This window comes from Papaver somniferum, chromosome 1 (genome assembly GCF_003573695.1).
Source record: "Papaver somniferum cultivar HN1 chromosome 1, ASM357369v1, whole genome shotgun sequence".
In the NCBI taxonomy this organism is placed as follows: Eukaryota; Viridiplantae; Streptophyta; class Magnoliopsida; order Ranunculales; family Papaveraceae; genus Papaver; species Papaver somniferum.
Window position 1 is genome coordinate 230,240,263 of NC_039358.1, and position 72,089 is coordinate 230,312,351.

Genomic DNA, 72,089 nt, shown 5'->3' on the forward strand with positions numbered 1-72,089 from the left:
GTTAATAAGTCTTTTGGATCTCCGTGTTCTTCTTCTATATCCATCATTTCTTCTACCGCTTCATCTTCTTCTAAAGGAAATTCTGCCAAGAAATCTGCAACAACTTGTGATTTTGGTGAAGAAAAATTTCATATTTAATATCAAAGTGGCCTACTTGTGCATTCCATCTCTCCACTCTTCCTGATCTTTTTGAATTCTTCATCACTGATTCAATTGGTACTTTTGTTAATACCTTTATTTTGTGCGCTTGAAAATATATGCGGAGCTTAAATGATGCATAAACTAATGCTAAGATTAGCTTCTCAATCTTTGAGTAATTCTTCTCGGCGCAGTATTAAAAGTTTTGCTAATGTAATAGATGGGTTTCTCCACTCCTGCGTCTATTCGCAATAACACGGCACTTAATGCATGCGACGTCGTCGCAAGATAGATTAACAAATCTTCTCCTGATTCTGCTTTTTGTAAAATAGATGTATTCATAAGATGTTCTTTGATCCCTTGAAAATATTTTTCGCATTCATCAGTCCATTTGAATTTCGCACCCTTCTTGAGTATATCTAAAAAATGCTTGCATTTATCTGATGATCGCGAAATGAATCTCCCTAGCGAAGCTAAAAGTCCATTAAACTTTTGTACATCTTTTATTGTTGCTGGTGTTGGCATGTCACGAATTGCTTGCACTTTTTATGGATCAACCTGTGTTCCTTCCTTTGATACAATGTATCCTAAAAAATTTCCTGATACAACTCCAATGGTACACTTCTCAGAATTCAGATTAATGTCATACTGCTGCATTTGTTCAAAAATCTCCCTCAGGTCTTGTACATGGTCTTTGGATTCTTTACTCTTTACTAACATGTCGTCCACATATACTTCTAATGTTTTGTGTATCCATTTCGCGAACACCTTCTCTACCATTCTTTGGTATGTTGCTCCCGCATTTCGCAAACCAAATGGCATTTTCGTGTAACAGTATAAACCTCTAGGGGCGAAAAAAGCAGTATGCTCTTGATCTTCTTCAGCGAGAGGGATTTGGTTATATCCTTTGTACCCATCTAAATACGATACCCTATCATTTCCAGCTGCTGATTCCACCATTTGAGGAATATCTGGTAACGAAAAGCTATCTTTAGGGCAGGCTTTGTTTAAATAAGTGAAATCTATGCAAATCCTTATTCCTTTGTTTCTCTTTGGAACAATGACCATGTTCGCTATCCACTCTGGGTATTTAGCTTCTCTTATAATTCCTGCATCAAGCGTTTTCTGTAGTTCTTCTTATATTTGGAAATGGTAGGCTGTTGCGATTTTTCTTAGTCTTTGTTTAAATGGTATCACATTCTTGTTAATCTCCATCTTGTGACATGCAATTGATGGATCTATTCCCGGTATCTCATCCATGCTCCCTGCGAAAATGTCTTTATATTATCGCAAAAGGTTAACAGTTATTTCTTCTACTTCTACATCCATCTTGGTTCCAATTCTCAATATTAGAGGTTCTTCTATAGTCCCAACGTTTACTTCTTTTGTTGGTTCTGCGGCAGTGTAACTGGACTTGGGTTCTCCCATTGGTGTTGGTTCTTTTATTGTTTTTTAAGGTCCTTCTCCTTCTTCCGAAATTTCGCTAGGTATTCCCTGCCTTTTTTTTCCCTTATCGTGTACACTCTAAATTCTTCTTCTTTTTTTGCCTCCTTTGCCAACTTTCTGCGAAATTGTTTCTTTTTTGCTCGTCCTTCATAATGCTTTACTTCAATTTGATGACATAATTTCGCATTGTCAACATCTCATCTGATTCACCTATTCCATTTGGTGTGGGGAATTTAATACATTGATGCAACGTTGATACTACAGCTTTTATCGCATGTATCCATGGTCTTCCTATCAACATATTATATGGCAATTCCATATCCACCACGCATAGTGTCACGTGTGTTTCGATATCTCCTAGTGGAATTCGTACCACTATTTGTCCTTTAGGTTTTGTTGTGGATTTTCCAAATCCATGAATAAGATATGTTGAACTGGACATTTCTTCATCTTTAAATCCCATTCCCCTGAACGCATGACAAAATATTATATCCACTGAACTTCCTATATCGACTAAAGTTTTGTTCAATGTCCATTCTTCCGTGGATTTTGTTGTTGTCCCCTTCTCTTTTCGCGTAATAGGCACTGTAATAACCAATGGAGATGTGTGGTTCAAATTTTCTTTTGGTATTTCTGTTGCCATGAATGTGATTTTTTGCTTTTCCCAATCTTTCAAGGGTGATGTCTTTTCTACCGCCATAACCTTCCTTCCTTCAAAATCTCGTTTATGTTTCCTTCCATTGATGCTTTCATGAAATCCATTAACCATTGTTTTTGTTATCATATTACACTCCAATCTTTTGTTATCTTCATTGGCTCTAATCATTTTTCTTTTAACTGGTTCACTGATTTGTTTAATCACTTTCTTGATTTGAACAATCTTAACAACAATCTTCAATTTTCAATCTTCAGCCTCCCTGTTTCTAGCGCCATTATGTAGTTGCAGGAAATCCTACACTACACCCCTCACAAGATTTCATTAATATTCAATTCATTTTAGATTAACAATCTTAACTTTTATTGATGAATCTTTGAACAATCTTACAAGAAAAGATAAAGGAATCAAGAATAACCACTACTCTAGATTTTCTCTCTCCTATTTACTTGCTTCTCAATCAGAAAAGATCTCTCCCTTTCCTTTACAACTGAGCGGCTATTTATAGGGAATAACATAGTGGATGACAGCTAATATGTCCTTTATTTTCGGATATGGTTTGCGACATTATCGCGACCTTACAAATGTTAATCTCGCAAACTCTCTAATTTTCGCAGGACCGTCACATTTTTCTCATGATTTAGTTGACGTCATTTATTATGTCATTTCTGAAATTGTTCTGCGACGTTGTTGTGTTGTGTTGCTGATAATTTCGCTAAGGCATTATTGATACGAGATTCTGATCCTACACCAGTAACTCTCTATTTTATTCCTTTAAAATTAATCTTAACAAGTCTTAGAGTTCGAATCCTATTTACTAAAAATACAACGACAATCAAAAATCTGAATTAGGTGGTACAATTGTATGAACCACTGTAAGATCAGTTAAAAAATTCTTTAGCCATACTGCTTCAGAAGCCGCAACATATTTGGCTTCAGTTGTAGAGTCAGCAATACACTTTTGTTTGACACTTCTCCAATTAATGGCTGCTCCACCTAATCTGAACAGGTATCCTGAAGTTGACATTCTCTTATCCTCATCTGATTGGAAATCAGAATCAACATAACCAAGAGGTACCAAATATTCGGATCCGTAAACCAACATATAATCTCTAGTTCTCCTGAAATACTTTAGAATATGTTTTACAGCAATCCAATGTTCTCTTCCTGGATTGGATTGGAACCGACTGACCATCCCAACTGCATAACAAATGTCTTGCCTAGTACATAGCATGGCATACATAAGACTACCTATAGCCAAAGCATAAGGTACGTTACTCATTTCTTGCATTTCCTCTAATGTCTTGGGACAAAGAGTTTTTGTAAGCTTAATGCCATGTCTATAGGGTAAGAAACCCTTCTTTGAGTTTTGAATAGCAAATCTCTCTAACAATTTGTCAATGTAAGTGTCTCTGGATAAGCCTATCATTCTAGTATTTCGATTTCTGAGAATTTTAATGCCTAGTTAGTAACTGGCCTCTCCCAAGTCTTTCATACTAAAGTGATTGGAAAACCATAGTTTTACTGATGATAATGTTCCTACATCATTTCCAATGAGTAATATATCACTACATACAAAACCAAAAACATCACCATGTTTCCTTGAGTTTTCTTGTAAATACACGTTTCATCAAGATTTTGCTCAAACCCTATAGATTTAATAGCCTCATCAAATCTAATATTCCAGCTTGGAGATGCTTGCTTAAGTCCATAAATGAACTTATGCAACTTGCATACTTTATGCTCTTGGCCTTTAATTACATATCACTAGTCCAAAAGGGACTATAAATGACGAACAAAGTTTGTTATAAAACATGATTTATCACGATTTTCATCTGTTATTCGAATCCTTATTTATTTGGTGTGACTCTTTATAAATGACAAATAAAGAACGTTACTAAGTATGAAGAATAAAAAATGTGACTTTAACTCACAAACAGAATATGTTATTTAGAATCACGGTATTCATATGTTAAATACAATGACTGGTGATGTCCGCCATAAGAGATGCGCTAAGTACCACCGTTATTGGTTGTTAAATACAATAACGGTTAATTCAGATTTTGGTATTCAGACCTTGTGGATCTGAAATCATTCAGATTTGGATTTGATCTAAAACTGATTTTGGTTCAACTAAATCTAGAGACATATAACAAAATTCTGATATCAACTGAATTTGAAACAGCTTGGAATTAAATATATATTAATTACCTTAAATAACATTCTAGAAATCAAACCTCCGAATGCAAATTGCAAGATAAATTCTAGCTAAAACTGAATTCAATCTACCATCACTTTACCAACACGGATTTGGTCACTCTTCTACAGGAGTTACATAAGCTTTTGGCCACTTAATCATCTCACCTATTGAAACATCTCCATGTACATCACCTCTATCGCACAACATGGCACTTGCATCTATAATTTCTTGAATCACGCAATCTCCAGTGCTAGTTCTTTGTCTTTTCGCATCCAACTTTGCTTTAAGGCTTCGCTTTTCTGCCTCGTTCTTATCTTCCAGCAACTTCATCGCTTATGAACATAAATTCTGCCAAGTCTTTCGCCATTATCATCACTTATGCGTTGTAGTGCGTGTCTTCATGATAGAATGTCTCTCCCATGTTTTCTCAATATAATCCTGGAAGAGAAAAAACAAGGAAAGATATAACACAACACACACGATACACAAGATCTAAGTTAATAGAAGAAATTTGCAGCGACAACATTTCAAAGATTAGAATTTCAAATTTCAGTATCTATAAGAAGCACCAGGAAATCAATGTCTTACAGCATGAGAAAACAAGGAGACTAAAATGGTGATTATAATTGTGCCTCGAGGTTAAGAATAGCAAAGGCATCAACAGTATGATAAGTAGATCGGAAAATAGTATGGTTCCGAAAAAAAAGGTAAATGAAAGTTATATAATATATATGCATCAGGACAGGCCGTAATCCCTTAGGAATGGACACCCTTGAGACCCCCGTAAGTTGTACGATGCTCTTTAAACGAACTAGGTATCCTGAAATGGTGGTGGTGGCAGTCCATTTTGATAGTAGAGATATAGTATATAATAAATGCATCAAATACGAACGTTGCAGCTGTGGACAAAGAAACTTCAGCATAACTGGTATGCTGCTAAAAAGAGCAAAACGTACATCACTAGAGTGCAAATAATACTTTCAATCTAAAGAGCATTCCAACTAAAATCTACAGCTCTCTAAAAAAATGAAGTAGCAAGAAATGCTACAGAATTCTAATGCTAACCTCTTCCTTCACAAGATCAGAAGTCAAAGCTGCAGTTCCCACACCAGATGTATATTGGGCAAGCATACGATCTCCCTAACGACAACCTAGGAAGAAGAACGAGCTGCCAATTGTTGCATTACCCTGTAGAATCAACAAATAAATTGGTTAGTCAGATACTATTGCTGTAGAGGAGAAATGGAGAATAGCAGAAAGTCGTCGATATGAGAAAAAAGAAAAATAGTTAAAGATGCAGCCAACCGGAGTCAAAACTGAAGCTCAAAATTTTGAAAGTTCCAGCCTTTGCAGAATCCTGAACAAGGAAAATACAAACACGCTCATCAACCACAACTCTACATATACATGCATGCCACATTAATATGCGAGCACAAATATTTATTTAAATATTGAAAGTTGAAGGTGTTGCCAGGGGAACATGCATAATCCTTAACAGGGAATTCGTGCCCATACTTCAGTTCATAGTGACTTTTGATTTAAGGTAATCTATGAACAACTCCACAGAAACATACCGTCCAACGGAAACTAATGTGATCAATAGTAGTTCTCCTGTTTTGATCGAAAACATGGCCACCTCAGGCAATAACCATGTTGTGTTGTTTGCATCAAGCTCCACACAAAAACTTGATCAAGGCAATTATTGACTGAAACGAAACAATTATAGGATCTCCAGTTAGTAGGCTCGAGACAATCTCTTAATTTACTCACGAAAGTGCACTCAGCATGTTAAAGATACATTGTGGGGATATTAATCATGCGATTATTGAGGCCAAGCTAAAACAAGAATACTACAGCTCTTCCACTTCCATTCTAATAAATGCTAATCATCTTAGTATGCAAATAGCCACTTTCTGAAATACAAAACACTAAGTAGATCATAATCCTTCATAAGAAATGGAAGAAAACCTTATATCAGCAGGAACAACAAAATGGTTCAAGGCAAATGGCACAAGACGTCAACTACAAGCAGGAAAAAAAATGTAAAACAATTACATATTGATCTGACATGTACAAATACATGTAGGTCTGGCAAAGTAAAACTTCTTGCAGCCACTAACAAAACAATCAATGAACTCCAGCAAACCAGGTAACAACTTATTTGACTGTGATAGTGTATGGCATTTGCACTAATTACAAGAACTCCACCAATTTCAGAGGGCACTGCAAGAAGTTTGTACGCATCATGCGGAAGATTTTTCCAAAAATGGGAAACGACAAACAAGATTGAGGAAGTAATTATTTGTTATATGCTTCCGCCATATAATGGAGGGAGACTTAATCATGAAACTTCAGTCTTAAGTGTAATAATCCAACAACTGAATAAGTAATGACATATTTTGCCAACTTCATCTTTCTCTTAATTAAGTTGCAAAACGTGTACTCCTACACTCCCTTAATATAATTTGTGGCTAGCAAGTTTTCACATTATAATATAGCCATTAAGGTAAGCCAACTAAACTACGGAGAGAAACAACGTTTACCCAAGTGTTGGTAGTCTGATAAGTTAATATAGTGCCCACACATGTTTGTTATAATTGAATTCTTCAATCCAAGAATGACACCGGAGAATATACCTGGACAAGTTCGCCAGCACCAGTAGCACACTGCGCCGAATCAGGGCCTCTATGTCTGCCAATTACACCCATCAGTTGAAGTAATGTGCGCAGTTTCTGTAGTTTCAACAATTTGGGATGAAGATAGTTAGGCGTACTGTTAGATATTGCAATTGTTTCCATCTGCAATACAACAATAGACAAGACGAATAAGAAACCTCTGATAGATAACATGAGGATCAACGCAAAAAAATTACAAAACAACAACAATGTACATCTGAATGAACATATGACAGAGATATCACCACTTACTGGCAAACTAAGAAACCTATCACCAGTTCTGAAAACCAGCAAACTCAATTGATGTGATCTCAATAATGTTGTAGTAACAAGGTTCGTTGAGACTTGTGAAGGAAGATATTTTTAGACTTAATTTTTATAAATAAAAATATAGCAAACTCAAATAAAGTGATATCAAGATATTGGGAATAACCAAGACACTAGAATCCACTATTATACATGAATGAATGATGTCAAATATTTCATAACTCTAATTAGCCTTTTAATCCTTTATTTCTTAATTCACAAATAATCAAACATATTCTCAAAAATGAATTGTATCCCCTAAGCAGAGATTATCTAAACAAAGCATAACCTATCTAATTGAATCACAGCTAATGAAGAAAATTATGTAAACAATTAAAAAAACTCTGAAAAGCAGTGATTGAGTGAATTATAATTAAATATTAGAGAAAATGAAATAGTTACCCATTATTCATGTGTGAATAGCTTCATCACGCGAGAATTTAGCCTCTCATCATGTTGTTGGAAACACGCTTAAAAATCATTATTATTGCTCAAAGGGTGTTTACAAATGATGAAAATGGAGAAATAATTCAAAATCGGATTTGTAACAATTATATTTGTTACAAACCAAAAAAAAAAAAAAACGATATAGAGGATGTGTCACTGTTACTGTTGCTCTAAGACCCACGACTCTGTGTCGCAAACGCTATAGCAAATAAGTCTGCCTCTGATGTACGACCCTCGGCTGTGAGTCGTTGTTACCGTTGGAAAACGACGGTCTTGAATGGTCCGTTCTTCGTCTTCTTCAATGGCAGCAGCAGCAGGTCTCTCTGCAACTTGGTGTTTCGACTCTGTGGTGCTCTATTTGTCTCCCAAACTCTCTGTCCCCCTTCTCTATAAACCCAAAACCTTTTTCTACTCGACAGGTTCTGAAATCTGCAAGAAATCTTCATTAGTCGTCCTCCTTCACACGCTGCCATAATGAGAATATTTTCTTTCCTTTTACACTGGATTGTTTCTCTGTCACGATGATTTTTTCGATATCTACACAATCAACACAATATTTCACATCCTAGCTGGAGTAAAACTCTGTTAGGACACACGCTATCCTCAAATATGCACAGGAAATCCCAAGAATATCTCCCACCCACTCGTGAATATCTCCCTCCTCTGATTTGCATGTTGACACGATTTTTTCCTTTTTTATCGAATTGAAAACACTTTACCAATCCTGTTTTGATATAACAGGCTGGTATATAACCAAACCAAGCAACAAATCCGGCCAGATTATCATGCAGAATCCGACCAAAAATCCCGTAAATATCCACTCCTCTGTCTTGCTCCCAACGGATTATCTAGCCACTTTTAACTGATTCCAAAGCCCATACCAAGCCTGTTAGGACAAGTCACGTCATATCAACAAATTTCAGCCATTGACTCTCAAGAAATCACGTCCAAATGGTGAACCCTAATTCTAACAGTTCACTGCTCCGTTTTCCCGCCAATTTTTATTTTTCAAATGAAGAAGGTGAGGTGCCCTTATCCAACGTCCTGGGTGCCGAGTAACAAATTGATGCGATGGAAAAATGGGCTACACATAGTCGTGGGTGACACATAGCAAAAGTGGGGGTCCGTATAGCAAATGTCCTCCGGGATGCTTCGAGCAACTTTTCGAGCCGAATTTTCCAACAATATTTATTTCCAAAAAATACCTACAAACACACAAAATACTTTAATAAGGACAAAAACGAGTATTAACAATACGAAACATTAAGGACAAAGTAGACACAAAAATGCGTCTATCATCAATCCAAGAAACCTATCACCAGTTCAAAAAAACAAAGAAACAAAATTAAGTTCTTATCAACAATCTGTCAATAACAAACAAGAAATTAAAATCTTCAAAATAAAATGATGAAAAAAGAAGAAACCTCTTTAAATGGAATAACTAAGCCAAAAAAATTCCAAAGCACACAACAACGTAAGAATAACAAAAGCAAAACGAACGAATTTTATATCCTGATTTCTTCATACAACTGATTTAAGATCTGAAGAAGAAGATAAACTTTTTCTCAACACCCAACTATAAACCGATTAGCTCTAATCTATTGACAACGGGGGGGATTTTGGAGCTCGATTTTAAGTTAAATTCTCAACCTAATTTGAGACTTTGGTGAAATTTAGTGTTAAATCAACTCATACTTGTGGGAGGTTATGGAAAAACAATAGCCCGGTTACAGATATATGGTTAATATGGTGCAGTGATCGGTGGGTCGGTGCTTAGCCATGTTCAGATTTACATAAACATGGCACTATAGGTGGCTAGTTACTTTGCGCACCCAATGGAAAATTAGTGATGCGCGTATAAAATATTTGACGGATTTATTCTGTTATTTAGTGGTTCATCGTTAAATCACACACCTAGTAAATTACCACGTTTGAGAATAACGGTTTTTTATGTTAAATGATGGGTCCCACTATTTTTCACGTTATATGACGGGATTTGTTTGTATTATCTTATTCACGTGATTAATCTGTCATTTAAAAGCGTGATTAACAGCCATTTCTGAACTAGTGTATCCTTCTGGTTGGATCATGTAAATGTCCTCTTCAAGATTGCCATTCAGAAGGGCAGTCTTGACGTCCATTTGCCAAATATCATAGTCAAAATGAGCTGCAATGGACAAGAGTATTCTAATGGACTTAAGCATTTCTACTGGCGAAAAAGTATCCTCGTAATCGATTCTCTCTTTCTGAGTGTACCCTTTCGCCACCAGCCTAGCTTTAAAGGTTTCAACCTTACCATCTGGTTCTCTTTTCTTCTTGTAAATCCATTTACACCCAATGGGTTTAATATTAGGTGGTAGATCTACAATACTCCAGACTCCATTATAATGCATGGATTCTATTTCAGTATCCATACCGGACAGCCATTTTCTCGATTCAGGGTCATTTACTGCCTCGCTATAATTAGTAGGATCTGAATCCTGCTCATCTAGGATAACTTGAAAATTTTCTCCAAAGAACTGAGCATACTTAGGATTTCGTCTCCTTGGTCTAGTACTTCAATGAGGCTGATGTGGTTGAGCAACAACCGTATGTTCAACTTGTTGTTCCGGTTGTCCTACAACTGGCGGTTGAACTTATGGTTCAACTTCAGGTTGAGGATGTACTACTTCTTCATCCATATGAAGACCCGGATCAACTAATGGTTCATCAAAGATCGGAGGATCCTGCTGAACTATTGGTTGTTGCACAACTACTAGTGTATTTGTATGTATATTACTACTAGCTTGTTCATAAAATTCAGGAATGTCAAAAGTTGTTAGTCGCAAATTGGAGCAGTTTTGTTAGATACTTCATTAGTTACTGGAAGTGAACTAGAATTATTACTAACTCCCACTGAACAACTTTCACACAACTCTTCAAGCACAACTTTACTTCCAGGCTTATAGTCCATCATATAATCGTCTTGAAGAAACATTGCATTAGTACTTACTACCAACTTTTGCTCTTTCGGAATATAAATAGACCAGCTCTAATACCTATTGGATAACCTAAAAACAAGCAAACTTCTGACCTTGATTCTAGTTTACTAGAATTTTCTTTTAGCACATGTGCAGGACAACCCCAAATTCTTAAATGTCGTAGACTTGGCTTACGCCCAGACCACAGCTCTCAGGGTGTCTTAGGAACTTCCTAACTAGGTACCAAATTCAGAATATATGATGTTGTTTCTAAGGTTAATCCCCAAAAAGATACAGGTAATGTAGTATAACTCATCATGGACCTTACCATCTCTCGTAAAGTTCTATTCCTTCTCTCTGCCACACCATTTTGTTGTGGTGTTCCAGGTGCAGCTAATTGGGATACAATCCCATGTTCTACTAAGTATGCACCAAACATAGTTGAAAGATACTCTCCACCTCGATCTGATCGAATGGCTTTCAATTTCTTTCTTGTTTGGTTTTCGACCTCTGCCTTATATTCTTTGAACTTTTCAAAAGAATCAGACTTATGATGCATAAGGTAGATGTAGCCATATCTAGAATAATTATCAGTGAAAGTGATGAAATACTCATAGCCACCTCTATCTCTAACATTCATCGGTCCACATACATCAGTGTGCGCTAATTCTAATATTTCATTGTCTCTAACACCTTTCCCTGTAAAGGGTGTCTTGCTCATTTTACCTTCCAAACAGGACTCACAAACTGACCATGGTTCAATTTCTAACGAATCCAGAGATCCATTTTGAACCAAACGTTTGATCCTGTTAAGATTGATATGACCAAGCCTTAGATGCCATAAGTATGTAGCATTAGTAGAAGGACTTTTTCTTTTAAGAGTGTTAACAGATGGTATACATTCATTATTTAAAACACAAGGAACAATAGGAGAAATAAGATATAAACCATGCGCCAACACACCAGTAAAAATAACTCAATTGTCTTGTATTATTAAAACCTTAAAAGAATCAAATTTAATTGTCGAACCATCTCTAATGAGACAAGACACTGAAAAAATTTCCACCTAATGTCTGGCACATATAAACAATCTTTCAAAACTAAAACCTTATTCTCATTGTTACTACTACTAAGACGAAATCTTCCTACGGCTACGGCTGTAATACCCCGATATTTGGCAGTGGTTGGCCGAATGGAATATAAGTAATGGTTTGTCCTTTCCTAACACCGAGGCCTTTTCAGCACAATTGGCTCCAGAATTGGCAGAAAACTCTGCAGTTAAGTGTGCTCGAGCGGGAGTAATCCAGGGATGGGTGATCATCCGGGAAGTTTCTGCTGGATTACCTCAGCGATGCCCGTTGAAAAACCCCACACTGCCGGATGGCCGTAGTGGCTAAGTGGGGACGGTATCGGTGGAGGGACGGGTCATTACAAATGGTATCAGAGCCGATGACGGGTCACCTGCCGAGGGTGGGAAAGTATGCTGGCAGGATTGGTCCAGGTGCTTCTCATGAGGGGCAGGGAAAGCCAGAGATCTTGGCTTGCAAATATATTCTGGAGCCGAGGACGGCTCCAATTTAAGGTGGTGGTATTGTAATACCCCGATATTTGGCAGTGGTTGGCCGAATGGAATATAAGTAATGGTTTTTCCTTTCCTAACACCGAGGCCTTTTCAGCACAATTGACTCCAGAGTTGGCAGAAAACTCTGCAGTTAAGCGTGCTCGGGCGGGAGTAATCCAAGGATGGGTGACCATCCAGGAAATTTCTGCTGAATTACCGCAGCGATGCCCGTTGAAAAACCCCACACTGTCGGATGACCGTAGTGGCTAAGTGGGGACAGTATCGGTGGAGGGACGGGTCATTACAACGACAACAACTCTTGCATTCGAACCTAGGCTCAGATAAATTTCTCCTTTACTTAGTTGTCTGGTTTTCTGAAACCCATGCAATGAATTGCATACATGATTAGTGGCTCCAGAATCTATACACCAACTGTTTGATGTATAAGTGGCAACATTTGCCTCAACAACTAAGGATTCAAAATTACATTCTGATTTCTTCTTATCTAAGTACTCCGTGCAGTTGCGCTTCCAATGACCAGGCTTGTTGCAGTGGAAACACTTTCTTTTTGCAACACTTTCTCCCTTGTTCTTTTTAACACCCAAAGCATGGTTCGCTGGAGGGGTTGTTATCTGACCTTTCTTCTTAGGATTCTTTCGCTTAGGTTTGCGCTTAGAATCCTCCGTTAAGTTAACACTTACAGTTGCCTTTTTATTGTGCAAAATTCCTTCCGCAGTTTGCAATTGGTTAAGTAACTCCAGAAGAGTTAAAACCATCTTATTCATGGTGACATTCAACTTGAAATGTGCAAACGAACTGGGAAGGGAATTGAGAACAATGTCAACTTTCATATCAGCATCGATAGTTGACCCAAGGGTTTAACTTTCATATCAGCATCGATAGTTGACCCAAGGGTTTCAAGTTCGTTAAACAGAGACATCATCAGAATGACGTGCTCACGAACTTGAGTTACGTCTTGCATCTTAGTGTTCATTAGCTTTCTAGTCGCTTCCGCTTTAGTGGGACGACTGTGTTCAGAAAACATCTCTTTTAAACCATTAATGATCTCAGCAGCTTTCTCAAAGCCCTCATACTGGTGCTGCAATACATTGGAAATTGAAGCCATGATATAGCACTTGGCCATATCATTAGCCTTTTTCCACCTAGCATGCTCACCTACTGTGGCTTCAAGTTCAGGGAGTACAGGTTCTGACCCACTAAGAAAAACTTGTAATCTTGTACAGTGAGTACAATATCCAAGTTTCTTTTCCAATCAACATAGTTGGGACCGGTTAACTGGTTTTGTTTCAAGATAATCTGTAAGGGACTAAGGCTCGACATCGACATAAAAGCATGCATTACAAATAAATCGTAGTGAGATAAAATAGTTCTTGAAAATCGAAAACAAAATTAAAAAAATTCATTTATCGTAACTCCCTAGTATTACGATAAACATCGGATTCTCAAAACTTTACATACGTAATATTCCTTAGGGAATAAGTTGCATACATAGTTTTTCAGGTGAAATAACTTTCCAATGATTTAACAATCCTAGACATCTCATGTCATATTAAATCAACAATCCGATAAATTCGGCCTCTAAAATAAATATTTGTTTCCTTAGGAAAATCAAATTACTTATTTTGAGTTAAGCGTAACCCATAGACAATTTTCAGAAACTACATAAACTGAATTGTCTCCTTAGGGAGAACAAAACCGTTCATATAATCTGATTTTGTCCATGAAGGCCGCGGGATACGAAAATCTCTCTCCCACTTAAATTCTTAGACAAGGACAGTTTATGTTCACATATTCATATATAAACAAAACAATATTGCGATTATATGACTATCAATCTAATTAATCTAAGATGGTACTGTAGCTCATATATACGCCTAGGTACCAATAATAATCATGTAAACTTAACTTGAACAAATCACACATATTCAACAGTTTACATCATTACCGGAATCACCAAAATCACCATGTCATGTTACTGATATATGTTTGTGTAGGCTATCTAAGAAGGTAACTATATGTACTGTTTGTAGTGTGCCAAGACCCTTTAAAACTTGTTTTAATAAGCAGTACCAAAACTGTTTTGAACATAAATAAAACAAATTTTGGGTGTTCATTCACAAACAGTACAATTCCCAACTAAACCAGTCAAGGTTTCAAGTCCATTAATTCACAGGACAATGATTTTGAAAACTCTTTTCGCAAATCAAAATCCCTAATTTATACATCTCATGCATAATTAGACTAGACCCCGTATATCACCATGGTAGTTTCTTAATTCGGGCACAAACAAATTGGAAAACCATTCACATACAAAAATTTGCATCCATACAAAATTCAGCCAATACCCTTCTTAAATCAATCAAATAAATCATCAATAATCAACAACATCCACCAATTGATAAATCTAGGGTTCCATCAATTGATACACATTAAAAAATCCCTAATTTTTAATACCTATCATAACCTCTATCATGATAATTAAAATTGCAATTATTAACAACTAAACCTAGCTCTTGATTCCATTGTTAGGAATCGATCAAAAAACGCAGCGGAAATTGGTTTTAAAATTTTTCTATCAAAACCCAACTTTTAGTTTCACAGATGTTAATAGGAACAAAGAGGGATTAGGGATTTCGTGTACCTTTTTCACTAATCCAAATCTCCAAGAAGAACACCAAATTCCACTTTAAGCTTTATCTCCAAAACCACGGATTTGTGCTGTTACGGGAGGAAGAAGAAAAAGCTTTGCTGTAGCTTTTATGCTGGATACCGACACTTTCTTTATCACCACCAACTACTTATTACTTGATGGAAACTAATTGATGCCCTGAATCAAAAGCACCCACTGTAACTTGAAAGTGAAAGAAAAAGAAGCTACTGGCGAGAATAAGAGCTTCGTCTACTTTTGTCTACGGAGAAACCAAACGAAAGACAAAAGAAAAACAATTGCTTTTCTCACAATAAACTTATAGGTTTAAATACTTTCTCACAATAAACTTAATTGTATCCGGACGGGAAAAGAAGAAGGCTTGGATATCTTAGCTTTCGGTTTCCAAACTTTTCTAGCTTGCTCCCCTTTTCATATAAGGAGCTACCCTTCTTGTTCTCAAAAACCTTCTCCAAATACAATTATATCTTTTGGGCTATACGTAATTTTAGCTTTTCTTAATCGTATAGAATTTCTTGTGTCTCACACAATTCCAAATACGAGTAAGAAATTACAAGTCCTTCCACCAAAGACTTGTAATTGACAAACACTCTAAAATTACCTGTTTTAATAAAAGTAAAATTCTTCCTCTACTTTCTTACAATAAGTCCTTCCACTAATACCGGTATTCATAAATTATCATAAGTGTGTATAATTACACATCAGCTCTTATACAGAATTTACATTTCGATCCTTGATGCGCTTCTTATATTATTATTCTAATAATCACTTAAACAATTTAATTGACCATTGGCCAGTCTAGAATAATAATTCTTGCGCAATATTCCAAGGGAATACACATCCGAGGCAGATACCATACTAAATATACATATTCTTACTGCGCACTCACAACCATCCATCTTACCCAGGTATTGGATCCAAATGACCTCACTGCTTGGTAAAATAAGATAGTCGGAAATATACGTAAGGTATATACACATTCTCAGGATTAAGAGCTTATGTAAAGTAGTAACTTAGATCCATTCAACTAGCTGATAAATAATGAATAGAACCAACCGACTGGTTCGACAAAATCCAATTACATCAACCTACTAGATTTAGAAGTCTTCACTTCTATGATGAGATTTATCATAATACGTACGTATTCATCATAGCAAGTTATAATCTAAACAATGAACAAAATTCACATAAATTACGAACGAATAAATGTCACCAATATATTATATCTCCCACTGTATATATTACAACTATTATATTCGACCACATCTCACAAAACATGTTTAAAATGAACTGTTATTTAAAGTGTAATGTCAAACTATTGTTTTTGGGCATAATCCCAACAGTTTATACAGGTAAAAATTGATATATACAATAGCACAATACATATACCAAATCCCACAAAAAAGAAAATTATATATGGCATTCTGAAAAGGTAAATGAAATACGCTATCAAATGAGTTTCTTTTTTTTTTTTGGAGATTCATAACTTTATGTTGCTGCATCATGAGTCAACTTACAATAATAAACGTGACATCATAGTCAAGAAAATTATTATAAGTTGTTCAGACGTTTTGGAACTTTTGCCATTGTTTGGGAAAGGTGATCTTGTTTCAGTGTCAGTATTCTTGTTGCATGTGGAGTGGATTCTTGATTCAGTATTGCATGTTGATGTGTTCGTGCACAAATTCAGATTACCCGATACGCTACAAAGAAATTTATACTCAATAATACTTAAAAGATAAATAAAAATGAATCGATTAATACAAATTGCATACTTACTTCATCTTCAAATTGGAGTTGTGTGATAGAGATGAAGGTATTGTTCGAAAAAGTAGTTATCTGCTAGGTTTCTAAATGAATAAAAATAATGATTAAAAATTAATAACGGCCTTGTTTGGCAAAATTTATGATTATCTATTTATGATTATAAATAATCATAAATAGATAAATGATTTTAGTATAATCATTTTTATAATATATTTTCACAAACACCTTTCTCAAATAGTTGATTATCCTTGAAAAATGCTTGCGAAAAGGAGTGGAAAAAACAATGATCTATAATTTTTTATAAGTTCCCTAGTGTTTTTTTAACTCTCTTTTGATAGTTATAGAAAATAAGAAGAAAAAACTCAACTCAATTTTATTAAGAAAAAATAATTGATTATAATAATTTTTAAACAACTTTTTTCTTTTTTTGAAAATAATGGATTTTTTCAATTATGATTAAAATAATCAATTATTATAATGGTTACCAAACACATATACAATCCATTATGAACAATATAATGGATTATGGGCTGATAATCCATTATAATAATGGTTACCAAACAACAACATTTACCATGGTTGATTGTGTAGTATACAAAAAGTTGAAAGAAAATCTTGAACTTACAATTCTGTAGAATTTCTTGCATCAAACTGTTGTTGCCCAAATTTCTGCCAAATATATACAAAAATTTATGAAATTTTATATCGAAATCCAAAATATCGTCTTACGTACTGCAAATATCCTCATGACTAACATGGTCTCGAGGGCATCCATGGCACTAAAGTCTGGTAATCTTCCTGTTAATCCGAGATCATTGAGATACCTGTAAACGTGTACACCATCATCAAAATTTCATTATATTCATTGTAGTTGAATTATAATAGAATAGTGTTGCGCCCGTGCTTTGCACGGGCCTTGATTGTTTCTCACAATTATTTTTCATTTTTTATGTTATCTTTGCAGTACTAATTTCACTGAAGTTGAATTTATTATGCACCTTAATGAAAAAACAAATGAAGTTTTTAGAAACCACAACCAAAAAAACCATTTGCATTTTTTCTTTTTGATCAATTGTATTATTTCTTTGGCGTATATGGAATTAAACAACTGCACTTAAATAAGGGAAAACATTTACATATTACAAAAAATTGTGGTACTATTTATACATCTCGACCACTACATTTGTTTTCCTGGCTCTGGCGTACGTCAATAATCTGTTGTTTCGACCACGCATGAACTAATTATCAAGATGCCAACCATTCGATGCAATTCCAATTACCTAGCAGTCACATCCCTATAGCAGCTTCTCACACGGTAAGTAATATATAGTTACGATTCTCTCTTCCGCTTCATCTAGCGCCAACCCTTTTTCATAGCTCGCAACTGAAGGCGGCGTCCAAAAAGAGTAAACTAAAAGAGGGAGAAGACACCATGGTACCTCAACAGTTAGAGGGGACATTCATGCCGTCCTCGTTGCAACTAACTTCCGTATTGCTTATAATGCATAGACTTATTAGCTATTAGACAATCTTCGTCTTACATTTAGTTGTTGGTTACACTTAAAACTTAAATCTAATGCACTCTGCAAATCAGAACTAACATAAATCGGAATCAGAATCAACAAAAACTGAGCTCATAAAGAACTGAACATCAGAAATTGTTTACAAACTGCTCAAAATTAAGTCGTAACGACGGGACGACTGAGAAGGATCATTTTCAACAACTAATACGTATAAATGCAGTTGGCCAATACCTTGGTTTGATGTTGCAATCAACATCCAAACTATGTAAATGCTACAGAATAGAAAATGCTTCTCCCCACATCTCAGGATTTTGATCAAATATTTTGAAATTCACCTATTCACAACCACAAAAGCACTTATAAGATCGGTGACTGGATTATCATTAAACCTGGAACCGAAACATAAATCATGCAACAGATTTTGTTCATCAGTCAGCAAGGAGATCGATTATATATGTATACATCTGATTGCACTACTACTTATTCAGTTCCTACTAAATGCAAGTAGAGCCCAAAAATAGATTCGATGTGAACAATTACACGTTCCCGTCCATGCATACTGACCAAATGTTGTTTGAGTGACACCATCAACTCTTTCATAACTTCAATGCAACCTTGTGTTTCCACTTTAATGAAAATTTAAGGTTCTGCATTGTGAGTTCTCCCAATAAAACCTTTGGGTACTAAAAATAATTTTATGCAGAAACTTCTTATAACTTCCTACGCAAAGAAATTTAAGGTAATGAACATTTTGAAAGTCGATTGATACAATTAGATATACTATTTGGAACCTTCCATAAAACAAAGGAAGGATATGACCAAAAGATTTTTCCAAGGAAAAATGGTAATACAAAAATATTTTTATGCATAAAATATAGTACTTAGTGTACGCCTCCGAAACTAAGATCCTGAAGGTTCCATCTTTTAGTTTTACTTTACGATTACCCATGGTCTGCAACGAAAGAATATGGAAGACCCATGATCTTTATGTACTCAATCTTTTGATCTTCAAAATTCTAATTTAGCGATCAGAAAAGAAAAAAACAGCTCCTCATTTTGTTAATCCCGAAGATAAAGGATGTTATATTATGCTCAAAGAAGTTGGGGTCCAGTGTATGGATCACCTTTACAAACTCCACAATCATTCCTTAAGCGTGAGTAAAGGAATGTTATCCCAATTAAAAGTAGTAGAATACTCTATGGAAGTCTATACATAAACCAAAAACACAGGGCACTGATCTTACCACAGAGTTGGGAAATCAGTTGTATATAGAAGAATCTAATCTCCAACCTTTCCGAACTTTCAATAATTTCATTGTAGCATCCAATGCACCATCCTAAGAAGTACCCAACCACAACAACATACTTTAGGGCTTTTTAAAAATCTTCAGTAATAAGACTATAAAACACTGAAACTTCCCAAAGTGAGAACAGTCAACATCTCAAATCGTTGAATGAATTATGGAAAGATACCTTCAAGCCTTATTTGAAATATACCAGTACCTAAAGAAATTGTCCTTAAAACTAAACATTAAAGGAGAATGAAAAGGAAAGCCACCTCCCGAAGGCCCTGAACACCAAATGATATGAGGTTAATGATCTTTCACGGGCTTGAAATCCAAGCAAAGACATGAACATCAATATTAGCAATAATAGCAAAGACCATTTATATACCTGGACGTTCTTACTGTGTTGCATACAGCTAATAAAACATTCCCCTCGATGCTAAGTAAGCATTCTAGCAAATACACTTATATCTTAAGCATCATTATTAATGTAATTATCATCACAGTAAATGTTCCCCTTACTTCTATATATTATCGCCTTGGTCATCATATTATGTACTCCTTCGTTATCATCAGTAACAAATGAAGAATTTCCGTTTTCCGACGTCTGCATTTATGATTCTCCTTTCTTTCAAAAGAAATTTCATTCTCCATCTGTCAAACAACAATTAAACTTCCTTCACAGTCAATACAAAGCAATATGGTGCACAAATGAAGATGAAATCAAGAATTTTTCATGAGAATATGAGAATCATGATAGGTGATTAACAGAAAGTATTAAATTCCAAGCTAAAAGCATAATCTAACCTCTGTGAACTTCTCCTTCATTTTTATCCTCTTCATTTAAGAATTTTTCATGAGAATCACGATAACCATTCCATCAAAAGCAAAAGCCCCTACATTTTCCCTTTCTCTTGAATTAAAAACAGATTTTCAAAATTGGGAGTTCTCAGGATCAAATGTACCTGGAACCCAATGTAATCTATAAACTGAAGCACCTAATTATATCAGATCTACTCTACTTATGGTTCAATCTTTTGATCCGAGATCCCATTCTATGAGCTATAAACAAAAAACAATATCGAGAATAAGGAAGGTTGTTCTAATTGTGCATCAATGCCACACAACTGTTGATTAAAATTTCATTTAAAAAAAATAGACAATGAGTTAAAAGATTTGTATTTCATTGAAACCAATCAATATTTTTAAGCATATGTACATCTTTCACAAAATCAATATAGTTGTCAACAAAAAGAGAATGTACCTATCTTAGATATGCCCTTTATTAATTATGTTTGGCTTTCGTTCTGATTTCCTCCATTATTGCTGATACATGTCATCAACTGCAATATATGAATGAACATACAAAGAACCCAAAGTTATCTAAACTCAAATCAGCAGAGAAATCTCTGGATTCGACAATCCGGAGATTGAAATCAGAAGATATTAAATATATTTTACAGAAACACTAATAACAATTGAAATCCCTAGCTGTAAAATGTAGCAAGAGAAATAATAAATAATAGGGTCGGTGTTTACCAACAGATGTTAGGATTTTGTTGTTTACGGAGAGCAAAGGAAAATCGTAACTGCAAACATAAAACAATAGGGTTAAGAGACACAAAAGAGTTAAGGTTTTGGCTTATCATATGTCCAGCAAAAAAGAAAAAAACATACCTGCAATTAAAAAAAAAGACAAAAAAAAATCAAACAGGGGAACGAAGTTAAGAGTCGGATGGAGAAAAAAGAAGAGGCAGTAGGGAAACTAATGTGATATTAACCTTGTACGTTTTATCCATTCTTCAAGTATTGGTTTTTTTGATTATATAAGGTTTTAGGGAAGAGAATAGAGCCACAAAAGGGAAGAGTAATCAATGGGAGTAGAGATGTAAAAAAGAGATCGATTAGAATTAGGGTTTTGGTTTGGAAGAAGCTATACTCTTGTATTGATCACCTATCCATTTCGTTGGCCAAAAATAACCGAAAATATTTCAAAACCCTCGAATCTCATTGGTCGGGGGCCAAAAGCTCTAGAATTGAAGCTTTTGGCCTAACTTTCAATGTGAGGCCAACAATTTCTACTCATATACGGGAGTAGAGGCTGTTGTGCTTCTGTGTGGAAGGGAGTTGTAACAATGAACAGCTGGGTAGGGGACTAAGATCCTCCAAGAAAAAGAAGAAATAACTTTGCAGTTCTTGTAGAGTGTTGTACTTTTTTTTTGCTTTTAGACTTTTCGTTTATCTTGTAAGCAGCGCTGCTTTGTAGATTTTCTTGTTTTTCTGTTGGACTTTATCTCCTCGGCTATTTGTAGCACTTCCATGTGCATTTCCTTTCTGCACTCTTTATTTTTTTCAGTACAAGTTTTAACCTTTCTCCTCAAAAAAAAAAAAAAAAAAAAAAAAAAAAAAAAAAAAAAAGGAAGTTGAGACTGACATGAAAACTGTTGGATTCAGCCACCCTTGTAAGTAACAACTACATGCTTCGGATAAGAATCCTTTGTCGTGGAGATACAGAGGAAAGAAAGATAGCTTATGGAGGAAAGTTATTTTTGAGAAGTTTGATGTTGAAGATGCTTGGGTTCCTAAAGATTCGAAGAAAACTTATGGGTGGGGGTTATGGCGTGGTATTCTTAATCACTGGGAAGTCCTTAGAAATGGATCCAAGATAATAATAATAGGAAGGGGAAATAAAACAAAATTTTGGGATGATATATGGTGTCATGAAAAAACTCTTAAAAGAGTTGCTTGCGAAATAACGGAAAATGAGCTTTAACCTATCTTGTGTGGTAGTATATATCTTACCAGCATTGTTTTTGACCTTGTGACCACTACATTAGGTTGAGGAAACTACTGGATTATCCGTTACTGGCTCAGAGTCTCAGAATTGCGCAGTATCGCAAATATAGACAAAAACTATTTCATTTTTAACCAGGGCTAGCGGCTAGCCTATCAACTCAACTCAGCGGAAACCCATGAAAGAAAACAAAACATGATATCATAATATTTTCCATCCAACTTGTAATACATCTATACATGTAATATGCCTTCAAACTAGCTAGCACAGCACAACTCATACAAAGTTACAACAAACCCACAAAAGTTGCAATTGTAAATACACGAACCATTTGGTTTGATCAACCTACAATAATAAACCAGAAAACATAATCAAGAGTATTATTATTGGTTGTGCAAATGTCTTCGAACTTCTGCCTTTGTCGACTGGGGAAGGAATTGGTTCAGTATCAGTATTGCCGGTGCTTGGGGGAGGAGGAATTCTTGATTCGGGGTCAGTATTGCCAGTGCTTGGGGGAGGAATTCTTGATTCAGGGTCAGTATTGCATACCGACGTGGGAGTGCACAACAAGTTCGGATTACCAGTTGCGCTACACACAAACGAAAAAGAAGAAAAAAAAAACACTCAATTTTACATTAAAAGCTAAATAAAATGCATCGATTCGAATTGAACTAAAAATAAAATAAACTTACTTGAACTTCAAGTTGACATCATCTGATATTGATGAAGGTACTGTTCCGTTAAAGTTGTTATCTGCCAGATTTCTACAAGAATACAAATGATACTTAAAAGAAGTGACATTTACCTTTGTGTAACACAAAGAAAGTTAGAAAGATCTTTGAGCTTACAGTACTGTGAGTTCAGGGAATGTGCCAAGAAATTCCGGAATTTCTCGGGTCAAATTGTTGTTGCTCAAATTTCTGCGAAATATATACAAAAACTTAAGGAAGTTTACATCAAAATCAAAAAAAGAAAAAGAAAAATAGTCTTTGTACTACAAAACTTTTCATGACTCACATGGTTCTGAGAGCATCCATGGCACTAAAGTCTGGTAGAGTGCCTGTTAAGCCAAGGTCATTGAGATACCTGTAAAACAACCATCATCAAAATTCCTTATTATTCATGCTAGCGTGTCTGCAAGAAACTGGAAAACAAAAAGAGAATCGAGGCGGATGTGAAAATTGTCGTAGTCTAATTGTTGGCTTTCCCAAGTTTATCTGTAGGTTTCAACTTTTTTTTTCTAACATTGTATTTGGCGCGCTCGGCCCAATCAAGAAACAAGACTATAAATAGAAAGCAATGAATCAAGAAGTTATCCTTACAGTTCTGTAATTCTAGGAGAATCTGTATCATTATTACAAGCAACCCAATCCCAAGTGTATGGTGCAGGTAAACAAGGATCACCATTCCAATCTTCCAGCTGAGCGAAACTCTTTTGCAATAAACCCAATGCTTTCACTAATAAACAAATAAACACGAGTTCAGAAACTTGAATATATATTTGTGTTTGTTTTTTCTGTCCAAGAATTGTAAGGAAAAAGAGAGTGAATTACCATCGTTTGAATTGGTTCCTTGAGCTAATTTATCACCGATGATAAACTCTTCAAGGGCATTGATTAGTGGAGGAAGTGTTGAATCATTTGTCCGTAAAAGATTAATTGAAAATGAAGAGTTGAAAATAGTCACATTGAGAATGTGAACCTCCAATGTGCGTCCGTAAGGTGGAATCACAGGGTTTTTAGGAGCAATAAAACTATTATCTTGTTTATTGTTAACTACTATATCAAATGATCGTTTCTGAGTAGAATTTAGTTTGATCACTTCTGAGAAATATGCATTGAAATGTAAACGAAATTGATGATTTCTAGTGGGGCTATAAAATATGTCGTGGGATGAATTCAATGGCAATAATGTTGTCCTTAATACCGCTTTCGGAGGTTTATCTTCAACGTCAACTTTAATGGACGGCGAGTTACTTCTGACCCTAGTCACAGTACTAGTGTTATCTAGTGGCCCAAGTGAGCTCCAAATTCGATCGAAACTATCATCAGGGTACCTACACAATCACCAGGATTTGATGCACTGTTAGTAATTGTTTATGGATATCAAATTAGCCATTAACCCGAGCAAGGTTAATATGCATGTACTTGTACATACCTTATAGTTGTGTTGGTACCATAAGCAGTTCTCTCTGTGAAAAACAATGGAAAATCTGCAGGGATATAACCGTAAGCACCTGGATCCAAACTTCTTATTTCAAGAGCGGATATAAACGGAATATTATCCGGTTGTGTTTGAGCAAGACATACGTCTATATTGCTACTCTTGTTCAATGAAAATACCACTTCGTAATATATAATTCCATTTGTTGTTACAACTGATCCCCAGTTGTTCCCGTTGAATTGAAGACTGAAAGTTGGTGGATTTGATTTATTGTCGTAATTGCCGTAATAGAAACTAGCTCGAACAAGGACTCGTGCAACCGTAATATTGCTATCTTTGGTTTTACTTTCAATGTCTATTGAATAACAATTCTTTTTTCGAGCTGGGAATGCTCTAAGAGTGCTCATAGCACGAGAATCCCAACCAGATATATTTGGTGGTGCAACATTGACTTTATGAGTTTTTCCTGTTTTTATGTAAGGACCGTCTCCGACCCATACGATCGAATTATTATCCGTACGAGATTTCAATGAAGATGAACCACAATCTATGCTCAAAAAAACTGTAATTGCAACAACATAATGTCAAAATTCAATGAGCTATTAACGGAAGAACAATTTTGTAACCAAATAAAGTGTGATCTTGTTACAAGAGATAAAGAATGCTTACCTTTTGCATATACCGGTACAAGGACAAAAAGACATGATAGATGTGCAAAGACTAAAAGAAGAAGAAGATTAAGAGGTAAGGAGATATTCATGTTTCTATCCTTAAGAAGCAGGGAAGTTGGAGGGGGGAGCTTATATAACATTTCCACTGAGACTTGTTCAATGGCATATTGAATTTTTCAAGTGGTAACTTCTCCTGAGATGATTTGTGATTCTGGATAACCACGGCCAAGTCTTGGTATACCAACATCACCTTTGCTTTGACTGCTATAAACAATTATAAAGCCCCAAATTTATAATTTTATATTCTGGATATTCTGGTTTTTTGGTTTAAAATTTGTGCACCACCAGACAAACCATTGACTACTTCCTAGCCTATCCAGTAATCAAGTGGTGTACTGGGTTTTAGTAATCACTGTCCGGAAGAAGTTTCGTTGAATTGATCTTGCCCTTTCCAGATTGATTAAATAAATTGGACTAAATCAACTTTCTCTTAAATCCAGTGGTGTTGATTGGAGTAATCTCTACGTAAAGAAATTTTGGTTTCTTTGTTTAGACAAGTATTACAGTAGGTGCATTTTGTCAACCAAATGCCAAGTAATATTTTCCGCCAACTAATTTTAGTGCCTGAAGTAATTTTGGGTACAAACAGTCCTCTAATACTTCTTAAAGAATTGGGACAAAAATAATAGTACTGTTTGAACCAAAAATTACTTTTAGATATTAAAAACGGTGATTTGATGATGATAATGTGAAATTAGGGTTAGAAAAAGCATCGAAGAAGAATAAAAGGGACACAAACTTAACATTGTTCGGCAAGTTGTGCCTACATCCATGGAGAAATCTGTTAGGATACTGACCCTAAACTCGTCATAAGCCTATGGGTAGAACTCAACTCGAAAACCGGTTGACTAAATGAAGGAACCCATTGACTTATAAACTACCAATTAAGCCCCATCTAACCAATGTGGGACTAGGATCCCAACATCCCTCCACGCTTCCAGATCCAACGTCCTCGGTGGCCCACTCTATCGACACTGACCCGAAATGTTAGGGTACCGACCCTAAACTCGTCATAAGCGCATGGGTAGAACTCAACTCGGAAACCGTTGACTAGATGAGGGAACCCATTGACTTATAAACTACCAATTAAGCCCATCTAACTAATGTGGGACTAGGATCCCAACAAAATCCCGTATGGAGTGATTTTATTGATGATCATGATATAATTGTATTTATTCGGGTTAGCTAACCTAAGATTTCATATCTTCTTAGGACAAGACTTTTGGTAACTTTGGAATCTTCCTTCACGGCTAAACGGGCTTCCGTCTTATTTTATAGACGGCACAAACAAGTACACTTATTCAGTGCAAACGCGTGAAAGGAACACCAAAGATGATATGACGGAGAATTTCATCCAAAATGTATTGTGAAAAATACTAGAACCCCCTTACTATATGGATTCAATATATAGAAGTCCCACTAAATGAATCAACCACTATCAACTCCATACTTTAGGAAAATGATATTGCTAGGCCCGAAAAATCCAATTTTCTTTAGATTTGGCCCATAATTAGTATATGAATTTTCATAGTTATTATGAATTTTCATAATGGCAACACTACCCTTTAGTATATATACAAGAGGAATATATCAGAAGATATTTCATTTCTTTATTCTCTTTCTCTCTCTTTTCCATCTCTTTCTCTCTCGGCTCCTGCGTTTCAGATCTGTGAAGAAAAAGACGACGAATCGATCCAGTGGTTTTTGCAGCTGATCATAAGTTAATCATCAAATATGAATCAATCATTCAATCGATTTCATATGAATCTAGGTTTTAGTTGGTTTTTAAGCTGCATCAGGTTAGGTTTTCATTGGATCGACTGTTGTTTTTTTTTTGAAGATTTTGAATCGAATCTAAGTTTCAGTTGATTCGAAGCAGCATAAATCATTTCCGATTAGGTTTTTGATCAGGTTCATCATTCTTCGTTCGATTAGGTTTTTGATTTTTATTTCGTTTGATTCTGTTCAGATCTGAGAAGAAGAAGAACCTGGTTGTTTTTTAATCAATCGAAGATCTTCAATGTCGTTTTAACCCTAATTACTTACTTTTTGTGCACATTCAACAATGGTATTAAGAAGATCTTCAATAGCAGCAGAAATGAAATCGTCGTATGAGAAAAGATATGAAAATCAGTAAGATTTCTCTCATTTTTTATTGAATCAACATGTTTTAAATCTAGGTTTTGTTGGTTTTGTTGTTGTTGAAGCACTTAACTACATTTTGAAGCAAGATTTGAATCGATTCAAGCACTTAAGTAATGGCTAATAGTTGCAATTCTATGAATAAATTCTACTTTACGATAGAATGAGTGGAGAATTTTAGTTTTGTGTTGTCCATATTAGCTAATGGAGTCAACTAATGACTTGTTGGTGTTTTTATTTTGCGTATTTTGGATCTTGTCTTACACATGTTGAGTTTGATTAATGAATCTGTTTTGGTGGTAGAGGTGCAGGTTCTGGAGGAGGATGAGGAGGCGGTGGCGGTAGAGATGGTGGTGTTGGAGCAGGTTTGGAGGAGGATTTGAAGTCAGTGCTGGTGTTTTTCAGAATGAGAACTGAACGAAATAGCTGACTGCAAGAAATATTATGTTGTTTACAGAATATTGGCACTCTGTTAAATAGCACTATCCGAGCCAAATTTATTACCTCTGGAGCAGAATTACCGAATGAAAGGGTGCACAGCTGCAGGAAGGTTTGATATAACTATACGTCTATTGCTCTACTTGAACATCATATGCAGGCGTCAAAAATTAGTTGTTAGTTGGTTTAAAGAATACCTAACTTATCATGGTTGTTACTAGATTTTAGATGATTTAATTGTGAAAACTAACATAAAAACAGATTTGTTCAAAATGTTGTGCAACTGCGAAGTGGATGTCTTTGGATTTTACGAGTATGCTAGGTATATGGATGTGTAGTTAATAGTTACACATGTCAATTGGGTGTGTAATTGCTACTTAACATGCAAATTGAATGTGTAACTTCTAGTTACACATGCCAATTGGATGTGTGATAGTTCAGTGAAGCTGAAATGATGGGTAAATCGGTTTACTAGTTTGCATATATGCCCGAATTTTCAAGAAGTGAACTGGTTTAATTATGCACAGATGCTAATTAGCTGTTAATTTAAGATGATTTGATTTAGATTTATGTGTGTATTTTTATATAGGAATAATAAGCTGTATGAATTTTCTAATTACAGGTTATGGAGGTGTTGATTTCAGAGTATGAAAGTTCACAGAGAGTTTTAGGAGTGTGCAAGTGGTACAGATGCAGATTTGGCGTTGGTTTGTAATGAACTAGTGTTGTTATTGCTACGATATAGCTATGGGATGAATGGGAATAACTCAGGTATGCACTGGTTGAAGAATCGAAATAGTTTGAGTTAATGATGCTCAGATAGATGTATGTTAGGAGTTAACATTACAAGTACTGGTGCAGCAGCAGTTAAGACAGTGGTAATGGAATATAGGAAATGAAGCTGGCTGGTGCTGAGATTTGTACTCAGTTGATAATTAAGAATAAACTTATTCGTAAAGCTCTTGATATGATCTGTCGGATCGCTGAAAGAGGATCCTGATGGGTCGAGTGAAAAGGACAAGACTGGTATGTTAATCAAATTGATAGAAATAACATAACCTTGCATTCCTTTTTTGTCACCTGAATGATTATATTATTTTTTTCACTGTCTGGGAAACATAATATGTAGTGGGAGGCTCGCTCAATATAAAACCATCTATAGAGAAGTTGCTTAGAGGAAAGATACATATGAAGTATTGTACTAATTGTATGTGTAACTGCAAGTTACACATGCATATTAGATGTGTAACGGCTAGTTACACATGCTAATATGCATGTGTAACTAATGTTTACATATGACATGTGCATGTGTAACTACTGATTACACATGCATTTTGTATTCCTGGGTAAGAAAAGAAACTAATGACTGAGTCAGTTCCATGGACGGAGTTAAACTCGTTACATGTAGACTTCAGTACCTTTCTACCTCTAAAGTAATCAACTACCTGGAAGAGAATACTTCAGTTGAATTACTAACTTGACATAGTTGCTTGATAATTTGAGTTCGGTTTGACTTTTTTTTTTTACTTTGTAGGTTATTGGTGTTGTTGGCTTCATGGATCGTCGACTAGATATTCCAGAAACACTTGATCTGTGACTTGCATCCACATAGAGGACTGCTAGCGAAGTTAAATGTATTTTATGTCACAGTTGCTTTCTTCACAACTCAATTAAGTGCGCCAACTGAGACCCAACTTCTGTTATGTTCAATACACACAGTGAAATGACTCCAAACCGTAGTGGTATATGGAATAATATAGTATAGGTCAAAAAACTATGTTGGTGGATTGTATGTGTAACCTATAGTTACACTATTCAGATGGATGTGTAACTACTAGTTACACATGCTAATTGGACGTGTAACTGCTAGTTACAGATGCTAATTGGATGTGTAAAAATTTGACTGAACCGAAATAATGTGTAGTTATGTTTCTTGTCTGGTTTTATTTGTGTGTTGATGTTGGAATGATGGTTAGTTTTGGAGTATTTACTTATTAATTAAGACTGACTAAAGCAGTGCTGGTAGGATAAATGTTGTTGAAAGTGTGCACAGTGTTGTTGGACATGATGTGCAGTTACAGGTGCTCATAGTGGTCCTTGTGAAGTGCAGATGCAATTGGAGTTGCTGGTTTAGATGCATGTCTAGGACAGAGAAGTGCAATAGTAGGTACTTGTGGTTCTTAGTTTGCATCTGGTTGGTTGTACTAGTACTGGGAAGATACAAATGTGGTGGTTGTGGTAGGAAGTGCAGGTGATGGTGCTTAGAGAGTGATGGCTGGTGCTATACTGAAGAATGGTTGCAGCTGCTGGAGTGCCTACCAGAGCCACCACACCTTATATTACATGTGTAACTGTTGATTACACATTTCAAATGCATGTATAACTCCAAATTACACATTTCATATGCATGTGTAAATCCAAATTACACATGCATTTTTATGGGTACTAACTGATTATACATGCTTGTTTATGAGTGTTCGATTAGTTGATTATACATATGCTATGATTTGACGAAATTTGTAGTGGAAGATATGTTGATCTTTTGTAATGAACTGGTACTGAACAGGTTATGGAGGTGTTGATTTCAGAGTATGAAAGTTCACAGAGAGCTGCAGGAGTGTGCAATTTGTACAGATGCATATTTGGCATTAGTTGGTAATGAACGAGTACTGTTATTGCTATCATATAGCTCAGGTATGCACTGGTTGAAGAATCAGAATGGTTTGACTTAATGATGCTCAGGTAGATGTATGTTAGGAGTTAACATTACATGTACTGGTACAATTGCAGTTAAGAAAGTGGTAATGGAATAGAGGAAATGAAGCTGGCTGGTACTGAAATTTGTACTCAGTTGGTGTTGGTTGCAGTTGCAGGACATGGGTTCCGATGGAATTGATATGTGGTAAGTTATGGCCTGAGTGTGAGAACTCAATATTGCATGCTAGATGCATGTTAGGATAAACATGTGCAGAGTTGCCAATGTATGTTGTTATTGCAGTGGATTTGTCAGGAATTGATGCTGGTAGAGAATGATGAAATGAGCCATGGTGGTAGCTGTAGGATAAATGTTGTTGAAAGTGTGCATAGTGCTGTGTAAATTTCAATTACACTAGATATATGCATATGTAACTCCCAGTTACACTAGACAGATGCGTGTGTAACTTTTAGTTACACATGCTAAGAAATTATTGTAAATAAATCTTAAAGTGTAATACATGTATTTTTTTTATGTTTACTTTTTTACGTCTATATTTTTTGGATGTCTAACTTCTCATTACACATGCCATATGGATGTGTAACCTTTGGATACACATGTTATATGCATGTGTAACTTTTGCTTACACATGTCATACACATGTGTAACCCTTTCATGCCATACCCATGTGTAACTTCTGGATACACATGCTCGTTGCGTGTGTAACTTCAGATTACACATCCATATATTATTGGTGGGAGGCGGTGGTCGGTGGTGGTGGCCGCCAGCGACGGAGGTGGTGGTTGGTGATGGTTTCCGGCGGTGGTGGTTTCTGCTGCTGCTGGTGGTCCCCGGCGGAGGTGGTTGGCGGTGGTGGTTGGTGGTGGCTGTAGTCGGAGGTGGTGGTTGGTGGTGGTTTTCGGCGGTGGTGGTCGGAGGCGCTGGTGGTCGCCGGCGGAGGTGTTTGTTGGTGGTGGTGGTGGTGGTTGGTGGAGGTCGGCGGAGGTGGTGGTTGGTGGCGTCGGTCATTGGAGGTGGTGGTTGGTGGTGGTGGCGGTCGTTAAAGATGATTGTGACGTCATGTCTACTATATTTTAATATTTTGAGCTTAATTTTAAATTTTATTTAATTTGGAACTTGAAAATATACAAAAGGTTATGAATGTCTTTTAATAACTCGAGGCCTAAATTTAAACTTCTTTTAATTAGGGATCTCATATTATGGATTATCCATGGATTGGGTCTTAGTCTAATTTCCCCAATCGTATTTGTAGGTAACAATATGACTTCACACTTGCCCAACAGAATACATATAACAAACCCCACAAAAACGAAAATTATAGCATTCTGATGAGGTAAATGAAATACTCCATGAAATTAATACAGCAATATAGAAAGCTTAACAACATACACAATGAGGTTCACGCCACTGCATCATTGTGACTGGAATCAACTTACAGTAATAAACCAGAAAACATAATCAAAAGTATTATTATTGGTTGTGCTAATGTTTTAGAACTTTTGCCTTTGTCAGCTGGGGAAGGAATTTTTGGTTCAGCATTAGTGTTAGTGCTTGGGGGAGGAATTTTTGATGCGGGGTCAATATTGAATATCGATGTGGGCGTGCACGACAAGTTTGGATTACCAGTTGCACTACAAAAAAAAAAATATACATACATACTAAATTAAAATTTAAAAGATAAATAAAATGCATCAAATTGAACCAAAAAACAAAGTGGAACTTACGTGAACTTCAAATTGACGTTATTTGATATTGACGAAGGTACCGTTCCCAAGAAGCTGTTATCGGCCAGATTTCTACAAGAATCCAATTGATGGTTACAAGAATTGATATTTACCATGGTTTATTCTGTATACAAAGAAGTTGCAAGAAAATTTTGAACTTACAGTACTGTGAGTTCTGGAAATGTGCCAAGAAATTCAGGAATATCTTCCGTCAAACTATTGTTGCGCAAATTTCTGCCAAATATATACAAATAAAAATTTAGAAAGTTTATATCAACATCAAGAAATTAATTTATCTTCATGTACTGTAAATATTTTTATGACTCACATGGTTTTGAGAGCATCCATGGCACTGAAGTCTGGTAAAGTGCCTGTTAATCCAAGGTCATTGAGATTCCTGTAAAACAACCATCATAAGGTTGTTAATCTTGGGATTCACCTTTGTTTTCCAACACCATATGTAGCGCACTCAATCAAGAACGAAACTTACAATGCTGTAATTCGAGGAGAATCCGTATCATTATTACAAGTAACCCAATCCCAAGTGTATGGTGAAGGTAAACAAGGATCACCACTCCAATCTTGTAGCTGACTGAAACTCTTCTTTAATAAACCCAATGCTTTCACTAATAAACAAAGAAAACTAATTAGGGAACTTGATCACGTATTAATCAATTAAGATGTGTATGAAATTTAGGGAGAGGATTACCATCGTTTGAATTGGTTCCTTGAGCTAATTTATCACCGACAGTGTACCCTTCAAGAGCATTGATTAGTGAAGGAAGAGTTGAATCATTTGTCCGGAAAAACGCTAGTGAAAAAAAAGAGTTGAAGGTAGACACGTTGGCAATGTGGAGCTCCAATGCGCCTCCGTAAGGTGGAATCAGAGGGTTCTCAGGGAAAAACAAACTATTATCTTGATTAGCGTTGACAACTAATTTAAATGATCGTTTCTGGGTAGAATTTAGTTTAATCGGTTCTGAAAAATACGCGTTGAAAAACAAAGGACCGGTAACATTTGTAGTGTCACTATAAGCTATGTCTTGGGATGAATTGAAAAGCAATAATGCTGTTCTTAGTACCGCTTCCGGAGGTTTATCTATAGTACTGCTGACGTTTATGGATGGCGAGTCACTTGTAATCCTCCTCAATGGACTAGGGTTACTTAGTGGTCCAATAGAGCTCCAAATCCAATCGAAACTATCTTCAGGGTACCTACATCATAAAAACAAGGTACTACACATTGTTAGTCTACTAGTAATCGAATTAATCAGTAGCCCTAGCAATTTGAATAGATGTGATGTAGGTACATACCCTACAATTTTGTTGGTACCAAAAGCATCCCTAAACTGGAAAAGTAATGGATATTCTGAAGGGATGTAACCATAAATATCTGAATTCAAACTTCTTATTTCGAGAGCAGATATAAAGGGGATGTTATCCAGGTGAGTTTGAGCAAGACATACGTTAATATTGTTAGTGTTGTTCAATGAAAATACCACCTCTCTATATAGGACTCAGTCATTTGTCGTTGTTATCTGTTCCCAATTGTTCCCATTGAATATAAGATTGAAAGTAGGTGGGCTTGATTTGTTATCGTAATTTCCGTAATAGAAATTAGCTCAAACGAGAAATCTAGTATTGTTTTCGGTTTTGCTATCCAAATCTATTGAATAACAATTCTTTTTCCGGGTTGGGAATGCTCTAAGAGTGTTCAAAGCAATAGAATCGAAACCAGGTATATCTGCTGGTATACTGACTTTATGAGCTTCTCCAGTTTGTATGTAAGGACCGTCCCCGACCCATACGATCGAATTGTTGTCAGTACGAGGTTTCACTGACGAAGAACCACAATCGATGCTTAAAAAAACTGTAATTGCAACAATAAAATATCAAAAATCAATGAGCAACGTAAGAATGATTTTGTAACGATATTACCCTTTTTTTTATCTACAAGAGATAAAAAATGATTACTTTTCGCAGATACCGGCATAAGTAGAAGAAAACATGAGAAATGTGCAAAGACTAGAAGAAGAAGAGGATTAAGAAGTTGTGTATTCATGTTGTTAATCTTGTGAAGCAGATGAGTTAGAGAGGGAGCTTATATAACATTTTCATTTTCATTATTTTTGCATTTTGGTGGTCCTTGAAGTTCGACTCTTTCATTCCCAATGGCATATGCATTTATGAAGTGGTAGTGTTTCTTGAAATGATTGTGGGCAACCACGATGGAACATCACCGTTGCATAAACAATTACAAAGATGCAAATTTCAATGTTCTTGTGAAATGAAATTCTGGGATATTCGTTGTTTTTTGGTTTAAAATTTGCGCACCACCAGACAACCGTTGACTTCGTAGCCTATCCGATTTTTCGTTGAATTGACTTTGGTATTATTACACAAAATTGGTCAATTAACTCAATAAGTACGATTCCTAGGTGAAAAAGACATGTAAAATTTGATATTCTTTAAATGGACGAGAATGTAAAAATAGCCAGGATGTAAACAATTTCATTTTACCCATTTCCGATTTCGGAAAATGGGTTATATGACCACAATCCATAAAACGTGGGAGCAATGGACTTGTAAAATATAGGTCCGTGTGAAAAAGACATAATAAAAATTATTCATATATATCTTTAACTTTAAACTTTATTCTTTATCATGTAATTTCTCTCTCTTATTTATTTTCTCACTCCAGTATAAAATTAATCACCAAAAATGTCTTAACTTCCAAAATATTAGTCCAATTTTAATAAAATTTATAGTTTTGGAAAGGGCTCGAAAATCTCTACAAAACAAGATCCATTATTGATACAAAATTCGAAGAAAAAAAAATGGACGCCGGACCGAATATACATTATGCACCCAGGTGCAACGTGGCCAAAATTAATTTCCTATAAAAATATGCATTATGCACCTAGGTGCAACGTGTCCAAAACCTATTTTCTATAAAAATATGCATTATGCACCTAGGTGCACCTGGTTAATCTGGAAAAAATATGCATTATGCACTCGGGTGCATCTTGTGTACTTCGTGAATAAATCTAGATTTATCCATCTAGTCGCCTGCAATATATTATACATAACCAAAAACACAGGTTCATGATTTCAAGTAATAAATCCACCATGATTATCATCACATTCACAATCAGAAACATCAACCTGAAACAATTACAAGAAAAAAAAAACAACTAAAAAAAATTCAAAAGAAATATACATTATGCATTCGGGTACAACCTGACCAAAATATATTTTTATGTCAAATTATGCATTATGCACTCGGATGCATTTTGTTTATTTCGTGGTTTTTCCTAGCATATTTAGGTGAACTCACTTTGAACTTTTCTCAAACACTTCAAGGGAGTAAAACTAGTGGTGTAGAAGTATCTTTTGACTGTCGTTTAATAGATCTTCTTCCCTACAAACTCTAATAGGATATACATTACACAATCCTTGACATATATAAACACTAAAATAACTCCTAACCCACCCATTCATCGACAATAACCAATGGCAACCACCATGGCTCCAAGCTATTTTCCGGGCAACACATCCAGTTTGTTTACTGATTTGGGGTCGAAATGAAGTTCAACTTAATTACTTAACAGAAATCACAAACATTGGGAGATCGATTACTAACAATTAACAATAGTGAATTGGGTGTCACTGCAGCATTACTATTAGGATTTTATATAACAACTCAATTAAGTAAAACACTCATGAAAAAAAATCAAAAGAAGATTTTGATGTCTTTACCCTCTTTATGATTAGCAAAACACTCATGTATTAAGTAAAATACATAACTGCGCTGAAGTGAGATCGACCTTATCTTCCATCGATCTCAATTTCTCCAAATGCCAACAAAGATTTACCCTCTTTAATCAAACTGATATTGATGCCACTGTTAATATTTAATGTTTCAAACCCTTAATTTAACACCATCAGATGTAAAGTCTCAATAATCCATACTTGGTTCTTATCAACTACTCACCACTAACGCCAGTTTCACAAACAGATACTAGATTTTGGTAATTTAATCACCGTCGATAATAGAGAAAGAAGAAGAGAAACGCAACATTTAGGGGCAAGTTGGACAGTTCCACTTATACTTTTCTTTAATTGTTGGGCAGAATATATATTAAAACAGTATCTTTTACTTTCTTGGTTATTAGACAAGGACCAATATTTTACTTGTCTGACCCACAATTTCAAATTCGAGGCCTAATTTACCGAAAAACTGCTTTCAAATAATTTTTTTCTCATTTTTAATTTATATCAGGATGCATTCAGTTTTATCCTTATTATTTTTTAAGTTTAAACCAGGATGAATCCAGTTTCATTCTTGCTACTCCCTCCGTTCCTTTTTAATAGGCCAGTGTTTTTAGAGAAATTTAAGGAAATTAAGAGAACTAATCATTGAAAGTGGTCCTCATGACAGTTGTCAATAAAAGAAGTGAAGTGAAATGGTCTCCATGACACTTGTCAGCAAAAGAAGTGAAGTGAAATGGTCCCCATAACACTTGTCATCAAAAGAACTTAAGAGAAAAAGTGGTCCCTGAAAATTAAAGTAACATTTGACTTTTCCAATTAGGAAACCAGGCTATTTTTTTGAAACATTTATTTATGGAAACCAGTCTATTAAAAAGGAACGGAGGGAGTATTTTTCAGTGTCCATTTCACCTATACAAATTTTCACTCGTCAATTAAAACCATATTTTAAAAATATTTGGCCAAATGATCCATTTTTCGATGGTATTATTACCAAAAAATAATACATTATTGCAGAATTTTTTTAGCTCTTTTTAAAAATCAAGTGGTGTTGGGTTGGAGTAAATAATCACTGCCAAGAAGTTCCGTTGAATTGATCTTGCCAATTCCTGATAGAAAAAATTGGACCAAGTCAAGTGGTGTTGGGTTGGAGTAAGATCACTATCAAGAAGTACTGTTTTTTTCTTTTGGGGTCAAGTTGTCTGATCATGTGTTACACAGTAGATGCACTTCGAGAGCAAAAAAAAGAAATTGGATGTTCTGCGAAATCCACAAAAATCCAGTGTAACATAAGCGAGCCAGCAGATGCATGCGAAAAAAATTGCATGTCAATCATTCTCAGGAAAATTCATCTAATAGAGGTGTAAAGCCAGTGTAACTGAGGGTTCGAACGCAGTGCCATTTTCATGTGTTGAGTCTGTATCGATAAAGCGAGCAAATGCCAAATACTTTCAGGCTGTCAGGCAGGTTCATCTTCAGCTCTCTACATGGAACTAAGAAGCTAAGTGGACGAGAGTCTTGAGGTACTTAAATTGTGTGGAGATTTTTCCAAATATGTGCCAAGAGTTTTTCCTTTCAAACACCCTCGTATACCATGGAAACTTCAATGCAGGAATACTTATATCGAAGGATGACAAATTGTTTTGTTTTTAAAATGAAAGGGCATATTTAGAAAACGATAAAACAAATGCAAACTGTAGTCAGAGGTCACAGAATTAACGACCCTTGTAAAATGATGACGAGTTCACCAACGACCCTTTCATTTAAAGGACTTGTTCCTCCCAGATATTTTTTTCGCGGAGGACAGTTAAATTGTTTAGCAGTGGTATTCCGTCTCAAATTTGAAACCTTTCTACATCGTTATCAAGTTCTATCTGTACTAAACAAATCATCAAGTAGGGACAACTTTTATTTTTATTTTATTTTTAATTTTGTTTTTGAACATAAGGATTGAATTAATTAAAAATGAGTGTTTACAACATATGTATCTTCCTGTAACTGATCAAAGATGCAGCTAGGAGGAGATGATGATAACCAAACACCACTTAATATTTCTGTTCTAGCCAACTAGACAAAATATCAGTTACCTTATTCTTTTCTTCTAGGGGACAACTCTTAATTGGACCCATTTTACACTTTTTTTTCTGTGACTTAAAAGGTTAATTCATTGAAAAAGAAAAAAAAGGATACAAGAGTAGGCCGTAGGCGCCTAGGCGAGTCTAAAGGTGCTGACAAAGCAGACACCAGCAACAAATAAGGTAAACAAAACAGAGAGTCCACAATCATGCTCTCCAACACAAACAAAACAAAAAGGCCAAACAAACTAAAATAAGAAAATATATTATTTGTGTTTTCTATCTGCGAATCTCTGGCCTTTACCCTGAGTTTCCAAGTTACCCTTATTAGGAATTTACCCATTCCATTTGAGTTTTGAAAGCTCTCTATGGATTTTCTTTCCAGCTTTGTTTTCATAGCTCTGATAATGACCATATTTGTCTAAAACATCAAAGAATTCGCTTCCATCCTCACAGTCTTCAAGAGTAGTTCTATATTTGTCTTGGGCACTCAAAAATCTGAATGTGTTAGTAGTGCTCACTGAGGTAGATGTATCACTGCTCATAGCACCATTAACTATCTTAGCAGGGGATTTTATGCTTGCAGATACTTCCCATTTCCCATCTTTGTCTCCTGTCGAGACTGAATTCTTATTCTTCTCATTAGCTCCTAGATTTCTTGTCTCCGTCTTCCTTTTGTCTGGTGTGAAGCCATGGTGACCCGATACAATAAAAGGGTTATAACTCCTCTTTGCTACAGCACCACCCATTCTATGCCCATGCCCTGGTGATTTAATGGAGGGAGGAGCTAATGTTTCTGATTTCTTAAAACCTCAACTTGTTGTCTTATCTTGGCTTTTTGTCACAACAGCTTTGGCACCCTTGCTACTTGTCCCCTTTTATGATGTCGATAACTCAACATTTGAGATTGATGTAGAGTTCATAACAGCATCTTTCTTAGGTTGAGCGGCATTGCCGGACAAATATTTCCATTGGTAGGGAAAATCACTATCCAAATGAAAGGTTTGTGTCTAGGTTGTTTCTCTGTAGCCTGCATTCCACCTGATTTAGAAGCTGACACATTTCCAATGCTAATTGCAGCATTAGGTCCACAACTTGCGGACTTGAAAGGGCTCTTTACGATCTATGGAAGAATGTAGCTTAGCATCTTCACTTGCATTCCTTGATGGACTCTTGTTGTCTTGAATGAGCTCTTACTTGTTGAGGCTTGCTTCTTTGTCATGACTTTGTATGCTTTATTTTCTAAAGAAACTTCAGCATCATCCTCATTAGTCTTTAAGGCCGCACCCAAATTTGTTGATTCTTGCTCATCTTTTCTTGATGGAACTTCCACTTCAACTGTACTAGTTCTTTGAGGGCTAGAATGAACCTTCTGAAGAGTTTTTCCTTGCATTATAGGTGTCCATCTAGTTTTTCTGCTCTTATTGCAGCTTTTAGAAAGATGGCCAAACACCTTTTACATATCACATCTTGGAGGCTTCCATGGTATTCAACAGGAAGCTCCAAAGCAATCTTTCCATCAATCATAACAGGAATACTCTCAGGATGCTTTCTATGTCTACTTCTACACATATCCTTGCATATGATAATCTTTTTCTCTTAAGAGTGCAATCGTCTGCTAGAATAGGTTTCCCAATGAAACTTGAAATTAAACCTAAACCTTCTGTATCCCACATATGCAGTGGTATACTATATATCAACACCCAAATGGGGATTGTCGTGATACTAGAAATTGATGATGCAATCATATTAGACCATGGCCTCAAGGTAAATAAGCATTTAGAGATGTATAAAGAACCTAATTCAGGCACACATTTGCGATCTTCATCGCCCTTAAATTCAAAAGCGAAAGCACCATTACCATGAAGCTTGATACTCACCTCGTTTTTGAGCTTCCAGAACTGAGATACAACCTTCTTTACTGCTGGAAATGGTAGTCTTTTTCCAACGAAGTAACCCACAATATAATTTCACAACGCTTGATTCCATTCGAGAAATCAATAGTCGATGAATCTACTACCCTCTGACCATTTAGATCAAGTAGGAACTACTATATAGTCGTAGAAAAAATATAATTGAGTTAGTTTGTTACTGTTGATCTAGTCAACTTTCTATTTGGTCCTTTTTTTAAATATATATTATTGTTTGGTCCTAAATATTACTATTTGGTCCTAGGGTGACGTCATCAGTGGCAGAAATACCCTTTTTTTCTTTTTTTTCTCTCTCTTAATAAAAATAAATAAATAAAAACTTAAAAGTGAAATATATTTTGAACCACATGTCCAAAAATGATAAACTTTATATCTTCGGAAAGCCCTCGACGAGAGATTTCCAACGAGTACCATTGTTGTTATATTTCTGATTTTTTAATTTTTATCTTATCCTTTAGCTAAAAATTAACTATAAAATGAACTATTATACGAGTTCATTCTACAAAATGAACTACTTTAATGATCTACTATACTAGCTAGTTCATTCTAAAAAGTGAACTCTTAGGATAAAATAACATATGAGTTCATTCTCCAAAATGAACTGGTATAATGAACTACTATTACAAATTCATTCTACCGTATGAAATACCATTAGGAGTTCATTCTACAATATGAATTATCATCACGAGTTCGTTCTACAATATGAACTACCATTTACGAGTTCATTTTTATAATATGAACTACCATAATGAACAACTATTACGAGTTCATTCTACAATCTGAACTACCATACTTAATTATCATTACGAGTTCATTTTACAACATGAACTATAATAATAATGAATTACCATTGCGACTTCATTCTTCAAAATGAACTACTATTATAAGTTCATTCTACAAAATAAATTGCTAGTGTTGGAATTTCAACTCCTTAACCTTTATGCTTAAGTACTAAACATCATGTAAGCAAACTACATGCTGAATTTATACTTTAAACTAGTATTGCATACTCAACAATTCACTGAAATCAACACCATACAAAGCTAGAACACTAGATATGATTCATACAACGTTAGATTGTAGTACAAGGAAATAAAAACATTCAAGACACTTAAACCTTCATGACTTATCATCAGTTTCTATTTCCTCACATTACTTGATGATGGATAAAAACTGATTTGTTTTTAAAGAAAACTTGTGAGGCTAGAAGAGAGTCCTAGTCATGCTTGCCACATGTCAATCAAACTTTTCCATCATGTGTTGGATGACACCTCATGGATACAAAGGATAGCTCATATGACATGTCAAGCTAAAAGACATGTCATGCTTAGACTCAACCTTATCTAGCATTAACCTTAAGCTAGTCTTTAGTGCATGATTAATACCATAAATATACCTTAAAGCGGACTAAGACTAATCCGACTTAACATAGTATAAACAAGATTAGTTTAACCAAATGGAGATTTGTTGTGCAAAACACATAAATGCTAACATCTCCCACATTTTTAAGCAACAAAACTTTTCTTAAAAAACTTTATAAAAGAATTTTTATGCTAGCCGCACACTTGAGTCAAATAGCACGCTAGCCTTCGACTATAGAGACCTACACATCACATTTAAGATGTGTAAGCCATTTCTACAATCAGAAAACTAGACGGTCTATTATTCTCAAGTACAACATTTTATTTTTCAAACCAGAAAACATTTTATTGGCTTAGGTTTACACCAAAACCAAACTGAATCTTAAAGACTTTACTTGGCTTAACCTATGCCAAAACTGAATTGCACTTGTAACTTTATTGGCTTGGGTTAAAGCCATACAAGCCGCACACATATGCTCTTACACCACCCTCTTTTTCTCCTTATTGATATCCCCATTGTCTTGCTCGAATTAAGCACTATGCTTGTATTCATCATGAGACCAAGAACTATAGGACATAAATGATATCGAATGAGAACTATGTATCCTACCAGAGACCACTTTAAGAGCATATAACACCTTACAAAAGTAAGGAAACGGATATAATGATAAAGTCATAACATCATATTCCCATTTACTTTAACCACACTATGCTTCATCTCAAACTAGAGACAACTTTATCAGCATAAAAAACTCATAAGAATGTAAGAATGATGACAAACAAGCTATAACCAAGCTACAAACATCACTCCCACTGAATTTCAGATTCAAACACATGGAATAAACTTGATGAAAATCTCAATCATAATTCCACTGAAACTCAGATTCACAACACACGTATGCTTATTATCTCTTTATTTAGCTATGCAAACAAACCATATAAATAGCATACCAATAAGCAAGAACTAAAACATCTTAAACTCAAAACAAGACTCTGTACCATCGCAAATCACCTTTGGGCAGAAATACGACATACAATGAGTCTTAATAAGTTTAAGAAAAATTCTCATATGAAAAGCTTTCGCACGTATGAGAGTTGATTCACATCAGATTTTATAAACACAAAACACCTTTGGGCAAGATTCGTGTTTATAATTTCTGAATGAATCAAACAAACTACCACAATCACATGTATTCTCATTAAAAAACTTCCACATACTCTCAAAGCATCACTTTGGAAACACTTAGTCGAGTAATGAAAGCTACAAACTATTACAAGTTACAATTTTTCAAAACAGAAAAATTCAGACTTATACTTACAACAAAACCGCCATCTTGAGAAGTCCAAATATACTGCAGATGTGAACATACCTTGATTGTGATACAAAAACCTTCTACAACTGCTCCAATACTTATTGTCCTGAATTTTCAGCCCCACACCATCAAGCATGAAGTACCAAATCACCGCATACAAGAAGAACTACAACTTTAAAGGGAAAACAGTCCAAAACTTCAACCATACAATCACTCTAGCTGCTGAATATGTAATAACTAAGTGAAATAGAAGTTGAATGTTGGAATTTCAACTCCTTAACCTTTATGCTTAGGTACTAAACATCCTGTAAGCAAACTACATGCTGAAATTATACTTTAAACTAGTATTGCATACTCAACAATTCACTGAAATCAGCACCATACAAAGCTAGAAAACTAGATATGACTCATACAAAGTTAGATTGTAGTATAAGGAAATAGAAACATTCAAGACACTTAAACCTTCATGACTTATCATCAATTTCTATTTCCTCACATTACTTGATGACGGATAAAAACTGATTTTCTTTTAAAGAAAACTTGTGAGGCTAGAAGAGAGTCCTAGTCATGCTTGACACATGTCAATCCAACCTTTCCATCATGAGTTGGATGACACCTCATGGATACAAAGGACAGCTCATATGACATGTCAAGCTAAAAGACATGTCATGCTTAGACTCAAACTTATCTAGCATTAATCTTAATCTAGTCTTTAGTGCATGATTAATACCATAAACATACCTTAATGTGGATTAAGACTAATCCGACTTAGCATAGTATAAACAAGATTATTTTAACCAAATGGAGATTTGTTGCGCAAAACACATAAATGCTAACAGCTAGTACATACGAGTTCATTCTATGAAATGAACTGCTACGAACTAGAATAAACTAGCATGTTCAATAATAATGTTCATTCTCATATATGAACTAGTATTATATTGAAAAAAATTAAATTTCTGAAACATAATATAATGAGTACTTGTTGTGTAGATTTCATCGAGACCTTTCCGAATATATAAAATTTCTTAATTTTCGACTTATATTTTGAGAAATATTTAATTTTTAAATTGTTTTTATTTAGTAATGTTAAAAACAGAGAGAAATTAATAGAGATAAAATAAAGAAGAAAAAAGAAAAAAAAAACTATCATGTATATCACCTGAGGAAAAGGGAAAATAATAAATAAAAAGTGTACTTTAGATACTTTAATATTTTTGAATAAATAAGGACCAAACATAACTCCCCTTTTATTGGTGGACCAAACTAACTTGGGACCACATAAAATAGGAGCAAAAGATATTTTCCCCTTAGATCAACATGGGATGTGAATTTTAAAACAGGTTGGGGAGGGAATGGGGTTGTGTAAGGAAACAACATCCTCCAATCACTTGATTTAGGGTTTTGAGAATCCACATTTGATTCCTTCAACTTAGAAATATTTGATTCCCTTGAAGCTTAATTTGCATCTATCTTCATTCAATGAAACCATTTCTAAAGTGTTTCCATTTGATTCATTATCATAATCACCATTATCCATCTGAGAATAGTTACCATTGTTATGCAGTTGAGAGGCGGAACCTTGAGAAGCTTTCTTAGCACCATAAGATTCAGTTAAGGAAGGGAAAGCAGAACCCGAACTTGAATCTACACTAACTGAAGGGATTATCGCGGATTCATCTTGCAACTTGCTCAAGGAAGATGAAGATTGAGCCGCCATGAAGAGATTTTTTCTCTCCAAATTTTAGATATGAAAAATCGCTTGACATGTCATCGCTCCTTGTCTTTCCTCCCTTAGATAAAAACTTAGTCACCTTTGACCTATTTTACACTTACCAATCCCAATACTAGCACCGCTCATTGGCTGTCCTTGATTTCTTCTTCGGGATATATCACGGGATATATTTTCGGTAAGTGTAGAATAATTCTTGTTATCGTCACACAATAGTATTGGTTAGTTAAGACTAGTTAATTAATTAAGGCCTATAATACATACCAATTAGACATGGTGGTCGATGGTCTGGACTAAGTTCAACCTATAGGCCTAACTATGCGGATGTTGGCCTTATCTAAGGTGATTGGCCATAATTATGTATGCCGCCTACAATAACCTAAACCGAGCCACTAGTTTATACTCCTTCCGTCCTGAATTAGTTGAGCTAGTCATTTTCAAATTTTTGTCCCATTAATAATTGACTTTATATCATTTGATAGTTATGTTCATATTCGTTACGTAGGTGTTTTAAAAAGCTTTTTAATGATATAAAATTTACGAATATCTGTAGTATAGTTTGAGAGATTAATCATTTTAAAATTGTACTACTAGATCAACTATGTAAGGACCCTCAAGCTTGTTGGTGTGACAAGCAAAGACACACAGAAGCTTGCAAGTATACAAGGCCAAGTTATGATATAGAAGGTAAGCAGGGGAAAGTCCACAGGGAGTGGGAGCAAACTAGAGAGTTTTCCTAAGATAGCAAATGATGTAAAACAAGGTACAATTTCACAATGTTATAGTGGCAGTGAAACAAAGAAGGCAGATGGCATGAACCAAGGATGCAAGGTAAAGCAAAGGAAACAGCTAAGAAAACAGCAAGGTAAAGCAGCAAAGAACCAAGGCTTGGAAGCCAAGGGCAAGGTGAGGATTGTGCACTGATTTCAGTGCACAACAGCTACAAATTGCAGGAATTTAAACAAGAAAAACAGGCAAGGAGAATAACTGATCAGGAAGCAAAATAGAACTGAATAGAGGTGACTGCAAAGGGATTGGTGGTTAAGCCAAGGCTTAGGATCCACCTTGTGTCCTAATCAAATGACATGTTTCTAGGTTGAGTTTGATCCTATGCATACATCTAGAAATAGAAGAATACTAAATTGCTCAATAGTTTGCCCCTAGCATTGGCTGTCTTTTGACAGCACAGCCAATCACAGGCACTATGAGCATTGGTATCTCCCATTTGCTCAAGCAAAACAGGGCACAGAAAAACTATCCTAGCAACCTGTCAATTGACAGTACACAAGGCTTCAACTGAGCCTTAGCTTAGTGCTACTTAGCTCATGCTCAACATGTTACAAACACAAGCATTCATCATACAGAAATAATTCAAACATAACATAACAATCAACTGTTAATTGCATAAGAAGACTGAAATTGGAATTGCATAAAATTTTGTGGCAAATTCTCTACTGGCTAGTCCAGAGAGATACACAGTGTCCTTCACACACACCACATAATACCAATTTATACCCCCCAATTATCAGTTTAGGGTTCACAGCCCCTTTTCCCCAAAAACAGAAAATTAGGTAAATTTGGTTTACCTAATTTTGATGAGATACTCACTCCATCTCGTCGACCCACTCTCCAATTACTTCTTCTCGTTCATCTCCTGCTCCAATTGCTGCTCTAACATCAACTTATATCTTCAATTTCTCACCTAGGGTTTCAGTGATGAGAGATGAGAAATTGAGGAGATTAGTTGATGAAAAAGAGGTAAAACGTGATAGTGATGATGGGTTTTTGGTTATAGGTAGAGTAGAGTGATTTGGTGGCGTAGATGGTGGAGTGATTTGGGGAGAAGATGGTGGTACTGTTGCAGAGAGGGGGGGGGGGAAGATGGTGTCGATGGGGTTTGAGGAAGGGTGTGTTTGGAATGGGTATAGGTATTAGGTACTAGGTGTTGAGCAAGTGTAGAGGATTTTGATGTTTCGCGAAGCTGGACCGATGGATGGGAAGATGGTAGGTGGATCTGACGGCGATGCGGAGGCAGGCGATGAGCGACCGTCGGATGAAGAGATACAACGAAACGAACGGTACTTGATGGAGTTAGGTACTGTAGTGTAAGGCGGAGATATCAAACTTCGATGCACAGCAAGGGAGCGACCGTCGGATGCTTCTGAGAACTGATCTGACGGCTGAAGACGCAAGCGGGTGGATTTGGGTTTTAGGCTTTTGGGTATAGAATATGGGTTTGGGAAATGAGTTTGGGCTTGGAAAACCTTGAGCCCACTTCTTCTTTAAGAACAACTTTCTTCTTCTTGAGCCCATTTCCAGCTTTTTGGACGTGCGCTCCATTCTTTGCGGCTTCCTTGCGTAATTTCTCCCGGCTTTTCACCACTTTTCTGCTCTTTTTGCTCCGCAACTCATCCAATCTTTATTTATTACCTAAAAATGCAAAATTAAGTAAGAAAAATATTTATTCTTGAAAACAATGAAAATACAGAATATGGGATAAAATGTAGAATTAATGCACAAAATGAGTTAAATGCCAACAAAATAAATATACATTTTTCACTCATCAAATACCCCCAAACCTGAATTTTACTTGTCCTCAAGTAAAACAAAACTAAGGAAATCCTACTATACCACTGTCGCTGGTCTCTCGAATGCATTTAGCGTATGCACTAAGCCTTTTAAACCACTAAGTGTCCCTAGTGGACGAGTTGAAGTCTCGTGAAGGTTTGCTTAGAACGTACCTACAAAGTTCTAGGTCAAAATATAAGCTCAGATTCCATCAAATGTGACATGTGCAAAACAGTTTAAGCTCACAGCAAAATGGAGATGTCAATCTAGCTATCAAGGCACAATCCTAGCACTGATAACAAAAAAAGACATGTGATAAGAGTGTAAAGTGTATCTACACATGTGTAAAGAAAGATCTGAAGTTATGACTACTAATCACCAAGAGATAGTTTCTCAGGCTAAGAACCGAGGTCGAAATCTAGCTAGCTGTCCGGACTTTACGAGAATTGTGAATGAGTTGGAGGTATTTCACAATTACTCGCGTTGTACATCAATGGCATACACCCTCCTTGCTTATTACAATGAAACAACAAAATGACTATTTACATGACTCTTATTTACATTGACTACTCTCTTTTATTTTTGGAACAAGAGAATGGAATTGATAAATACTTTGATTTTTTTATTTTTCTGATATTTTTTTTCTCTTTTTTTTTTTTCTGAATTATACATCGTTTTTTTTTTTTTTTTTTTTTTTTTTTTTTTTTTTTTTTTTTTTTTTTTTTGAGATAACACTTTTGATACATACAAAAGGAAACAAAAGATTACATGACACTTTGCAAGAGGTAGCCCTTTTTGATGCACCCAGTTAAATTCGATGGTTGTCTTTCTTAATGTAACCTCCACCTTCTATCCCAACCAACCAAAGAACAAGCTAGTCAAGTTTCGTTCAGTATTCTAAAGTGATAGGCAATCGTAACTTCCTATCAAACACCTTGAAGATCGAGGCCATACATGTATTGGTAGATCGTGCGCGTGCAAATTTCTTATCACTATGTGAATTGTGCTAGAATCAGGGTGCCTAAATATCTAGACTAAGACTCCTAATAATTACATATTTGCACAAGAGTCAACATTTCAAGGTAAATGAGCTCCATTTTTATGATTTTTCATTTTTTTAATAATTTTTTTTTTGAAATTTTTTTGAAAGAAGGAGTTCGTTTTCAATTGTAGCATATTATCATGGTATCTACTCTATACCCCCAAACCTAAACTAAACATTGTCCTCAATGTTTCAAAATATGGAAAGAATTATAAAACAATATATGAAGAGGAACATGCTGAGTAGAGTAAAAGGAGAGAGAATACCCGATTGTACGGTGGAAGCTCGATTAAAACTCCGTTATTCAAGGCAAAAATCCATCATATTAGGAGTCACAATGGATGAGCACAAAATATACACAAAAGGAAATTTAACTAACACATTATCTACAAGAAAATTTTGGTTTTTAATGGGATTGGACTTTTTGGGAAAAAATTTGGTTTTGTTGGGAAACATTTGGTTTTGATGGGAAAACGAAAATTTTTGGTTTTTAGGGAAAGATTTGGAAAACTTTTTGGTTATTTAGGGAAAGAGTGGACCAGTTTAGTCCACATAGACTGGGTCCTCCAGGTTGGTTGTTTCAATGTCGGGTGGAAATGGCTCAAGGAATGGCTTTAATCTCTGCCCGTTGACTTTGAAAACGTTCTTGTTGGAGACATCCTCCAGCTCTACAGCTCCATGAGGAAAAACTGTGCGTACTAGGTACGGACCCTTCCATCTGGAACGCAGTTTTCCTGGAAAAAGATGTAATCGGGAGTCATACAGCAAGACTTTCTGACCAGGAGTGAAGGATTTGCGTAGAATACGCTTGTCATGAAATCTTCATCTTCTGCTTATATAACTTGGCACTGTCATAAGCCTCATTTCTCAATTCTTCCAACTCGTTGAGTTGAAGTTTCCTTGAATTCCAGCTTCGTCCAGAGAAAAGTTCAGCTCTTTGATTGCCCAGTAGGCACGATGTTCTAATTCCACAGGTAGATGGCACGGCTTTCCATACACTAGACGATAGGGGGACATGCCAATTGGTGTCTTATAAGCTGTTCTATAGGCCCACAAAGCATCATTCAATCTCAATGACCAATCTTTCCTGGACGGGTTGACCGTCTTCTCCAGAATGTGCTTAATTTCCCTATTAGAACTTCCACTTGTCCACTAGTCTGAGGGTGGTACGGAGTAGCAACCTTGTGAGTTATGCCATACTTGCGTACTAAAGACTCAAAGTACTTGCGAAATGTGAACCACCGTCACTGATGATAGCTCTAGGGGTACCAAAACGTGAAAATATGTTCTCCTTTAGAAATGAAAGTACCACCTTGTGGTCATTTGTTCTGGTTGCTATGGCTTCTACCCACTTAGAAACGTAATCAACTGCGACTAGGATGTACAACTTGCTGTCAGACATGGGAAATGGACCCATGAAGTCTATCCCCCAAACATCAAAAATCTCCACAATCAAAATGGGGTTCAATGGCATCATGTTTCTCCTCGAAATGCTTCCTAGCTTTTGACAGCGTTCACAAGCAACACAATAATCATGGCAATCCTTGAACAATGATGGCCAATAGAATCCACACTGCAAGATCTTTGCAGCGGTTTTCTTGGCACTGAAATGGCCTCCACATGCTTGGTCATGACAGAAAGATATCACATCTTTCTGTTCAGTGTTGGGGACACATCTCCTAATGATTTGGTCTGGGCAGTACTTAAACAAATATGGGTCATCCCAAAGGAAATGTTTGACTTCAGCCAGGAATTTAGAGCGGTCTTGTCTCGACCAACGTGAGGGCATCCTACCTGTAGCGAGGTAGTTAACAATATCAGCAAACCAAGGAAGGTCTGAGATAGACATCAGCTGTTCATCTGGGAATGATTCTCTAATCAGCTCAATTCATCAATAGACTCTAAAGTTAATCTAGACAAATGATCAGCAACCACATTCTCACAACCTTTCTTATCACGGATTTCGAGATCGAATTCCTGTAATAAGAGTATCCATCGAATAAGGCGAGCTTTAGCATCCTTCTTGGAAAGAAGATACTTCAAAGCCGCATGGTCTGTGTATATGATGATCTTAGACCCTATCAGATAAGATCTAAACTTGTCTAATGCGAAAACGACGGCAAGCAATTCCTTCTCGGTAGTTGAATAATTGAGTTGGGCATCATTAAGGGTTTTGCTAGCATAGTATATCACATATGGTAGTCTATCAACTCGCTGTCCTAAAACAGCACCAACAGCATAATCAGAGGCATCACACATAAGTTCGAACGGAAGCTTCCAATCGGGTGGTCGGACTATAGGAGCGGTGGTGAGAAGGGTTTTTAATTCCTCCCATGCCTTCACACAAGCAGCATCGAAATTGAAGGCAACATCTTTGGAGAGAAGACTGCACAGAGGTCTGGAGATTTTGCTGAAATCTTTGATGAATCGCCGGTAAAAACCAGCATGACCTAGAAATGATCTGATCTCCTTCACAGAGCAAGGTTGTGGTAGATGTTGAATGAGGTCAACTTTAGCTTTATCCACTTCAATTCCTTTTCTGAGATGATGTGTCCTAGAACTATTCCTGAATTCACCATAAAATGGCATTTTTCCCAATTTAGAACAAGGTTCTTTTCTTTACATCTGGATAACACGAGGGCAAGATGCTTCAAACATTCGTCAAACGAGGAACCAAAAACAGAGAAATCATCCATAAAGATCTCGAGAAAACTATCTATCATGTCAGAAAAAATGCTCATCATGCAACGCTGAAAAGTAGCAGGTGCATTACACAACCCGAAGGGCATACGTCTATAAGCAAACGTCCCAAATGGACACGTGAATGTAGTTTTTTCCTGATCTTCCGGAGCAATGTGAATTTGGTTATAACCGGAAAAGCCATCTAGAAAACAGTAGTGACTGTGTCCAGACACACGTTCTAGCATTTGGTCAATGAAAGGGAGCGGGAAGTGATCCTTCCTTGTTACTGTGTTCAACTTCCTGTAGTCGATGCATACTCGCCATCCTGTGGTTGTACGAGTAGGGACTAATTCATTCTTGTCGTTCTGAACTACAGTAATGCCTGACTTCTTAGGCACAACTTGAATGGGACTAACCCATTTGCTATCGGGAATTGGGTATATGATACCCGCATCAAGTAGTTTCAGGATCTCTCCTTTGACTACATCTCTCATGTTAGGATTAAGTCTCCTTTGCATTTCCCTCGATGGTTTGGCATTCTCTTCAAGGTTAATGTGGTGCATGCAAATGGTGGGACTAATTCCTTTGAGATCTGAGATGGTCCATCCTAAGGCCTCTTTGTGTTCCTTAAGTACTTCTAAAAGCTTACTTTCCTGTTCCGTGTCTAAACATGATGAAATAATGACGGTAAAGTATCAGAAGAACCTAGGAATGCGTACTTCAACGTACTAGGCAATGTTTTCAATTCAAGCTTGGGTGGCTCAACAATGGATGGAATAAGCTTGGAATCAGAGAGTAGGGTGGTTCCACTTCATATTTCCTTTCAGTGACGTCCATTTGAGGTACAGATTCGAGCAGAGATAGGACGTCACTACAGTATGCATCATCATAGGAATCTGGGTTAAAGTTCTCCATACATGCTTGAAAGGGGTCGACGGATAGAATGTTAGTCAACGAATCTTGCATTAATCCTTCAATCATATTAACTTCATGCACATCATCATCATCAAGATTCACAGGTTGTTGACTAATATCGAACACATTCAATTCTACCGTCATGTTACCAAAAGACAGTTTTAACACTCCATTCCGACAGTTATGATCGCGTTGGACGTAGCCAAGAAAGGACGTCCTAAGATGACAGGAATGTGACAGTCTGGGTTTTGTACAGGTTGAGTGTCTAAGACAATGAAGTCTACGGGAAAATAGAATTTGTCAACCTTGATCAAAACGTCTTCGACCACTCCACGAGGAATCTTGACAGATCGGTCTGCCAGTTGTAGAGTGATAGATGTTGGTTTCAACTCCCCAAGACCTAACTGCTCATAAACAGAATATGGCAGTAGGTTAACACTTGCACCTAGGTCTAATAACGCTTTATTGACCGTGTGTTCTCCTATAGTGCAAGAAATTGTTGGACATCCTGGATCCCTAAACTTGGGTGGAGTTTTGTTCAGAATGATGGAACTCACCTGCTCAGCTAAGAAAGCACGTTTTTGCACATTGAGCTTGCGCTTTTGAGTACACAAGTCTTTGAGGAATTTGGCATAAGCAGGGATTTGCTTGATTGCTTCAAGAAAAGGAATGTTGATGTTGACTCTCTTGAACAGATCTAACATCTCATTGTAATGGGTACTTTTCTGTTGATAGATCAATCTTTGAGGAAATGGGGCAACAGGAGAATGAGTTGGCAAAGGGACATTCACAGCAGTAGAATTGTCAGATTTTCCAACTTGCTCAGATTCTTTGGTTTTCTGGGGTTGTGGAGACAGCGTGGAATTTGTATCAGATTCATTAGGTTCGCCCACGTTGTTCTCGATGACTTTACCACTTCGGAGGGTGGTAATGGCATGGATTTGATCGGTGAGGTTTCAGTGCAGGATGTTGTGCCTGTTTGAAATATCCTCTTTGGATTTTGTTGGGGTTGGCTCGGAAGTTTACCCTTTTCTCTCTCACACATTTGATCCATCTTTTGATCTAGATTTTTCTGACTTTGCATCAAACTCTGGAACATTTCCTCTAGGGTGGATAATCTCTTGTCGGTATTGTGTTGAGGATATGATTGTTGTTGAGAGTTTGATTGTTGTTGAGGGTTTCTCGGGTGTTGATAACCTTGATTGTTCTGATATCCCTGATTGTTTTGATAGCTCTGATTGGGTTGAGATGGTCCTCCTTGAGTGGGTCCTTTTGACCATGAAAAGTTAGGGTGGTTTCTCCATCCTGGATTGTAGGTCTGTGAATAAGGGTTATGCTCTGGTTTTTGAAACATGGCATGTGCCTGTTCAAGCCTAGATCCTGGACTGCAAGCAAATCGGACAATTTTGGAATTGATGGTTGGGGTCGTTACAAGCAGCACAAACAGACGAAGCGACATGTTCTCGGAGAGTAGTGGTGGAAGGTTTTGAATTTTTATGTAGTTCTAACTCTTCTAATCTCCTAACTATTGATGCCATGTTTGCTCTTCCCTCAAAATCCGCTTCAATCCTAAAAGCCTTTGCTTCGGATGTAGTCTTTCTGTGGTTTCACAGATGGATTCCCACTGTTGCGTCTTTTCAGCTACTTCAATCAAGAAGTCCCAAGACGCGTCAGCAGTTTTATCTACGAATAGACCATTACACATCGACTCAACCGTTGTTCGGGTGGACACATCTAGACCTTCATACAAAATTTGCACAAGTCTCCATTTTTCAAAACCATGATGGGGACATTGGAGCAATAATTCATTGAATCTCTCCAGGTATCTAGCTAAGGTCTCACCTTCTAATTGCACAAAGCTATTCAGACTTTGACGAATTGTCGCAGTCTTGTGGTTCGGGAAAAACTTTTTGAAAAACTCCTTTATGAGGTCATCCCATGTCATGATGGATTGAGGCTGTAAAGCATAGAGCCAGGCCTTTGCCTTATCTTTCAGGGAGAAAGGAAAAAGCCTTAACTTAGGGTTTCGTCGGACATTTGAGTGGAAACGCAGAGTTCCACAAATTTCCTCGAATTCTCTCACGTGGTGGTACGGGTTTTCATTCTCAACACCTCTAAAAATAGGAAGCATCTGTATTGTGCTTGATTTCAGCTCATAATGGCCATTAGCCTCGGGTAGCACAATACAAGAAGGTTGACTGGCTCTAGTTGGGTACATATAATCCTTGAGGGTACGGGGTTCTCCCATTGTTTCTGGTTGATCTGGACTGTCTCCCTCAGAACTTAGAATTTCGATAGGTTCGTCTGGGTTAATTCTAACAAGTCTGTTTGTCTGGTCTCTGTAGGTCACAATCATGTCCTAGTAGGTACCTTAACTAACATGTTGGTCAGACAGAGCAATCGGAAACAATTTGGCCCACAAGGGTTATGAAGATTTGGTTTTGAATGGGTGTTTAACTAAGGGATTTTGTTTTTGGTTTAAAATTGGGCTTTGGAAAATTTTTGAACTAAACCTAGCATAAATTAGCACAACTCATAAAAGAAAATAAAAACAATAATAATAATTAAGACAAGCCCATAAAAGAAAAAAAAAAAAAAAAGAAAAATAAAAAAAAAACAAAAAAAATAATTACAGTCCCAAATATAAAAAAAAAGAAAAAGAAAATAAATAAAAATTATTACAATCCCAAATAAATAATTAAATTAATTATTACAAGCCCGAATTTGAATTTAAATGAGGCCCAAGTGGGTTAACTCATGGGTTAGGCTTACTTGTTTTTTGGAGGGAAGCCCAAAAATAGGCTTTTAGTCCCCTTTTAGTTGCACAGCCCAGTTGGGCTTTAGGATCGTCCTAAGCAGCTCACGCTCAAGCCCAGCAACAGTTGAAGTGACTCAGCAACACAGGCCCAGCAGAATCTGCAGCGAAGCCCAGCAGAAAAGGCAAGCCCAGGAGCAGAAGTTGCAAGCCCAGCGAAATTGAGGTTACTAAGCCCAGCTTAGTTGGTTCAAGCCCAGCACCAGCAGGCTTGGCAGCAGCAGGCTTTGGCTTAGCAGCAGCAGCAGCAGCAGCAGCTCAGGTAACAGCAAATGGCAGCACCACTCCCCGGCAGCGGCGCCAAAAACTTGGTGTGACAAGCAAAGACACACAGAAGCTTGCAAGTATACAAGGCCAAGTTATGATATAGAAGGTAAGCAGGGGAAAGTCCACAGGGAGTGGGAGCAAACTAGAGAGTTTTCCTAAGCTAGCAAATGATGTAAAACAAGGTACAATTTCACAATGTTATAGTGGCAGTGAAACAAAGAAGGCAGATGGCATGAACCAAGGATGCAAGGTAAAGCAAAGGAAACAGCTAAGAAAACAGCAAGGTAAAGCAGCAAAGAACCAAGGCTTGGAAGCCAAGGGCAAGGTGAGGATTGTGCACTGATTTCAGTGCACAACAGCTACAAATTGCAGGAATTTAAACAAGAAAAACAGGCAAGGAGAATAACTGATCAGGAAGCAAAATAGAACTGAATAGAGGTGACTGCAAAGGGATTGGTGGTTAAGCCAAGGCTTAGGATCCACCTTGTGTCCTAATCAAATGACATGTTTCTAGGTTGAGTTTGATCCTATGCATACATCTAGAAATAGAAGAATACTAAATTGCTCAATAGTTTGCCCCTAGCATTGGCTGTCTTTTGACAGCACAGCCAATCACAGGCACTATGAGCATTGGTATCTCCCATTTGCTCAAGCAAAACAGGGCACAGAAAAACTATCCTAGCAACCTGTCAATTGACAGTACACAAGGCTTCAACTGAGCCTTAGCTTAGTGCTACTTAGCTCATGCTCAACATGTTACAAACACAAGCATTCATCATACAGAAATAATTCAAACATAACATAACAATCAACTGTTAATTGCATAAGAAGACTGAAATTGGAATTACATAAAATTTTGTGGCAAATTCTCTACTGGCTAGTCCAGAGAGATACACAGTGTCCTTCACACACACCACATAATACCAATTTATACCCCCCAATTATCAGTTTAGGGTTCACAGCCCCTTTTCCCCAAAAACAGAAAATTAGGTAAATTTGGTTTACCTAATTTTGATGAGATACTCACTCCATCTCGTCGACCCACTCTCCAATTACTTCTTCTCGTTCATCTCCTGCTCCAATTGCTGCTCTAACATCAACTTATATCTTCAATTTCTCACCTAGGGTTTCAGTGATGAGAGATGAGAAATTGAGGAGATTAGTTGATGAAAAAGAGGTAAAACGTGATAGTGATGATGGGTTTTTGGTTATAGGTAGAGTAGAGTGATTTGGTGGCGTAGATGGTGGAGTGATTTGGGGAGAAGATGGTGGTACTGTTGCAGAGAGGGGGGGGAAAGATGGTGTCGATGGGGTTTGAGGAAGGGTGTGTTTGGCAATGGGTATAGGTATTAGGTACTAGGGTGTTGAGCAAGTGTAGAGGATTTTGATGTTTCGCGAAGCTGGACCGATGGATGGGAAGATGGTAGGTGGATCTGACGGCGATGCGGAGGCAGGCGATGAGCGACCGTCGGATGAAGAGATACAACGAAACGAACGGTACTTGATGGAGTTAGGTACTGTGGTGTAAGGCGGAGATATCAAACTTCGATGCACAGCAAGGGAGCGACCGTCGGATGCTTCTGAGAACTGATCTGACGGCTGAAGACGCAAGCGGGTATGGATTTGGGTTTTAGGCTTTTGGGTATAGAATATGGGTTTGGGAAATGAGTTTGGGCTTGGAAAACCTTGAGCCCACTTCTTCTTTAAGAACAACTTTCTTCTTCTTGAGCCCATTTCCAGCTTTTTGGACGTGCGCTCCATTCTTTGCGGCTTCCTTGCGTAATTTCTCCCGGCTTTTCACCACTTTTCTGCTCTTTTTGCTCCGCAACTCATCCAATCTTTATTTATTACCTAAAAATGCAAAATTAAGTAAGAAAAATATTTATTCTTGAAAACAATGAAAATACAGAATATGGGATAAAATGTAGAATTAATGCACAAAAGATGAGTTAAATGCCAAGAAAAATATATAGAAATATGCACTTTTTAGCACTCATCACTTGTCAACGATATTAGACTAGTCAAGAAATATCTTAGTCGCTAATTACTCGATTGATTTAACACGAATGATAATTAATAGGAATTAATCTAACAACGATCTATATACGAAACCAGCATCATGGAATAGGTGTCGAAAAGTTATGTGAACTGGACTGCGCGAGCGTGTCATTCGAATACCGGACGGAGAAGAATTTATCATATCAGCAAGGAGGGAAAATTAGTCTTTAACACTCAAAGCGACCTGGCTGCCCATATCATTTTGAAGGGTGCCTTTATCAATTTCATTGGTCTTATCTCCCAACGCCAATCGAAGAGAAAATCATTCTCTTATATTCTTTCTCTTTCTTCTTCATCTTCTTTCTTTCTCTGTTTCTTTTCTTCTGATAATTCGTGAGCCATGCATGAGGATTCTGAGATCGAGTCAAGAGTAGAAAAATCAAGGTTAGGTTTTTGGTGGTGATGATTAGGGTTGATTAATATTTGAGAAGAAAAAGAGATGTCGATGCTGCTATAAATTAAAAGTTAGGGTTCTTGTGGGTTGTAGATGAAGTGATTGAATGAATTCGAGTTCTTAGGTGATTTGAGAAATGAATTGAGTTGTTGTTAGATGAAGAAAAGAAGGGTTGTGGTTGAATTGAAATTCTGAAATCGTTTTGGAGATTATCTGAGAATTAGGGTTTCTGAAGTTGAATTCACGAATTCGATTAAGGGTGAATAAGGAGAAGTTAGAAGATGGGTTTGCTGTTATTTGATGATTGACGGAAGCTGTGGTATCGTTTGATGATTGAATCAGTGAATTAGGGTTTGTAAAGCAAAGGGAGGATGAAATTGAAGGTTTGGAGATTGAGGAGTTGTTGTTAGTGTGGATATGAGTTGATGAATTGAGTCAGGTGAAGGAGAACTTGAATCAATTGCATGGGTATCTCTGGAATGAGGTAAATGTTCTTTAGAGTAACATAGTAATGTTATTTATTTCATTCATGAGTTTATGAGATTCTTAATTGACCTTTGAATTAAGATGTATGTGTGGGTATGAAGCTGAGAATTGTGAATTAGGCTTGTGTTTGAATTGCAAGGGAACTGGTATAGGTTAAGATGAATTACAGGGAGGATTTATGATTGAGTTGTTAGAACTGGTATTGGGATGAATTACAGATGATGCTATTGTTGAATTCATGATGGTGGAGAATGTATGAACTGTGTTGAGGAGTTATGTTTAGAGATTGAAGTGGAGTTTGTTAATATGTTATTAGTCTAAGCTACAGGTGTTAGTGTTAGTTTGTGAGATGAAGTTGAAATATCAGGAGCAAGAAGTGCTGAGAGTATGTATATGGATGGTGGTGTTAGCTGTGATCTGGTGGAGAAGTTTATGATGTTACTTTGGGTTTTGACGATGTTATTGTTGTGTTTTTGTTTGACTGTGTTGAGCTAAAGTGCAGGATTATTTATTTGTGTATGTGTGTTTGTATTAGAACAGTGTCTATGGACTGGAGTTGGAAGTGGAAGCAGTAATGAAACTGTAATTTAACTATTATATGGAAATGAGTTTGCTCTAGAGAGTTTGATTGAGAAAAAGATGTGGATGAATATGTTGAGATAAACAGAGTATGGCTTAAAGCTGCACTTCCAGGTAACTTGTGCTTATTGTTGTAAATGAAGTTTGAAGATATTTTGAATGAATAAATGAATTCCTATTGAAATGATTAAATTGAATTGAGATGCAGGTTAGAATTAGATTAGTGAGTTAGTGATGTTACAGTTGTGTTTTGGCCTCTGTTATGGCCTAGCTTTACCTTAGTCATCCCAGTCAGCTGACTCAGTTAATCTGACTGAGTCACATGTGTACCTGACTTACCTGAATCAGTCTTAATGACTGAGTTGACCCGGACCGATTCTTGATTGACTCATTAACTGAGTGAACCCTTTGACCCGACCTTGACCAGTTGACTCAAGCTTGATTGTTGATCTTAGACATTGACTGTTAGTTGACCTGTGACTGTTCTTGACCGTTAGTTGACTCAGATGGACTGGATCTTAGCTTAATGGGCCTGTTTAGTGAACTTGGGCTTATAGCCAGTTTAATGAGTATGTATTGTACCTTTGTGGTCTGAATTAGCATTTGGTTCCTTCTACAAAGTTGTAGATATTCATAAGACTTAGCTAATGGACTATAGAATCAACCTAATGGAATTAGTAAACCTTTAATGTGCTAAAGAAAGATAGTAAAAAGATGTAAAGTCATAAATGGGCTTAGAACCATTAGTTAGACTTGTACGAGCTTTGTATGAGCCTTTCGGCTAATCTCTTAGAGTACTTGTGTGATTAAAAGTTAGTCGTTATTAACAACGATCGATCTAAAGAATGAATCAGTGGTAGGCGTGGCTTGTCATCAAAAGAGGTGGGAATACTTTTAACTCTTTTGAATCCATTGTTGTCTCTTTTACAAAAATTTATGTTTAACAAACTCATGCATTGTCTATTCGTGCATTTCATGCATTGTTTAGTTTGTGTTATGATTGTTTTGTTGGTTCTTTGAATCTTTCCATAAATTGGAAAGGACTTGTAATGTATGTCATTATGAATTGTTATGGGAAATAAGAATTTCCACTTGTGGTATATAGGATACGCTCCTCCATATTAATTTATACATATTTACTTTCAGCTTTTATGCATATTAGGTGTGGAACAACCCGACATCAATATATTATTAGGTGTGGAACAACCCGACATCATTATTATATATTGTTTGACGAAGGAGTTTGTCCATATAGATGTTTGTGTATTTCCAGTGGCTTAGTCACTTTGATGTTTGGGAAAACATGTATTGTTTTCCAAATCTTGCTCTTGATTTCTTTAAAGTTAAATGTTATTTCTGTTGGGCATCCCTTCTAGGGATGATGTGCTCACCCTTTCCCACTTTCAGTTTCAGAGACGGATCAGAGTTGCGCGGCGAAAGCTTCGAGGCGTTGATTTCGTTTGTTAGATTACTTCTTCTATGATTATTATGTTGTATATTTTATTTTCAAACCAAATAACTATTTTATATATATCATTGAGAGGATCTCTTGTATATATATTTCTGAGCGTGGCTAATTTTGGGTTAAGTTTTGTAGCAGATTTCTTAATTGAATGTTTAAATAAATGATTTAGATTCTTAGTGCCTCTTTATTAGTTAATCTCTTAGATTAGTCAGCTGCTAGCTTTGGGGTCGCTACAAACTAATTTGGGACGGAGGTAGTATATGTGTGTGTGTGTTACAGTGTTATATCCCATATTACGTATGTATACAATAAGACTTATAGAATTCCACGTCTATCAACAATCTTCCGCTGAGGAAGAATTCTTTAGGAGATATGGAGATATGAAGTTGGTAAACAAGGCTTTACATTGTAAGTGTATCTAGAGATATGGAAAGGAAAAATTTCTTGGAAGAAAATTATTTTGGGAGAAATTTGGAGGCAATCAACATTCTTTCCCAATACCAATTCAAAAGTTGTTAAACATAGCCTATGTGCAGGGATCTTAAAAGCTAAAGATTAATTATGTTAAATATAATATTTTTCCTATCATTCAGAACGGTAAGAACATTCATTTCTGGATGGATAAATGGGTTGGAGGAGTGGTTCTTAAAGATTCTTTCCTAGCTATTTTTAAAAACTCAAATCTATGATATGCCAAACCAACAAGGTTCTTTGAGTTTTGAATTTAAGAGGGACCTGAATGAAGTGGAAGTTGGGGAAATAACTTATCTTCTCCGGATGCTTGATAGAATTGGTCAGAACATTCATAACTTTCTGGAAGAAGATACAAGGAAATGGGATTTGGGTGCTGATTTTTCAGTAGCCAACTGTTACTCCTCTATGGATGTAGATGGCTTCTTATTTTTTCCTCATAAGCAGATTTGGAATCCTAAGGTACCCTTTAAAGTGTCTTTTCTGGTTTGGTCATTATTTCATAATGGTGCTTCCACTTTGAATATTCTTCATAAAGCTGGCTTGGTCAACGATAGACAGTGTCTTCAATGTTCATGTGATGCGAAATCTCAAAGTCATGTTTCTTCACTGCAAGGAAACCATGAAACTATGGAACTACTTTCTTGACAGTTTTGGTGTTAACAGGGTCTTCTCGGGAAGTGTGAGAACAAATATTTGGGAATGGAGAAACGGGAAAAGAAATTCAATGGTGAAGAAAATTTGGGGGATTCTTCCTTTTGCAATCTGGTGGAATATTTGGAAGGAGAGAAACTGCAGGCTCTATAATAATAAAAAGAGAAACTTGGAGCAGCTCATTGTTTCTGTTAAATGCACAATGTTCAATTGGTCTGTGCGCACTAAGTTGTTTGAGGGTTATTCCCTAAGCACGCTGATATGTAATTGGAATGTTGTTATAGATAGCAGCTAGCAGTATTCTATTTATGTTTCATTCATTTTTTTGATGAGTGAATTTTTTATCAATATATTTTGCCCTTTTCCTATCAAAAAGAAGAAAAAAACTTTGGGAGTGGAGCTTGATTCATTCATGGCAATTTGAGATCGGGAGACAAATTTCCGAGTATACGATTTTTAATTTTTCATTTTGAGTTTTTACATTATATTCTTCCACACCGACTAGTCTCCGACCCAAATAAAACAGCAATATTCGTAGGCGAACATATTGAAGCAAAATCATAAGGACATCACGATTTTATTTATTTATTTATTTATTTATTTATTTATTTATTTTGGACAATCAACATATTCCAATTCATTCAAATCTAAATGGTGATTACATGTTCGCTTACAAGAATAACAAAAACATCAAAATACAAAATAATCAAAACCCTTAATACAAATAAGGACATCAATTACAAGTAGACCGCGAAGAGAAAGAGTGATAAACATCAAAGATATCTAAAAGAATTTAATGTATAAGAGAGAGATGATGGTATATCCGGAAATAAAATCCGGTCATTTAATCTGATTGTGTTCTTCTTCTTCGATAAGAGATGTTCCTAACACAAAGGAGTACTTTTCCCATAAATTTGTCGATCCACACGAACATGGATGTCGATTCAAAGCGATGTCGTGATGAATTGTTGATGTTTTTGAATCAAGAATAGAAAGCCACCACCCATCCATTGAAATTTGAAGAACTCGCCCCACAGCGACGAAGAAAAACATCATCATGAAAATTTAGATAGGTCGAGGAATCTTTGGGCTTTTTATTCAATTCTACCGATGCTTAATACTTGGATAGTTCGAATTAAGGCCCATTTCATTTTCCTCTCACTTGAACCATTTTCAAAATATCTTAAGATGTAAATCTTCTGGTACAATGAGTTAAGGGGTCTGATTTGACAAATAATGTGTTCAGTGACGATGCATTATGAAAGGGACACTGCTGAACAAGTCCCTTATACTATTGTGTACTACACCTGTTTTGTAGTACACACTTGCATCGTTTACACCGGTACTATCGTACTTATTTTCTTTAACTCCCCTAAATATGTAAGACTTCATTTTTATCTTCTCTGTCATCTCTCCTACATCACCAAAAAACACAGCAAGAAAAAGAGAGAGCAAAAAACTAAAGACAGAAAGAAATGGACCATAATGGTTGTTAGAAATCTCCGGGCCTAACTAACCTCGAAAACCGACTTGCAAGGTTAGGATTGCTCATGGCTTATTAAGCATGGATCCTAGGTTGTCCTAGGCGATGTGATACTATTTAACATCCTCCCTCAACGACTAGGGCTACACTGAATTGATGGGTATGACAGCCGCTGACTGGGCTACACTAACGGGTATAATACGAAAGCCGCTGACTAGACTACATTGATGGGTGATACGGAAACCACGGACACACGGATGGACATGGGTGGGTTGAGAGGTGCCTGGCTCTGATACCATGTTAGGAATCCTCGGGCCTAACTAACCTCGAAAACCGGCTTGCAAGGTTACGATTGCCCATGACTTATTAAGCATGAATTCTAGATTGGTAGGCGATGTGGTACTATTTAACAATGGTATGAACCATGGGGTATGCAAATGAATAATGAAACAATGGGTATGAGCAAGAAGAATCCGACCATGATGCATATGTCATTTTATTGAGGTGATTATGCAACAGTTTTATTCAATGATTGGCCAGGGAATAGTACTGGTATGTACGTTTTGTCTTTGGTTGTGGTGTTTGTACTGTCATTGCTTGTAGAATGGCTTGGCAATTGTTCAATCGTTAGAGCTGATTCTGCTCATGCTGCTGCTGGAATTGTGAGGAGTATAGTTCATACAGTTAGGGTTGGATTAGCTTACTTGGTTATGCTTGGTGTTATGTCTTTTAATGGTGGTATTTTCATTGTTGCTTTTCTTGGACATGGTTTAGGGTATTTTGCATTTGGTTCGCAGGTTTTTATCAAGACTGATAATAAGAATAAAACTACTCCTGATTCGATTTGTGCAGCATGAGTTGGAGATTGTGGAAGTGGTTTTGTGTTGAAAATACCATTAAATGGTTAAAAATTAATGTTTGTAATGATATGATAAATTAATAAGAATTGTTGTTATGTACAATTAGTTAAATTAAATCCCATCTTACATGTAATGATATGATAAATTAATTGAAATTGTTGTTATGTACATTTAGTTAAATTAAATCACATCTTACATTTTATGTTTAATTTGATAATTTCTTTATTTCTTTGATTTGATAAATAGATTTTTGAATGGATTTCTCATTTTTAAGAGATGGATGAAAACCATGAAACGGGGTTTGCCTAATCTTCCATAGATGAAATCCTGTTACTTTTTATTTTGTTTTATTAGTTAAACTTACTAGCAGAAACATGAGGCCAAATAAGTCATAGCTTACCTTTTTTACCTCTATAGATTGAAAAGGGTTTTTTCACCCCCTCAATTTACCTTTTTTACCACACTTGATCAATGGCTTAGACCAAATAAGTCATAGCTTACAGGAGTTAAACAGTTCTTGTTTCTGTAGGGATTTTTTTTTTACAATCTAATCGTCTCGAGTAAAACACCAGTCCAATTGCATTTCCGGTTGAACACACGATCTTTTTTTCGCTGAAACATCTTTATCGTCGACATTTTCAGATTTTTACCAATTTGCAAATTGTATTCATGAGCTGTCTTAAATATGATAGTAGTACCATTCTTTTAATTTGTGAGTTGTTCAGAAAATGAGACTGTGATATTTTGCCCGGCTAAATTGGGACCTATGCCACTTAGTTGGGGTCTATAGCTACATGACAAAATAGGGTCACTAACAAGTAATTTCTAAAAACCCCTTAACCACTATTTTTGTTAATACCTAATATATCCTTATTAAATTAGTGATGATTAATTAAGTTAGTATTAGTTAAATTAATTAGTGTTTGAGTTTGATTATAGTGTTAGGATTAGAGTAGAAATTCATTTCCTCTTTTAAGGTTTGGAGAGAAAGAAGAAGTAGAGGGGAAAAAGAAAAAATTAGGGTTTGTGATTTTCTTAGCAAAAATGAAACATTATAGTGATGATGAAGACTCTAGTAGTGATGAAGAAGTGGATGCATCAGATTATCATGATTTCGATCCTACTGAATAGGATAATTTGTTGAATGAAGAAGAGAAACTCAACCAAAGAATGCTTGAGGATATTATTCAAGCACGAGAACAGATTCGTCGAGAAGAAGAAGGTGATAATGCTTCTAATAAACATGTATGAGTTGTAACGATCTACAAACATGCATTTGCACGTCTCGATCGCCCAAAAAGGAAAAAAAATTCAAAATCGTTTTCCAGAATCGGTTTATTTGATAGCACCACATAAACCGATTTTGTGTAAAATTCCCAAATTGGGTATCATAATCGGGTTTTGTTCCTCACCATATAAACCGATTGTAGTAACTTTTTGGGGAGTTGGGTAGTGACCAAAATCGGTTTATATTGGTGATGTGCATAACCCGATTCCTTAACTTGAATAATCACGTAGAATACCCGAAGTTGACAATCGGTTTATTACGTATAAATGTAATCCGATTATGGGAAAAAAAAGTTCTAGGAGAAATGTGAACGAAAATCGGATTACATGATACGATACATGAACCGATTGTATACTTCGAATTCTTTTCTTCAATTCCTCAATCGGACTTTGTAGTTGCGCATATAAACCGATCAATTCCTCAATCGGACTTTGTAGTTGCGCATATAAACCGATTATTTATAATTGGTTTACTCGACTGTAACATATAAACCGATTTTGAATCCTCAACTTGTTGATACTTGTTGTAGATTTTTGCGGCGTTCAACGAAGATCAGCCCAAACCCATAGGTATTGATACCTCTGCTCACTATTACACAGATTTGGAATGGAAAGAAAGGAATGATGCAAAGCAATGGTTTATAGACAAGGGGATAGATATCAAATGCGCCTTAGTTTTAGGTCGTCATTCAAGTCAAGATCGTTTGGAAATTGTTTGTGAGAGAGGTGGAAAGAAAGAAAGTACGTGAAGAAGACTACAAGGGAATACATTACTAAATCAAAGAAGTATGATTGCCCGTTTAAGATTATAGTTAATAGACCCAAGAGACCCGATGGTACCAAGGTATACAAGTTCTCCAAAGTGATGAATGGTTGTCACAATCATGATGATCCGGAATCTCTTGTTGGGAACGCGGTCGTTTGTGGGTTGAAACCACATCAATTGGAAACAGTGAGGTCGATGAAAGCGTATAGACCGAGCGCATTGGATGCAGATGCCTCTATGTGGTCATCTCTTGGCGGAAACGTGGAGTTGCGTTGTTCATCTATTTGGTAAGGGATCATGTTATACATTCGCACCAAAATACACCATTTGGGATGATTCTCTTAAGGATCGTAGAATTGTTTTATTCAACCATAACAACATACATTACATCGGTCTTAGAGTACGTGATGATTGTCCATTACTACTGGTATATAAGTTAAATGAGGTCTCAGAGCTCACCAAGGAGTGGCTTAAAAAATACGATGCCAACATGAGGCGATGGGAGGAATTGATCGAGCCGAATCAATTCGAGGGTCTCCATTTTTTGGAATGAGTATTTTCCTTATGTTAAAAACTTGATCTATCGGATGCTTATATTTTGTCGCTTTCTTAATTATATTGTATTTTGCAAACTTGAACCAAGCTTAATGAATGAAAGTGGTTTTGTTTTTTTTGGAAACTTAGACTCATGAAATTTGTTCCATAATCGGGCTTTAAGTTTATTTATAAATTCCGATTCCTGAAGTAGTTTGTTGCAGCTTTTTCAGAATCGGTTTATATGAAGTATAAAGAAATCCGATTATCGGATACAAATACTTTTAACTAAACAATCCGATTACATATGGTCCAAAATGATCTGAACATGAATCAAGAATCGGTTTATTTTTGTATTAACGTAATCTGATTATAGTTGATGTGATGAATCGAGGTATGTAGGTTCACAGTAAAATCCGATTCTTTACACAATCGGATTACTATGGTTTATATATAAACCGATTCTGTGATTTTCAGAAATCCTTGATGAGCGAATTTCAAAGTTTTAGAGGTAAATCATTGTAGAGTATCTCTTAGAAGGAAGGGGTTAAAGGGATTTAACTCAATCACTTGAATTGTCTGTTTTTGGGGTTTTTTTTGGTAAACCAAAATGAAATTAAATTATAATTGTTGTTTGTGATTGATTAGGATTTAGTTTTAATTTTGATGGAAGTTGAGTTTTGATTAATAATTTTTATATTTGTTAATTAAGTAATGATTTTGTATTTGTATTTGTGTTAAAATAATTAAAGTTAAGGTTAATTTTGTAATTTTACAATTTTTAGACACCCCTTATCATTTTTTATTTTTTTTTAACAAAAAAGATTTTATTAAATGAATAACTAAAGATTACAAAAGAGGAATGCAACCTCAAAAAAGAAAAGCAGAAAAACGGACAACATGTCCTAAAACCAAATAAGGAAAAAAATAAGCAAAAAGGAACAAACTAGGCCCAGCCCATTAACTCAATCAAATCTGTAATAATGAATTCCAGTGAATTCCATTCTCTGCATGTTAGAAGGTCTTTCATTGAATTTTAAGATCTGACCTCTTTGTAAATGGCAACCTTTCTTTGCAAAGAAATATGCAGAACAGTTGATCTCCTTATAAACATGATTGAAGTGAATCTTCTTTAGAATAGAGCATACCAATTTCCATCTAACCAACACAAACTAAGGTACATTGTTGGAGGAGAAAACAGATGTAGCTTCCTTTGAATCAGAGTTCACTATCACCTGAAGTTTATTGATAGACGCATTTATGTGTCTATTTTGTTCTCAATGTTCTGTATTGTTAGACTCGATTAAGTACTTATTGTGTTATTTTGTGTTCTTGTAGGAAATTTTAGAGAAATAAGCCTTTGCGGCGAAATGGGCTCAAAAAGTGGTGTTTTACACCCCGGAGAAAATTACTAAAGGCACCCCAGAAATGCACCAGAAACGCCCCAGAAATGTGCTTTAGGAACCCAGAAAAATTACTATTTCCACCCCAATTGCTATTCGCACCCCATCTCTGGTTAAGGGGCATCCTTCTTCTCAAATTCAAAAATAAATTTTGGCAGGAAATTTTCTTTATACACTGGTAGATTTTCCAATCGATTTTTGAAGGTGTTATAAGGATATTAAATCGCTGAAACTTAATGGGTATATGTGATATGGATATAAGAAGATATTATGGTGGTTGGGATCGATCAAATTTGGCCAGATAATCGATTCTCGATTAAAGCAGGAAAGAAGAGATATCGGTTAAACTTGGAAAGAAAATTACGTAAAGATGCTGCATGGGTTGTGGAAGTTAAGTGCAGATATTCTCCTAGGTTGCATATCAACATATTATGGAAATTATCAAGACAATTAACGCATGCAGAGAAAGAAAATAAGAAATTATTCCCAAGAATAATTTTCCTTTAATGTGAAGATTTTGAGGAATTAACGGCGAGATTTGATGCGCCTGGAATGTATAAATAGGAGATACATGAGTCCTAGAAGGGGTGTCGAGAGTTTGGGGTTGAGAGGAGAGCTCAGGAGGCGTGAATCAAGAGTTTTCAGAACTCTGTTGCTGCTGCTCCTGCTGCTCGTGAAGAACAGGAAAACGGCGACGGTTTATTCATCCGTCGTAATAGTTTCTTCAACTGGTTGTAACAGTTTCTTCAACTGGATTGCAACTTTTATCTTCATTGTAACAGTTTCTTCATCCTCGTTTGCAACATTTATCTTCAGATTTGTAACGATTATCTTCAGCATAACAGTTGAGACTTGAAACAGTCGGTCTGTAACGCATATGCGCTGTTGCAGATTTCCTGTTTCATTGTTTTCTCTTCTTGTAAATACCAATTGAGCTTAATAAAATATTTTGAGAGGTATTTCACCATGATGAGCTAAACCCAACATTGGGACAACGGAGGAGGCAATTTTCGTCATTCTGGTAAATTTAATTTATTCTTTTTATGACTTTTGCATTGATTTAAACTTGAAAAATGATTTTGATTAATTAGTTATCATTTTATTTGATGCGGCATGCTTGCTTAAATGTTTGATGTCCCATGCTTACGATTTATGACTAATATTCTGAGAATCTATATTGGCAAAATAAGAGTACGTACATTTTATGTTTTGAGCGATAATTGTTAAGGATAAATAAAATGTACCATATGCATGAGAATTGGCCAAGTCCTTAGTCCCAGTAACTCTCTACCAATTTGTCAATATTTGTATATATATTTATTTTCTAAAAAAATTATCCTTCACAAGTCCGAGAGTTTGAACCTCATTACTACAACCCCCATTAAATCATTAAACAAAATGGCGCCGCCGACGCGGATTTGTGCTTAGGTAGAATTTTTAGGTTTTTATTTTTTTTTATTATCCCATTTGTTCTTTTTACGTCTCTTTGGTTGTGTCTTTGTATTACAGGTTTGAAGTTGGATACTAAGTACCTTGGAATCAAAGCTTAAAGCTAAAAGAGAAGGAAAAAAGACAAAGCAAAAAATAGAAGAAAAAAGAGAGAAAAAAAACAAAAAAAAAAAGAGAATTAATTTTTGTAAGAGACTTTCAATTTTTTTTGTAATTATTATTATTATTATTTTTCTTTATTTTTACTTTGGACGGGACAATCGGGACATTTTTTTTTATTTTTTTAACCCTACGGAAGGGTACCCTTAAATACAAATTGTTTGCAGGGAAGGACGACGATTACTATATCGTCTCGGCCCCTCGTGTTCGTACATGACATAGGAGTCGTGGCCCGAGTCGACTTCAACGGTTCATCCCCCGTCTGGTACGGGAGGTAAGTCCATCGAAACACTCGCGAATCTCCTGTAAGCGAGTTACTGTATTCCTTAAGGTGATTCATTGATTGAGGACGAATTTGGACTGTTTTTAAATTCCTAGTAAAGGGCAAGGCCTGGCCAATACAAGATAAGGGTTCGGATTTCATCACAGCTTCCTTCATGCCCGCCTTAGGAAAACGAAACCTAACGCAAACCCAAGCTTAAAACTTGACTAGAACGAGACCGATAGGGTAACGCGCTTATTAGGAAAATTTTCGAAGGATATTGGTTACTTTCTTAAGCACACCTCGAAGTTAATGATGGTTTCTGTGAGTTGAATGCGTGACTACGCCGCCTTGTGATATCGGTGAGGCCTTGGGTATCAAAGCTCCACTAAGCTTCCCTCGCCTCTATTCAACTTACTTTGACTCGGATTGATTCCAGAGGGGTTTTCTCAAGTTGCAACGAATTCCCTTTCGAAAGATAGAAGCTGGTCTAGAAACAATCTAAGTGGAGCCATCATGCTTTTTATTTGCTAGAATTTATAGGTTTGATTTTGTCGAGTCAGCCTTGTTTGTGATTGTGTAGAATTCCTCTGTAGTTTGTGTTTCCTCGGTGATGAATCCTTTTCAGGAGACGCCACCTGAGATGACGTTACGAGAATATATGAGTAGAAATTCTCATTATCAAGAGACGTCTTCGAAAATGACTCTTGGTGAATATATGCAAGGGAAACGACATTGGGATGTTCCAACGGTTAGCGATGAATCACCTCTAACGATCTACGAGAAGTATTATAAAAATAGACCTCCTAGTTTGGAACAAAGATTGAGAATTATTAAATGTCAAAAATTATATTATGATGATGAAGATAGTGCTGATGAAGAATCGAAAATGTGTGGGAATAGTGATCAGGAATTTGTTACCCCAGTTGAGCCTTATAGTGATTATATTATTTCTGGTTCAGACCCTAATAATTTTAAAAATTATTCACCTATTCAAAAGGACGAGGATTTGACTAGAGATACCCCCGTTTCAGACGATGTAGTATGTCTTGTTTACGAAACCAAGAAAGGTTTAGAGGAACCGGTTTATCCTGAGAATACTGTTTTAGAGTCATACGATTTAGAAACCATAGTCTTAGATGAACTCGTAGAGGTGAGTGAGGATGCACCGCAAGATTACAACTTAGAAGAATCAATTGCCCATTTTCAAGAATATGATGACCTACAAATTAGGGAAGTTGTGACTAGTCTATCTAGAGACACTGAAAACTCTAAGTTTGGGGGTGAGTATCATCCTCCATGTGATTTAACACTTAGTAAGGTCCCTCACTTGGGACTTGACATTAATGCCTCAACCATCTTACAAGATTATCTTCATACTCGTTTTCCAGAACCTAATGATATCCAACAAGAGTCTCAACTGTTAGAAACCCATCCTCTGGTTGATGTGATTAACCCAGGCAATAATACCAAGATTGATTTTGTTTTCCCACCAAATAGTTTTCTTCCAAATGTGGGAACATATAGATTTCAAATGTGTCGAATATTAAGTTGTGAGACTAAACCTAAATGCCTTAGGAAATTAGAATCGACACATTTGCTTAAGAATGACCACTACTCTCATTGTGGTCAATTATGTAAGTCAAACATGATTGACTTAGAGGATCCTCAGTTATTTAGGTTATTATTATTTTGTGATTCTAAGTTCTTATTTGAGTTTTTCCAGACTCTAGGACCTAATAATTTGGATCCAACCTATGAGGAAATGCATACGAGGAAAATATTTTATTTAGACCCTTTCATAGAACCTGAACCACAATTAGATATAAATATCTTAATCAGGAAACTAGATAAGGGCATGTTATTCTTGTTCACTTTCTTGGGTTATTGTAGTTTCCTTTGGTCAGCTCAATTTCGTTTTGAAGACCCACAGTTATTTCGACTGTTACTTTATGGTTCGAGTTGACTAATCCTTCCCTAAGTCTGGCTGAAGACTTTAAACTTAGCACTTCTTGGGAGGTAACCCAATCTCTTGCAACACGGTAATATCCTTCCTTAACTCTTTTTCTTCAAATGGTAACAGTTTCTCATTGTTCATGCTTTTAATTTCATCTTTAGAACATTGAGGACAATGTTAGATTTATGTTCAGGGGTATGGGAGAAACTTTTTAGTTGCAATTAATAAACTCCCGAGCCTAGAAATTTTTGCCTATTAAGGTTTGCACTAACCAATCTAAGTGGATGGGAACATCTTGGTTATAGGAGTTGAGGAACCAATCTGATTAGATGGAAACATCTAGAAGAGTCTATTCATAAAAGGACAGAGCTCAGGTGTTAGAAATAACATGATAGTTTCACCATATCTCGTTCAGTCCTTTTCGCTTTCTATTTTTATTTTCATTTTATTTTAAGTGATTTGGTGGGGCACACGATTCAAGTTGTTACCATTGCTAGGATGAAATAGAGTGATAAGAGATACCACACAAAAAAAAAAAAATGAAAGAAAAATGAAAAAGAAAAAAAAAATTGAGACCTGACCATTAGACCAAACGGAATAAAATTCAATAAAGTCGACCACTGGTACCCTTGTATATGCCAGTTCTGTTGACCTAGAGTTAGGATTATTGACCACTGGTTCCCTTGTATATGCCAGTGCGTTGATATTAGTCAGACCGGTATCTCAGTCATTTAGGTTAGGCTCATCTTGGCAGAGGCCTTCAGACAGATATGGGAAACACCTTTCACTTTTCAACCATCTACATTTTTCTTTTTCCATCTTCTTGATCTTTTCATGTGATTAGTTTGACTCCGAGTATGATGTCCATAGTGAAACTATCTTAGTAGAGCTCTGTCACTTATATGAATTTTAGTATGCTTGAGTGCAAACTCGTGTACAACAATTGGAATTTCGCACCAGAGTTCTTCCTCCCATAAGCAATAAGTATT

At 36.2% G+C, this 72,089-nt stretch overlaps 3 protein-coding genes and 2 long non-coding RNA genes across 5 annotated transcripts; 2 read left to right on the top strand and 3 right to left on the bottom strand.

Annotated features, from left to right (window-relative positions):
• Positions 1–20,104: 20,104 nt before the first annotated feature.
• Positions 20,105–21,525, bottom strand: LOC113338201. The gene is made up of 4 exons (XR_003354672.1): positions 21,435–21,525; positions 21,193–21,242; positions 20,918–20,996; positions 20,105–20,307 (listed from the first exon to the last, which is right to left on the bottom strand). It is a non-coding gene; the product is annotated as an uncharacterized LOC113338201 (long non-coding RNA).
• Positions 21,526–22,626: 1,101 nt separating this feature from the next.
• On the bottom strand, positions 22,627–25,417 carry LOC113318577 (probable LRR receptor-like serine/threonine-protein kinase At1g05700). Its single transcript, XM_026566760.1, has 8 exons — positions 25,280–25,417; positions 24,605–25,172; positions 24,001–24,503; positions 23,770–23,905; positions 23,465–23,533; positions 23,296–23,367; positions 23,140–23,211; positions 22,627–23,036 (listed from the first exon to the last, which is right to left on the bottom strand). The coding sequence occupies exons 1-8, from the start codon at positions 25,368–25,370 to the stop codon at positions 22,793–22,795; spliced, it is 1,755 nt and encodes a 584-aa protein (XP_026422545.1). The 5' UTR covers positions 25,371–25,417; the 3' UTR covers positions 22,627–22,792.
• Positions 25,418–32,069: 6,652 nt separating this feature from the next.
• LOC113271890 (probable LRR receptor-like serine/threonine-protein kinase At1g51810) lies at positions 32,070–38,956 on the bottom strand. The gene is made up of 7 exons (XM_026521816.1): positions 38,547–38,956; positions 33,071–33,576; positions 32,852–32,987; positions 32,690–32,758; positions 32,524–32,595; positions 32,362–32,433; positions 32,070–32,268 (listed from the first exon to the last, which is right to left on the bottom strand). The coding sequence occupies exons 1-7, from the start codon at positions 38,954–38,956 to the stop codon at positions 32,070–32,072; spliced, it is 1,464 nt and encodes a 487-aa protein (XP_026377601.1).
• Positions 38,957–57,182: 18,226 nt separating this feature from the next.
• LOC113318583 lies at positions 57,183–59,895 on the top strand. The gene is made up of 2 exons (XR_003344669.1): positions 57,183–58,464; positions 59,758–59,895. It is a non-coding gene; the product is annotated as an uncharacterized LOC113318583 (long non-coding RNA).
• A 2,900-nt stretch (positions 59,896–62,795) lies between these two features.
• Positions 62,796–63,280, top strand: LOC113271900 (copper transporter 1-like). Its single transcript, XM_026521826.1, has 2 exons — positions 62,796–62,838; positions 62,943–63,280. The coding sequence occupies exons 1-2, from the start codon at positions 62,796–62,798 to the stop codon at positions 63,278–63,280; spliced, it is 381 nt and encodes a 126-aa protein (XP_026377611.1).
• The last annotated feature ends 8,809 nt before the right edge of the window (positions 63,281–72,089 follow it).

Coding starts and splice junctions, on each gene's coding strand:
- LOC113318577 (XM_026566760.1), bottom strand. CDS start 25,370: ATGAATATCTCCTTACCTCTTAATCTTCTTCTTCTTTTAGTCTTTGCA. Junction 24,504..24,604: donor GGTACCAACACAACTATAAG/GTATGTACAAGT, acceptor GTGATTGTGTAG/GTACCCTGATGATAGTTTCG. Junction 23,368..23,464: donor ATGGATGCTCTCAGAACCAT/GTGAGTCATGAA, acceptor TATATTTCGCAG/AAATTTGAGCAACAACAATT.
- LOC113271890 (XM_026521816.1), bottom strand. CDS start 38,956: ATGGGTGGTGCTGTAGCAAAGAGGAGTTATAACCCTTTTATTGTATCG. Junction 32,759..32,851: donor TCTCCTCGAATTACAGCATT/GTAAGTTTCGTT, acceptor GTTGTTTTACAG/GAATCTCAATGACCTTGGAT. Junction 32,596..32,689: donor ATGGATGCTCTCAAAACCAT/GTGAGTCATAAA, acceptor TATATTTGGCAG/AAATTTGCGCAACAATAGTT.
- LOC113271900 (XM_026521826.1), top strand. CDS start 62,796: ATGAATTCTAGATTGGTAGGCGATGTGGTACTATTTAACAATG. Junction 62,839..62,942: donor TGTGGTACTATTTAACAATG/GTATGAACCATG, acceptor ATTATGCAACAG/TTTTATTCAATGATTGGCCA.